The following is a 72,089-nucleotide window of genomic DNA, read 5'->3' as shown; positions in this document are numbered from 1 at the left end:
GTACTGCAAATTCTGGTAGCGGCGAACCACTCAATGACAGTATATCACACAGAAAAGAAAACTTGTAAGAAGAGTAGAAGAATAGAGGATTTCAGAAAAATTCGTAAGTAATAATCTGAATATTAACTGGAATTTATAGCCATTAACGCACTGGTTGGGAAAAGGTTTGCACCTTTTCAGAAAGGTTTGCAACCTTTCAGAAAATGTACGTTTTAAAAAAAAACGGAGGGAAATTTAAATTAATCCGGGGAGAAACGGGTCGCGGGTCAGACACGCGGATCCGGGTCACTAACGGGTCAGAATCTGGAATAATTAAATTAAAATTTAAAAGAATTTTGGTCCAAAAAGATTATCAATCAATCAGATCATTTGACCAAATCCAAATCCAAATCCAAATCCAAATCCAAAGCCAAAGCCAAAGCCAAAGCCGAGCCGAGCGAGCGACGACGACGCTCGCGTGGGGTCCTTTCTCCCTCAACCCTTTTAGCAACTAGAGAAGGTGTAATGTAATATGTACACCTCTCTTTTTCTCTCTTTTTCCTATGTGGGACAGATGCTTTAACCAAAGCACAAGGAACTTTTTACATTTCCCAAAGCAAAAAAGGGACCTTTTATATTCCCTTCACTTTTCATCCCATCATTTCCCATTCACCAATATCAAAAAACCCAACAACTCCTTCGAAGATACATGGTACTATGATAAAGTTGAAACTAGGTTCGAACATGTGTTTGAAAATTTGAACAAGAGAATGACAAATCTTGATATCATTATATATTGCTTTGATATGGTATATATTTTCTTTTAATTCAAACATTTTTATAAAAGTTTGATAAGTATAATTTCGGGCAGTTATTGTTAATGCTACTTTTCGGATATGCTTTAAACTATATATATGACATGAAGAAGTTTATAAATGAGATTTTAGTTATTATAAAAATAGAAAGTATTCTCTCATAAGAAAAAATTATCTTTTCCCCGTTTTGAAAATTAATAGTACAAAATTTTGTACACTTGAGATTAGATAGGAAAATTAAAATTTGATAAAATATATATTTTAAATGTTTTACTCTTTATGAAATACTCAGGTACGTCTTAATTTTATAAGATATTTAATATTATACCTTGACGTCTAGCTATTTATAGAAGGGATTAAAATATTTACATATACAAATTCCTATGTTACTCAATTTCTTTGTTTTATCATGTTATGAAGGAATATTTTAATGTATTTGTATAATTAAAGATAATTACTCCCCTACCGTGGTGTTGGATATATATGTATCTTTATCTTCTAAAAGAAGTGAATTTAGAACGTTAAAAATCCCAGCATTTTTATTTTTCGTAAAGGGGGCTGCCGACCTTTGTTTTCCAGCAACTTTAAGAGATAAAGAGAGGGATCTAAGAGCTTGATTCATGCAATACTCTTATAGGGAAAAATGGGAAATAACGCAGAGTTGCAAACCTTCCTTTGCTTCTCGTCAAGCTTTCAAGGGATTACACCAAAGTGATTCAAGAAGGATTTTCGAGTATTCTTCTCTGAGATTACCATTCCTTGTTCGCTATTAACCAGCGGGGTTCTGTGCAATTAAGAAGTAACTGAGGTATGTAAGGCTTCTCTTCTATTATTATTATTATTATTATCTACGAGCTCATGTGAGTGTTTTATTATGTTTAAGTAAGAACTCACGACGGTGATCAGAAGCTGTGGGTTTAAGTTGTAATATTGTATAAAATGATTAAGGGTGGTTTTCATGTGGTAAGGAGATGGGGAAGGGTTTGGTAGGTGGTGTTGAGCTTATATGCTGTTAAAAAGTGGTCGGGTGTGAAATAAACCATCGTACTAGCCTTGGGAGCTTGTCGCTCTTTGACTGCTTGACGATATTATTGGTATAGTTGTAGTATTCGATTGGGCTATAGTTATGTTGATATTAATCCTGTATAGAACAGGATAGGCATCTATCGGAAGGATTGACTCGCTGTTGTCATTTAAAGATGAATTCGAGGTATGTAAGGCCATTCTTTCTTTCTTCGTTACGGCACGACTTCTGTTTATTGTTTCTCCATATGAGTTGTGAAGTCTAAAGTTCATGAAAACATATCAATTCCGCGTCATAGGTTCCACAAGCTGATAAAGAGATACCTCATAAGTGTATGAATCGATACTTCATTCAACTATCCCACTTTTAGGGTCGAGTTTCCAAAGTATGGTTAATGGGTTATATATTGTACTTAAGGTGAATCATGACAATAGTTTCTGAATTACCGTTATAGGGTTAAGACTGTTACTCAAGTTGAATCATATGGCTAGCTTTCAGGGAATTGTTGATGGGTTATAGATCGTAAAGTAAGGTGAATCATTTCGGTAGTATCCAGGTCCTTTAAGATGGGTCATGTTGTTATAGCCATTCTGAAACTTTCACCAGAGTAAGATCATTCAGAGGACTAGAGTATAGGCTAAGATTATTCAGAGGACTAGAGTATAGGTTGTGAAAGTATCAAGTATGTATCATAGAAGTGTAAGTGCAGATGTTGATATCGTATTCGTCTCCTTTGACAGGACATTCTATCGTGTGTTTCCCTTCTTATATAAGGTTCTACAGAACGAGATGTTATGGGTCTTCTATTCGTATATCGGATGTACACCTGTCCCTCTCACATGTTGTTGTTCTTTTCAGATGATCTTATAGCACTCCTGTTCTAGCAAGAATGTCAAGTTCTGTCACATGAGTAATCCATATGTTATATATGTGTTGAATGAACCAGTTCCACACATGAACGACTTTATAAGAATAATATATAATGTTTCGCATAAGTTAATGAAGAGTTATCCCAAATTGTTAATCATTTCTGTCCAAGTAATGTATTACCTTTGATTAATTGCTAATAACCCTTGAAGCATCAGTCTGGCAGTTATGATTATTAGTTACAGGCTTAATAGTCTGGCAGTTACGGGCTCACTAGTCTGGCAGTTACAGGCTTATTAGTCTGACAGTTATTGCATGTATATGAGACCCCTTTGTGGCTCGGCAGTTATAATATGTATACGAGACCACGGTGGCTCGGCAGATTATCTACTACGTGCCCTATATGGATTATTTCTTCCAGAAAGAAGTAAAGATTGATCTAGTGTAGAGTGCCCCAAGTGAAATAAAGTATACGATTCCAAGTGATACAGTGAACGATCCCAGAACATTGCGACATACAACAACCCAAAGTTATCATCAGAAAGACTTAGAGTAACCTATGTACAATAAGAATTGACATGTGACTACATAGGTTGTTCCTTAGCTTCCTAATGTGCTTATTTGATTATGTTTCAGTTGTTTCTTATACGAGTTTCAATATGTGCACATACTATCATGCCTGCCTTATATACGAGTACAATTCTTTCTGTACTCATGTCCCCTTTTTTCGGGTGACGGTATGTTTATATGGCAGGTTCTGATGTACAAGATGACAGATTTACTCGCTAGATAATTGCAGACATTCAATGGAGGTGTTGCAAGCTCCATTTCTATCTGAAGCTAAATCTGGTATAGTGTTCCCATTAATGTATCGAGATTACTGATAGGTCGGAGTCCTTTTATCTAAGTTATTCAGTTTCAGTTATCTTATAGTCTTCATAGACGTCTGTGGTCACTTTGAGTTATGAGATGTTATGTCTTAATTATACAGATAGTGGTTTATCAGATTATCTTGTTATCTCATTTTCTCAGATATCTCGGAATTATGTGATAGTCATATGAGATGTACAGGCTGGTTCGCTTTGTCAAGTTAAGGCACCGTGCACCGGTCCGTCTCACCCAAATTTGAGGTGCGCCAGAAAGAGGCACAGAAAGAAATGGCGACAAAGATAGAGAGAGAGAGAGAGAGGATACTCAGATGTGAAGGAAGAAATTAAGGGAACTGTTGATTCCTTGCACTATCCACTCCCTAGTGGCAGCTAAAAGGCCTTTTGTAGCAATCAATTTAAGACCACTAACTCCAATACTTTGTTATTCTTTCGACAAGTTGAAATCTAATTGCATGAACAACCATTCAACATTCTAGGAACTGCGTTAGGATCAAGCTGAAAAATCCGATCAACAAGCAATGCTTAATTCATACCACCAGAAAATTCATTAACTTGATCATAGAGGAAAACAACAATAGTTTAAGGCAGTTTTTTTAACAGACAAAAGAAACACCAATTGCATTGATTTTCAGTTTCGAAGTCATGCATCTCTAAAACAACAAACATTCACCACCTTCCAAATGTCAAAATGTTTGCCAATAATGGCAGTAAAAAGTGGCTCTTTCTGTCTTTATACACTACACTAGTTGCCTGAGCAATCAGCAACCAGTTTTAATTCCTCCGTAATTCCATAATCACCAACACAACATAAGCTGTACAAAAACTCACCATCTAGTAATAGTTCCTTCAAAAGTAATTCATCCCTGATCAACGTTTTTAAACAAGCAATGGAGGTAATTCTTGAAAGAGAACTTGCCACACCTTTAATGGTGTACATAGCTTTATATGTTGAGGTAGTTTTGGAAAGACAACTCCTAAAATAATTTTACTGTTTATGACTCTTCGTGTTCCTCCATTTTAATCTTTAGTCAATGTCAAATTAATGTGCCTCTTGTCACAGGCTGACACTACTAAAAAACTGTCAAAAATCGACGAAAAAAACGGTCACACCTCGTACTTTTAACGTAAGCTTTAACCATGATCCTCAACTTAGAAAATCAGATAAAGAATGTGCGAATTGAAATTTTCCTGTTCAGTTGTGAGATAGTGATTTACGCCCATGAACAGTGGACGTATTTCAATTTACGGGCCGTAAACCAAGTCGTAAACTGGTACCAAGGATTTCTGAGCATTCTGGAATTTGACAGTTAATTGTCACATGGTTAAATACGGACCGTATTTCACTATACGGCCCGTATTTCAAATCGTAAACTAAAACCAAGAATTTCTGAACATTCTGGAATTTGACATTTTGATGTCACATGGTTAAATACGGACCGTATTTCGGTTTACGGCCCGTATTTCAAAACGTATTTGGAATTTGGGAAAACTTCCTTAATGAAAGTTGTAGATCTTTGAAATACCTTTCCAACGGTATATTATGGGCGTCAAACGGACATCTGTGCAAAGAGTTATGACCATTTTACTGAAGAGACGCAGTGCAGTCCGTATTGCAAAATACGGCCCGTAAACTGAACATACGGCCAGCACTGTGCTGGACGTAAACTACACTTTCCCAGGACAATATATATTCATCCATACCAGTTCAAATCATTATTTTTCATTCCTTCCTACCCTCTCCCATCATCAAGAACACCAAGGTAAGCCTACTCTAATTATTCCAACTCAATTCTAACACCTATCCTTGTAATCTAAACAAGAAATTATCATTCTAAAACTAGGGTTTCCAAGAAAACCCATCTCAAGGTTCAAGAATTCAAGATTTTGGAAATCTTTTTCAAAGCTCAAGTCTTTAATTCAAGTTTTGGAGCAATTAAGGTATGTAGAACTTCCATCCACATGTAGGAATCTCTACGTTCTTCCCCATGCTCCGTTTCTTGATATCCATGAAGTTCAAACCCTAAGGCATTAAACCCAACATATTGGTAGCCCGTATTTATGTATTTATGTACATGAATTTTGTATCTATATTCGTTATTGTATTCCTAATTTTCCATTACGGTTATTAGGAACCCTAGCTTAATCCATGAATCATGAATTCTTCATCATGTGTTCTCATTATGTTTATATGAAACTTTATGATTTTATGTAGCAAGTTACAAGCATGTTTTCAAGTCAATTATATATATATATATATATAATTATGAACTATTGTTATTACTCATGAATCAAGAACATGTTTGCAAGACTATGACAAGTTATCTCATGAAACCATATTACAAGATATTTCATGAAACCATGTTTACAAGTTATTTCGTGAAATCATGATTACAAGTTATTTCACGAAAATCATGGGCTTCTTAGCCAACTATATTATGTTCATGTTTTTGGGAATTGCTTAGTTAACCGAGAAGGCTCAGATAGCCTGAAACTACGTAGCCACCGTAGGATAAAGGTTGTCAGCAAGGAGGCAACACCTTCATTATGCAGTTTGGATCCTTACATGCTTATTATTACTTAAATCTCATATCCCTGGCAAGGTTGTGAGTGTTCTGCTGGTAGGACGCAAGTACCGGACCATGTTGTCGGTTATACTATAGCATTCCCCACGTTACAAGTAGTTTTACATACAAGTATTTCTATTGATTATTGTTTTAAGACTTCACCCACGTTTCATGTTCATGTTCAAGTTACATTCAGTTTCAGTTCGTATCCTATATCTATGTTGTGCCATGTCCTTCATTTCAGCAGGTTTTACATACTAGTACTATTCACCATGTACTAACGTCCCTTTTGCCCGGGGCCTGCACTTCACGGTGCAGATACCAGTTTTCAGGAGCATACATCTGCGCAGTAGGATCACTTCAGATATCAGCTTATTGGTGAGCCCCACTTCTCTCGGGGTTCAACATGGAGTCTGCATTAGTATTCAGTTTATGGTAGTTCAGGGCCATGTCCTGGTAGTTAGTATTCAGACATGTTTTAGAGGTTTCATAGACATATGTTAGTTCACAGAGTCAGTTATGCTTTTATGTTTGCAAACTATCGTGTTTCCATGATATTTCATGCTATGAGATAAATTTCAAGACTTTATTCCGCAAATTACATTTTCAAGATTTATTTAAATTGCATCATATAGATTATATTGTTTTGATGCCCATGTTGACAAGCAAGCGATGAGGTTCGCTCGGACACATGCAAGCAAGGCCCGAGTGCCGTGTTATGCCCAGGCCATGGTTCGGGGCGTGACAAAGCTTGGTATCAGAGCCTAGGTTCAAGTGTCTTTAGGGAGTATGAAACCGTGTCCAGTGGGGTCACTTTTATATGTGTGAGGGCCCCACACATATAAACAGTTGACCACCAAGACATTCAGGATTGTCTCAGTTCTTTCATATTCTAGATCGTGCAGTTAGAGCAGTACTTTTAGGATATCTTTCTAATTTTTGCGTGTACGTATTTTCAGAAAATGCCTGCGAAAAGGAAGTACACCAAAAAGGCTACAGCCACCAGCCAAGGGGCTACTGCGGAAGCAACTCGGGAAGAGACTGTTCCGACTCAGACAGCAGCCCCAACCGCTCCTACAGTAACACCTCTTATTGATTCGGATGGGGATGTTAGGAATGCTATTAATATGCTCACACAACTGGTAGCAGCCCAGGCCCAACGTCAGGAATCTGGGTCAAGCTCCAGAGGTAATGGAGAGTCTTCTAAGACTAAGGACTTTCTCAGGATGAATCCCCCAGTCTTTACGGGGACAAAGAAAGATGAAGACCCTCAGGACTACATCGATGCTCTTCAGAAAATCTTCAGGATTATGATAGTTACGGAGACCGAAGCAACTACTTTTGGAGCTCATCAGCTGCAGAGCATTGCTAACACCTGGTATGAATCTTGGGAATTATCCCGAGGTGGGGATGCACCTGATGCTACATGGGATGAATTCACAAGTGCCTTCCTGGACCACTTCATGCCAATAAAAGTCAAAGAAGCTAAGGCTGAACAATTCCTGAAGCTTAAACAGATGGGTAGGTCAGTTCAGGACTACTACTTAGAATTTATCAGTCTGGCTAAGCATGTTTCATATATGGTACCAGATATGAGAGCAAGAGTGAGGAGGTTTTTTGGAGGTCTTGATCCCTATTTGTACGATGGGGCCAATATTGCCGCACAGAATGGGGGAATGACTATCTCCAAGATGGTTGCTTTCGTACAGGGAAATGAGACAAGGCTGAAGGAGGAGGAAGCCTTGCAGAAAGAGAAAGACAAGGAGTTCAACAAGAGGGCCAAGTCTACCGGACAGTTCAGCGGTAATGAAAACAGGAAGTTCTTTAAGAACAGGTCAGCCGGACCTACTCCGTCCACGGCAAGTGCTCCAGTTTCCAAGTTCAGGAAAGATAACCGTCAACAGAATTTCAGGTGGTCAGGCTCCCAGTCTCAGGCCAGTGTGACTCAGAGTAACTTCACCAATCCGATTTGTGCTAAGTGTGGGAAGAGGCATCCTGGGGAGTGCCACTCTAGATCAAATATTTGCTATGGGTGTGGCCAGCCGGGCCATGTTCAGCGAAATTGCCTTTCAGTCAGACAGGGCACAGGAGGTAATCAGACTCAGTCAGTAAATTCATCAGTTCCTCATAATAACCAGACTTAGGTAGGAGGTGTACCAGCTAGATCTGGCAACACAAGCGGTGGCCCAAACCGTTTGTATGCTTTGACCGGGCGCCAGGATATTGATAACCGTACTGATGTTGTCACAGGTATACTCACAGTTTTCAGTTTCGATGTTTATGCTCTCATGGACCCTGGATCCACCCTATCCTATTTCACCCCTTATGTTTCTAGGAAATTTGGTATTGAACCTGAAAAGCTAAAAGAACCTTTTGAAGTGTCAACTCCAGTTGGTGAGTCAGTCATAGCCCGACGTGTCTATAAGGGCTGTCCAATCAGAGTCTATCACCATGTTGTTCCAGCTGACCTATGTGAGTTAGAAATGGTAGATTTTGATGTAATCATGGGCATGGACTGGTTATATTCATGTTATGCGTCAGTTGATTGTAGAACCAAAACTGTGAATTTCAAGTTTCCTAATGAGCCAGTCTTAGAGTGGAAGGGTGATTCTGTGAGTCCTAAGGGTAGGTTTATTTCTTACCTGAAGGCAAGAAAGATGGTGTCTAAGGGTTATATCTATCATCTCGTTCGGGTTAGGGATTTATCTTCCCAGACCCCAACTCTTCTTTCAGTCTCTGTTGTTAATGAGTTCCCAGAAGTCTTTCCCGAGGATCTTCCCGGAATCCCTCCTGATAGGGAAATTGATTTCGCAATTAACCTACTCCCAGGTACGAAACCTATATCTATTCCACCTTATAGGATGGCTCCAGCTGAATTACGCGAGCTTAAGGCTCAACTCAAAGATCTTTTAGACAAGGGTTTTATCCGACCCAGTGTCTCTCCATGGGGTGCCCCAGTCCTTTTCGTTCGCAAGAAGGATGGTTCTTTGTGCATGGGCATTGACTATCGATAGCTCAATAAAGTCACGGTCAAGAATAAATACCCTCTTCCACGAATAGACGACTTATTTGATCAGTTTCAGGGTGCCCAATGTTACTCCAAAAAAGATCTCCGATCAGGTTACCATCAGCTTAAGGTTAGGGGACAAGATACTCCTAAAACATCCTTTAGAACCAGATATGGTCATTTCGAATTCTGTGTCATGTCCTTCGGTTTGACCAATGCCCCAGCAACATTTATGGACCTCATGAACAGAGTCTTCAAGCCATACCAAGACCTCTTTGTCATTGTCTTCATAGATGATATCCTCATTTACTCCCGTAGTGAGGCCGAGCACGCAGAACACCTTCGTATAGTTCTTCAGATTCTTAAGGACCGCAAGTTGTATGCAAAAGTCTCTAAGTGTGAATTTTGGCTCAAATCAGTAGCCTTCTTAGGTCATGTGATTTCTGGTGAGGGTGTTCAGGTTGACTCTCAGAAGATTGAGGCCGTTAAGAATTGGCCCAGACCCACATCAGTTTTAGATATCCACAGTTTCTTGGGTCTAGCAGGCTATTACCGACGTTTCGTAGAGGGGTTTTCATCTATTTCAGCACCGTTGACCAAGCTGATGAAGAAGAAAGTTAAGTTCCAATGGTCAAATGCTTGTGAGCGAAGCTTTGAAGAGCTGAAGAAGAGATTGACTTCTGCTCCAGTTTTGACTTTATCAGAGGGAACTGAAGGGTTCGTGGTTTATTGTGATGCTTCGGGAGTTGGTCTCGGATGTGTCTTAATGCAGCATGGTAAGTTTGTAGCCTATGCATCTCGTCAGCTCAAGGTTCACGAAAAGAATTATCCGACTCATGACCTAGAGTTGGCAGCTTTAGTTTTTGCCCTTAAGATATTACGTCATTATTTGTATGGAGTGCATTTTGATATTTTCACAGATCATAAAATCCTGCAGTATATCTTCAAGCAAAGGGAGCTGAATCTTAGGCAGAGGAGATGGCTCGAATTGCTTAAGGATTATGATGTGGATATTCTCTATCATCCGGGGAAAGCGAATGTTGTAGCCGATGCTATTAGTCGGTTCTCCATGGGGAGTTTAGCCCACGTTGATGCAGATAAGAGAATTATGACCAAGGAAGTTCACCGTTTGGCTAGTCTTGGAGTTCGACTTTTAGACTCCGAGGATGGCGGCGTAGTTGTTCAGAATAGAGCCCTTTCCTCCTTAGTGGTTGAAGCCAAAGAGAAACAGTTTAGCGATCCCTACTTGTTGCAGCTGAGAGAGGGGATTCACAAGCATAAGACGATGACTTTTGAACAAGGGTGAGATGACGGTACCTTGAGGTACCGAGGCAGATTATGTGTTCCAGATGTAGATGGGCTCAGAGAGCGAATCATGTCAGAAGCTCACAACTCCAGGTATTCCATTCACCCAGGTTCCACTAAGATGTACCATGATATTAAGGAGATTTACTGGTGGAACGATATGAAGAAGAATGTGGCGGATTTTGTAGCTAAGTGTCCGAATTGTCAGCAAGTGAAGGCCGAACACCAGAGACCTGGTGGCTTGGCTCAGAATATTGATATTCCTGTCTGGAAATGGGAAATTATCAATATGGACTTTGTATCAAGTCTACCTCATTCATATAGGAGACATGACTCTATTTGGGTGATCGTTGACAGGCTTACTAAGTCGGCGCACTTTTTGCCAGTCAAGACCACAGATTCAACAGAAGATTATGCTAAGTTGTATGTTAATGAGATTGTCAGATTGCATGGGACACCAGTGTCCATTATTTCAGATCGTGGTGCTCAATTTACAGCGAACTTCTGGAAATCTTTTCAGAAAGGATTGGGTACCAAGGTGAACCTTAGCACAGCTTTTCATCCGCAGACCGATAGCCAGGCAGAGCGTACTATTCAAACTCTGGAGGACATGTTGAGAGCATGCGTCTTGGATTTCAAAGGTAATTGGGGTGATCACTTGCCTCTTATCGAGTTTTCCTATAATAACAATTATCATGCTAGCATTGGGATGACACCGTTTGAAGCTCTGTATGGGCGAAGGTGTAGATCACCAATTGGTTGGTTCGAAGTTGGTGAAGCAGAGTTATTAGGACCAGATTTGGTTTATCAGGCTATGGAGAAAGTCAAGTTAATACAGGAGCGTTTGAAAATGGCTCAGAGTCGCCAGAAGTCTTATACAGATGTGAGGCGAAGGGACTTAGAATTTTCAGTTGATGATTGGGTGTTCCTTAAAGTCTCACCCATGAAGGGTGTTATGAGATTTGGCAAGAAAGGGAAGCTCAGTCCCAGATATATTAGACCTTACAGAATTCTACGAAAGGTCGGTCTAGTAGCTTATGAAGTTGAGTTGCCACAAGATTTGGCTGCCGTACATCCCGTGTTTCATGTGTCCATGCTGAGGAAGTGTGTAAGAGACACGTCGTTGGTTGTTCCTGCTGATACTATAACAGTTAAGGATGGGTTGACTTATGAGGAGATCCCCGTAGCCATTCTTGACCGTCAGGTTCGCAAGTTGAGAACTAAGGAAGTAGCCTCAGTGAAAGTCTTGTGGAGGAGCCAGAAGGTTGAGGAAGCTACATGGGAAGCCGAGGAGGATATGAAATCCAAGTACCCATTTTTGTTTGAACAACAAGCAGAGAACCTTCAAGGTAACTTTCCGTAGCCCATGTCATGTTATGTCTCATGTTTCACGCTCATGTCATATATCCAGCACTCATGTTTCTTGTCTCATGCCAGAAGTATCTATGTTTTCAAGTAATCACATCATTTCATGTCTCATGTTTCATGTCATGTTTTCTTTACGTTTATGTATTCAAGCCATGCTCAGTCATATTCTTAACCATGACCCATCATTCAAGGACGAATGATCCTAAGGGGGGGGGGGGGGGGGGGGATATTGTAACACCTCGTACTTTTAACGTAAGCTTTAACCATGATCCTAGACTTGGAAAATCAGATAAAGAATGTGGGAATTGAAATTTTCCTGTTCAGTTGTGAGATAGTGGTTTACACCCATGAACAGTGGACGTATTTCAATTTACGGGTCGTAAACCAAGTCGTAAACTGGTACCAAGGATTTCTGAGCATTCTGGAATTTGGCAGTTGAATGTCATATGGTTAAATACGGACCGTATTTCACTATACGGCCCGTATTTCAAATCGTAAACTGAAACCAAGAATTTCTGAACATTCTGGAATTTGACATTTTGATGTCACATGGTTAAATACGGACCGTATTTCAGTTTACGGCCTGTATTTCAAAACGTATTTGGAATTTGGGAAACCTTCCTTGATGAAAGCTGTAGAGCTTTGAAATACCTTTCCAACGGTATATTATGGGCGTCAAACGGATATCTGTGCAAAGAGTTATGGCCATTTTACTAAAGAGACGCAGTGCAGTCCGTATTGCAAAATACGGGCCCGTAAACTGAAAATACGGCCAGCACTGTGCTGGACGTAAACTACACTTTCCCAGGACAGTATATATTCATCCATACCAGTTCAAATCATTATTTTTCATTCCTTCAAGCCCTAGAACGACTTCCTACCCTCTCCCATCATCAAGAACACCAAGGTAAGCCTACTATAATTATTCCAACTCAATTCTAACACCTATCCTTGTAATCTAAACAAGAAATTATCATTCTAAAACTAGGGTTTTCAAGAAAACCCATCTCAAGGTTCAAGAATTCAAGATTTTAGAAATCTTTTTCAAAGCTCAAGTCTTTAATTCAAGTTTTGGAGCAATTAAGGTATGTAGAACTTCCATCCACATGTGCGAATCTCTACGTTCTTCCCCATGCTCCGTTTCTTGATATCCATGAAGTTCAAACCCTAAGGCATTAAACCAACATATTGGTAGCCCGTATTTATGTACATGAATTTTGTATCTATATTCGTTATTGTATTCCTAATTTTCCATTATGGTTATTAGGAACCCTAGCTTAATCCATGAATCATGAATTCTTCCTCATGTGTTCTCATTATGTTTATATGAAACTTTATGATTTTATGTAGCAAGTTACAAGCATGTTTTCAAGTCAATTATATATATATATATATATATATATATATATATATATATATATATATAATTATGAACTATTGTTATTACTCATGAATCAAGAACATGTTTGCAAGACTATGACAAGTTATCTCATGAAACCATATTACAAGATATTTCATGAAACCATGTTTACAAGTTATTTCGTGAAATCATGATTACAAGTTATTTCACGAAAATCATGGGCTTCTTAGCCAACTATATTATGTTCATGTTTTTGGGAATTGCTTAGTTAACCGAGAAGGCTCAGATAGCCTGAAACTACGTAGCCACCGTAGGATAAGGGTTGTCAGCAAGGAGGCAACACCTTCATTATGCAGTTTGGATCCTTACATGCTTATTATTACTTAAATCTCATATCCCTGGCAAGGTTGTGAGTGTTCTGCTGGTAGGACGCAAGTACCGGACCATGTTGTCGGTTATACTATAGCATTCCCCACGTTACAAGTAGTTTTACATACAAGTATTTCTATTGATTATTGTTTTAAGACTTCACCCACGTTTCATGTTCATGTTCAAGTTACATTCAGTTTCAGTTCGTATCCTATATCTATGTTGTGCCATGTCCTTCATTTCAGCAGGTTTTACATACTAGTACTATTCACCATGTACTAACGTCCCTTTTGCCCGGGGCCTGCACTTCACGGTGCAGATACCAGTTTTCAGGAGCATACATCTGCGCAGTAGGATCACTTCAGATATCAGCTTATTGGTGAGCCCCACTTCTCTCGGGGTTCAACATGGAGTCTGCATTAGTATTCAGTTTATGGTAGTCCAGGGCCATGTCCTGGTAGTTAGTATTCAGACATGTTTTAGAGGTTTCATAGACATATGTTAGTTCACAGAGTCAGTTATGCTTTTATGTTTGCAAACTATCGTGTTTCCATGATATTTCATGCTATGAGACAAATTTCAAGACTTTATTCCGCAAATTACATTTTCATGATTTATTTAAATTGCATCATATAGATTATATTGTTTTGATTACCATGTTGACAAGCAAGCCATGAGGTTCGCTCGGACACATGCAAGCAAGGCCCGAGTGCCGTGTTACGCCCAGGCCATGGTTCGGGGCGTGACAAAAACCAACGGCCTGCGTTGATTTTTTCAATGAAACCGACGAGTAACCAACCCATTACGGTCCGTCGGTTTTCATAATGTCGCTTGCTGAAAACTGACGGACTGCGTCGGTTTTTTATCCAATATTAAAAAAATTAAAAAATCGACGGACTGCATCGGTTTTTTAAATTTCTAATTTTTTTAAATTTAAATAGAAACAATATAAATTTTATAAAAAACCGACGCATTTTTTTTTTTTAAAATAAAAATTGCGTCAGTTTCTGGAAATATTACAGAATGAATTTCCAGAAAACGGACGGACTGCGTTTGTTTTCCGTCTGTTTTCTGGAAAATTTACAGAATTAATTTCCAGAAAACCGATGAAGTGCGTCGATTTTCCGGAAATTTTTCTGCATGCTATTGTTGTATTTTCTGCAGCCACACCTGCACAAAAACTGGTACCAAAAGCTGCTCAAAACCAGCATTAAAATGCTCCAAATCAATTCTAAAAGAGCTATAACACATAAAACCATCCTAAGTAACAATAAAATACATCAAACACTATCTAAACATATCAAATACGATCTAAATAGCCTTCAAAGTTCAAAAATATTTAAATGTCCAATCAAAAGTACCATTAACTAGTTCTACATAGTTTTAACATAAGTCCATTATGAAATCCAAATTACTACAACTGATCATCCGCTGTCCGGGATACGTAATCACCGTCATCATCATCATTCTTCTAGGTTGGGAGGGGGGGGGAGGGGAAGAAGAAGGGGGCACACCAAATGGTCCACATGCAATGTGGCTTTTAACTTGTGCCTTAAGCGATTCAAGGTTCGCTTTCATAAAGCTACTTTCCCCAATTCTTTTTGCCTCAGTCTCAGCTAATTTCCGATTAAGTTCAGCGATTTGCTGCGCCATTGCTGTGACCTGAACACCATCAACTCCCTCGGCTTGTCGAGAAGACCCTTCACGTCGCAATCCTGACCAAAGGCGACTTAAGTTGTTCATTGGGCCTAGACCATACATTCTACCTTTTTTTATTCCCCCAACTGCTCTACACCAAAAATCTACCTCTAATTCCGGTGGAGGACGGCTCGAGTGGTCAGGCTGAGTTTGGCTGTACTGGTCCACATCTTGCATAAATTGCGTCTGTATATTAAAAAATGAAACTTAGTATATAACGAATATATCATAATTAGACTTATATATAATTTCCTTAAATAATAAAATTATCACTTACATAGGAATCACGAGCCCTGTCCTCAACCCAAATGATCAGATCCGACTCCTGCTTCTTCTTTTTTGTGTGGGTCTTTAGGAATAGCTGATCCTGAGTCGGCATCTGTCCCGTAACCTTTTTCTGCAAAAAAAAAAAAAAAAGTTAAAGATAGAATTAATAACTCAATAATGAAATATTGATCGTATGTAACTTTAAAAGTATAAAACTACTTACCATTGTCCTAGCCACGTGCCCCTGACTTCTTGCACCCGCAGTGTGCAAAGAGCCACCTTTCTGGGATGCACAGGCAGCCTTTGCTTGCTCAGACTTGGCGATAAAGTCAGGAGTTCGCCAATATTCCTTAAGTTTTTCCCATTGTTCGTTGGTTAGCCATTGGGGCTTCCTCATATACCTTCTAGCCCTCAAAAACCAATCAGACAACCTTTCACTCCCCTTCCTCTCAAAATTCGCAGCAACCCTATCATTGTCCATTGGATCCCATGTACACATCTGCAAATCAAATGTCTAATGTTAGATAATTTATATAAAAGTAATTTCAAGTTATGAAATGTATAGTAAGATGCATACGTTAAACTCTCTAAACATTATCATATGAGATTTCACCCCATGAAGTATAAAATTGATCGCCATAAAGCCTCCGAACAATATCCAGTGTGACTTTTGTAGTTTCGTGATCTGGATAGTACCTGCAGTTAAAAAATTTAACGCATATAAGATTAAGATGAAAAAAACTTTAGGAAAACTTAATAAAAGACAATCTTACCCAGCTCCTTGATAACGTCCAAATCCACCCTATTAATTAGAATGGGCACGGTCGTATGCAAATATATTTTACCCAACTATGAGTCGGGGTCGAATCCCACAGAGAACAATATGTAGGCGATTAGGAAAAGTAGGAATTTTCACCAATGATAGCTAAAGCCAAACGATGGATAATATTTTGGTTTTGTTTGAGAGAAAATTATAACTAATGCAAAAATGTAAACTAACCTAGAAAGCAAGTAAAATGATCAATGGCCACAAGCATGGATACAAGGAAAACTACGCTCAAGTAACGATCCAATGTATTTCATGATTTACAAATAATGGTGAGTTTATATTACTTAGCCTCGGATAATGACTCTAAATTAGCTTCTTCCGAAGACTAACTAGACTACCTAATTGAATATCCCTAAAGCAATTAGGAGCATTAAGAACACCCGAATATGGCTACAAGTGGTGTCGCCTATTCCTAGGTCGATTTCCATTAGATGAGGGTTAACGCCCCAAATTCTTGTTAATTAATCTTTCCCAATCCCGAGTTTGCCTCTTCCAAGTTTAAACCGAAATAAATGGGCAAGTCTTAGGGTTAGCTACTCCCTTAAGAATCATTCAACATGAGATTAATTAAAGAAACAATAACTCACTTCATTAGGAATAAAATCATTCAACACATAAGCAAAACAAGAGATTCAATCCAAACTTTAATCAAGAATACTTCCATAAACGAGATTCAAGTATTGAAATAAATACTACACACATAAATATTCAATACAAAATAAGAGTAGAAGAAAGGATTAAGAATATCTCATTAAAGTGCTTCCAATCTTCTCCTCCAATGTGTTGGTGTGAAACCCTAGCCTCCAAGGACTTGTGTTGAGCCAAAGATGATATGGTTTTGCCCCCTAGTCTTCCTTTTATGTTTCCCAATTTTTCCAAGTCCAAAAAATGACAAAATATGCCCCAGATTTTCGTTTTTGCAGTTCTGCCCGTTTTTTGCGAATCTGTCCCATTTTTGCAAAACTGTCCAGTTTTGACAGTTTTGCAAATCTGTCCAATTTGACCTCTTTTTGACTTTATTTTCACTTGGTTTCTTCCGATCACTTATAAATCATATAAAACCTGTAAAATAGATGTAAATGATATTAAATGCACTATTTTCTCAAGCAAACATAGCAAAAATATAAGATTAAAGAAGAGATAAGTTGGTAAAATACCAACTTATCACTCCTTCAGACACGATGAAAACCCGACCAATCGAATCTGTATCTCTCGGCTATAGACCATGATATCTCGGTGCCTGTGCAGGTACCGGTGCATGTGCAGGTGCAAGTACAGGAGGACGAGGATGGGTCTGAGACTAGCTAAGAGTTGGTGCAGGTGCAAGTGCAAGTGCAGGAGGACGAGGATGGGTCTGAGACTAGCTAAGAGTTGGTGTAGAACTGGATGGCAGTGACTCAGACTCAGAGCTGCTATCTCTAAGGCGCAAATTAGATACACTGGGAGGTGTATCACCTGGAGAAGGAGAAGGACACAAAGTGGCCGATGTGCTAGGATATTTGTCCCGTGGTGGGCAATACAAAGGTGTAGGTATAAAAGTAGGATGGGTAAATGAGGCCGGCTGAGGTGGTGCCGGTTGGAAGACCCACTGACCAGACTGGGGCTGCATAGAAGAACTAGGCATAAAAAAAGAAGGCGGAGTAGAGTGCATATGTGGAGTGGAGGGAATGGACTGGCTACTAGTAGTTGTAGGATCTATAGGTCTCTCATCTATTTTCTTGGAAAAGCACAATCCCAACCAATTCTAACTAAGCTAACACAAATTCATTGACAATGAACATAAAAAATAGCATAATCGCAAGCGCGCGCGCACACACACACACACACACACACACACACACACACACACACATATATATATATATATATATATATATATATATATATATATATATGTATATGAAAAGAAAACTAGTCAAATAAAGTTAACATTTTTTCACAAATCGAACATCAATAATTTAAGAAAGCACAATACCTACCAATTCTAACTTTGAATTCTCAATAACAATTCTAACTTTAATAACTTATGGATTCTAACTTTAATTCTAAAAATTGAAAAGTAAATCTACTCAAATAAAGTCTACATTTTAGTTTTGAGCTTATAGAAATGTTATAACTTAACAATTCTGACCTATATATATATATATATATATGAAAAGTAAACTAATCAAATAAAGTTTACATTTTTCACAAATCGAACATCAATAATTTAAGAAAGCACAATACCTACCAATTCTAACTTTGAATTCTCAATAACAATTCTAACTTTAATAACTTATGGATTCTAACTTTAATTCTAAAAATTAAAAAGTAAATCTACTCAAATAAAGTCTACATTTTAGTTTTGAGCTTATAGAAATGTTATAACTTAACAATTCTGACCTTGAAAAGCACAATCTCAACCAATTCTAACTTTGAATTCTCAATAACAATTCTAACTTTAATAACTTATGGATTCTAACTTTAATATAACTTTGAAAGCACAATCCCAACCAATTCTAAAAATTGAAAAGTAAATCTAGTGAAATAAAGTCTACATTTTAATTTTGAGGTTATAGAAATACAATAACTTAACAATTCTGACTTTGAAAAGCACAATCTCAACCAATTCTAATTTTGAATGCTCAATAACAATTCTAATAACTTATGGATTCTAACAAAAAGCACAATCCAACAAAAAAAAAAAAAAACTAGTCAAATAAAGTATACATTTTTGCACATATTCAACATCAATAATATTACAAACAATGATAATTAAGCTAACACAAATACATTGACAATGAACATAAAATATAGCACAATCTCAAGCAACAACAAAAAAAAAAAAAAAAAAAAAAAAAGGTAAACTAGTCAAATAAAGTTTAAATTTTTTCACAAATTCAACATTAATAACATTACAAATGATGTTTAACAAAGCTAAATAGACTAACAACATTAGGCCTAAAATTAAACTAAAGTTGAAAGAACTTTTAAAAGCCCTAATTTTAAGAGAGAATGGGTGTTTTTTTTGGGGGGAAGAATGGGAAATGAATGTCAAACCCATGTGGCCTTTTTATTTAAAAAAAAAATCGGCGGACAAAACCGAACCGGTTTGTCGATTTTTTAAATTGTTGACCAGTTTTTGACCAAAAAAAAAAAAAAAAACCAACCCGGTCCGTCGGTTTCCTAAAAAAATTCGTTTATTAATATTTTAAAAAATAAAATGAATTGTAAATTGTTTAATATATTTTTAAAACTAAAACAGACGTTGTCCGTCGGTTTTTTATTAATTTTTTTTTTAATGAAACCGACGTGGGACGTTGGTTTTTGTACAAAAAAAATTGGCGGAAAAATAATTTCAAAATTCTGCCAAAAAATCAACGTCGTCCGTCGGTTTCTTGATTAAAAAAATAAAAAAAATTAGAAATGCACAAAACCGACGCAGTGCGTCGGTTTTTTGTCCATCGATTTTTGGCAGTTTTTTAGTAGTGTGATGATAACTCCCTCATTAAATGGACATAATCTTTATTTTGTTTTGCATAAAAACATTAATCTTATTTTGGTTTGCTAAAGAACGTATCTTTTTTTTTTTTAATTCAAGTTAATGGTTAATATCTTTTTTGGTATCTTTATAAGTGTTTTAGGTGTTACTTTTGACATAGATTGTTCAACTGCCTTAAATTATTAGCTTTTCAAAAATAGCATTTGGTACATGAACTTCGCGGGTCCCCATGGGTTATGACTTTGAGACATAGCCCTTAGCATGAGTGTATGAGAGAGTTGGCCTATGGCACTGCATTGCATATCATTCATACATATTGATGTGATTCATGTTACATGTGCTTTGGGTGATACAAAGATTGGATCTTCATGTGTTTTCTTAACTTAAAGGATGGAAGAATTGAACCTTTATGATGATGCTTGTTCTACATGACAAAAAGATTGTGAATCTTTACTTGAAGTATGATTCATGACTATACTTGATTGCCTTATCTGCTTTCTTGTTGATTTCTATATCTTATATGCGTTATCTAATCGTTGTCGGTTTATGATGCCTATGAGTACTAGTGTTGTACTCATACTACTCTAGTAGCACTTTCTGTGGAGTGCAGAGTTGATCCAGTTTCCTGTTCGAGACCTTGTGACTGATCCCGAGGCTATCCATCATAGACTTTAGGGTGAGCTACTAGCCGGACCTGCAGCCCTGGATCTCTTCTATGTATTCTGTCTATTTCCTATCCTACAGACAGTATTTTGTTTAAGTATTTTGAGTTGTATATCATTATTTCAGACCATTTATTTTCATTTTAGCGACTATTGTACAATTCAAGACCAGATTTTGGGGTTAAAACGGTTTAAGTACTTCTGCGCTTATTACTTATATATATTTGTCAAGGCTATATATTATAATTTGGTATTAACTTCTGTATGCCTCCTGATAAATGAATGTGTTTAAGGGTATAGTTCGCTCACCAGGGGAATAGTGTGGGTACCATCATGACTCGCGAAATGGGTCTTAACATACAAATAGCATGAGTTTTCTAATAAAACAAATATATAATGTGTAATGACTCGTCTGGTCTTTATTAGACTTTCCGCAGCACATGTCTAAAGACCAAGTTAATTAGTTGTACGATTAGTCCACGGGAAAGTGTACGCTTAATTTTTAACTATAGCCAAGTTGGTAAGAACGAAAATGTGTGGGGCCTCGGGTAGAGCGGCTTCGCCACAGCGGATAGTCCTGTCACCGCAGCGATACCAGTACAGCGGACCTATAGACCGCTGTAGTGGTCAAAGCGAACCAGGCCTAGTATTAAAAACCTTATTTCGGGATTTGACCTCTCTTTTCCACAAAACCATCTTCTAGGCCGTCAATTGGGATATTTTTAGAGGAAAACACTTTAAGACTTGGGAAAGGTAACCCTTCAAACCTACTGCATGCCTTCTTCCTTAAAGATAATTCTTTCTTACTAGACCTTGTCATATAGAGTTAATAAAAATGGAGTCTTTATCATTGCTTCCACCCTCAGAAGGGGGTTGTCATGAACAGAAATCTTGTATTTTTGAAAACTTCTTATAGATTCTTGTTCTAAGATGATAACTAAACCCCGAATAATGATTCTTTCGATATTTAGAGAATGGTTTAAGACTTGACTTTTGAATTGGGAACCCAATGGGAAGGGTATATTATATGACTTGTAAGGATTAGATAATTATGTAGCTTAGACTACCGCTTATGCATTAATTTGACTCTTGTTCTTGGATTCGTGGTATCCCTAGACTTTTTTGTCATGGCATCAGGTTCGAAAACGGAAGGGTGAAGATTTCATGGACGTTCGTGACAGCTACTCGATATCGAGGTAGGTTACGGTTTACTTAAGTTAGACTTTGATTAGTGAGTCGTATATATATTATAGAGTTGATAGGAGAAAGCATGATTAGGTCTTCGGACACGGAGATCGGTTGGATATTATCTAGGTTAGTATGAATGCTGCTTTTGTGGGCTAGTCGCCAATAAATGAGAAGTTGAACCAAGATGTGTATTCGCATGTTTGAGGGAAAGGAAGTGGTATGTATATATTCTTGGTACCAATTTAGTTAATGTGTAGAAGTCATTCTATTACTGAGCTGGCCAAAATAGGGTCTTGTTATACCGTATGCCGGGGTGACTCATACTTGAATATATTTGACTTGTGTATTCATGTTGTAGTTGAGTTGATTTCTTTGAGTCTATCATGAACTGTGGGATGGGTCCTGTATTCATTGACATTGGTACTAGTGATTGAAATTGGGGTCTTGCATTTATTGACTGATCATATTCTATATTAACTATTGGACTGGAAATACGTTGAGGTGCATATTGTGATCAGATATGTATGTGTGTCTATATATATATATATATATATATATATATATATATATATATATATATATATATATAATGCACATTTGACGAGGGTGAGGATGTGGCTTAATTATGGGCTCTTGATCTGAGGTCAGTTCCGGAGCGAGTGGTACACGGACACCATGGGTCCCGACAGGTCATGACTATTAGGTGAACAATACCATTAGCATGTGTGTACAATTGTAATATTATCATTGGTCGCATTGCATTTTACCTATTCCTACACTTGTGACTGGTGGATGATTTATTGTTGATGTTCATTTTTGGGTCATTGACTGTTATGTCTATTTGCCAAATTGCGAGTCCGTCTAATTGTTGAAAGGAAGATAAGGTGTTGTGGTTCCACCTCGGATGGGTTGACATGAAGGTCTGTTTTTTCTTATTTCATTAATCATTGAGAGTCAGGTGGTCTAAGAGTCTTTCTTGAGTTGAGACTGATTGTTGTCCGATAGTCTTTATTTTCCGTTATTACCTTGTTGTGATAGAGGTAGAGGGATCTGGGTAGGCTTATGTCGGGATTGTTATCTACAACAACAACAACAACATACCCAGTGGGGATTATTATTTATGGATAGGATTTATAAAGGGATGTACAATTGTACTTATCTGTTTATCTTGATTGATTATGTATTGTATTGCGTGAACTAATCTTAGTCAGTTTATGATGCTTACCAGTACGTGTGGTGTACTGATGCTACTCTTGCTACATTTCTTTTGGGGTGTAGATGTGTTTCAGGTTGTTGCTCAGAGGTTGCGTCAGCTGAAGTGGCGGATATCTTCCTACAGCTTCTGTATATCTCATTCCAAAGTCAGAAGTTGGGTCATTTTTGTTTTGGTTGTTTCCTCTGAATTGTAGAAGCTCTTGTACAGGTCTAGACTAGGTCTTGGGAAAGTGTGATTTTTCTAAATTAATAAAGAGTGTCATGATGTATCCTACTTATTATTTATTATCCTCTATTGTATTTACTTTACAAATGATTTTATTAATGAGGTGGTTGGTAAGGATTGGCCTACCAGGTGAGATAAGGTGGGTACCCGCACGAATAGTAAATTGGGTCGTGACATAATGACTTACAATGTTTGAGTTTGAGTATGGCGGTTCACTGGAATTTGTGGACAAATTTTAATAAAAGACCTTGAATCATTAATTTTATTTAATAAAATGCATTTTACATTTTTATTTGATGTATTCTGCTTTATTTTCGATATTCAGAATTATTTAATAGTTTTTAACCAATTTCTACTAACATATCTTTTCAATCTACATATTCAATCCACTAGTATATCTTTACGGAGACATTAATGGTACAGGGTAAAACTTTATCAATTTAATTTTTTAATTATTTTTATTAAGTCAACAACAGAGAAATTGTCATACTCCCTCCGTTCACTTTTACTTGTCCAGTTTTGACTTTTTACACTGTTTAAGAAACAATAAATAAAGTGTGTATTTTATCATAATGCCCATATTAATTGGTATATAATGGTATTGGTTTTGGAAAATGATTTGGAATGGGTATTAATGTTAAGGGTAAAATAGGAAAAACGAATTGGTCTTATCTCGATATGTGAAAAATGACAAGTAAAAATGAAAATGAATTTTATGAATAGTGGACAAGTAAAAGTGAACGGAGGGAGTACATTTTATCTGGTTCTAAAATTATATTGATCAACAGATGACCGGAAAGCAAAGAATAATTTGAAATTGAAAAAGAAAATCTATATGGAATTTCACTACTATATTTCAACTCTTTCAATAATTTAATCCATTGAGATAAACAAATATCTTGATTATATAATGAAGGACATTTAGAGCATTTTAATATTATTAAAGTGTGTCATTTGCTTCCTTGTCCACTATGCTGACCATCCTATGAAGAACTTTTAGAGTACTTTTATATTAAAATATATTGAATGAAAGTTCATTGGTCAAATGTAACATTCTATTGCTGCATTCATTTTCAGTTGTGGCCAGTGGCTTTCTCTCACATTTTTGGAGCCTTAATTGGCCTTTACTTTTTATTCTTACACTATCTCTTTACTCACCCATATTCATCCTCTTTAGTGTTGTAACTCATGTAACCTCCAACTAATAATTCTTCCATTATCTACCTACTTTACTACCCCATTCATTTCATATTCAATTCAAGGATGATTTTTCTACCTATAAATAGTTATCCATCCCTAACTTGTGGGATATTGAAAAATATTTAGTTTGGAGAGTTCTTGAAAAGTGAGGAAAATAAAGAGAGTTTATTAGTTGAAGGAAGGTGTTCTTCTTTTTGGTGGAGCTTTGGACTCAACGTCTTGTCCAGAGTTTGTTGAGTTATACGACGTGATCGAGCTGTTGTATCCTGGAGGGGACAAGTCATAAAGATTACTGCTGGACCGGTAGATTTGCTGCAGTGAGCTTGAATCTCCTTAAAGAGAGCGAGATATCCGCGCCTCAGCCGAATATATTTTTATTGCTTCGTTTTTATTTTTCAATTGTAATTGTAATTTCATTGTAATATCACCAACAATTTTAAGGAGATTCAAATGGCTACAATTGAAAAATCGGCAGATGTCAAAATAGGAGATCTTAACAAGCCATTTCGGTTCAATGGTACTCATTTTAAGAGATGGAAGGGTAAAGTACTTTTCTACTTAAGTCTTCTCAATGTTTCGTATGTGTTAACTGAGACGAATCCAAACAAAGTAGACAACTCTTCCATGAATGATGAAGAACTTATTTCTCTTCAAGAAAAAACTGAAAAGTACGATGAAGATTCATACAAGTGTCGGTATTATTTACTTAATTGTCTATCAGATAATTTTTATGATTATTATGATAGAATTTACTCTACCGCAAAGAAAATTTGGAAAGCGTTGCAGAGTAAATATGATTCCAAGGAGGCTGGCACGAAAAAATATGCTGCTAGTAGATTTTTTCGTTTTCAAATGGTGGACAATAAATCAGTGGTAGATCAAGCTCAAGACTTTATAATGATTGTTGGAGAGCTTAGATCCGAGGAGATCAAAATTGGAGATAACCTTGTTGTTTGTGGCATAATATATAAACTTCCACCTTCATGGAAGGAATTTAAAAAAACTATGCGCCACAAACAAAAGGAAACCTCTCTTGAGACATTGATTATGCGAATCCGCATGGAGGAAGAGGCAAGGGGCCAAGATGCACTTTTGCAAACGGAAGAGAGCAATTTACAACCCGTCACAAATAAGGTAAATTTAATTACTTCAAATAATGCTGCTCCTAATACTAACAAAAATACCTCTATGAAGCCTAAGAAGAAAATATTCAAGAAAAATAATGGTAGACCTCCCAAGAAAAATAATGGCGGTAACAACCAAGCACAAAATCAACAAGCACAAAATGGAGGACCATGCTTTGTCTGTGGCAAGAGTGAGCATATTGCTCGATTTTGCATGTTTCGGAAACGTGGTCCTACACCTCAGGCGAACGTTATCGAAGAGCCACTTGTGGCGGTGATAACAGACATAAATATGGTTGAAAATGTTGATGGATGGTGGGCTGATTCTGGTGCAAACCGTCATGTCTGCTATGACAAAGATTGGTTCAAAGTGTATACTCCATTTGAGGAGCCCAAAACCATCATGCTTGGTGATTCTCACACTACTCAAGTGCTTGGAAAGGGAGATGTCGAGTTGAGCTTTACCTCAGGAAGAGTGTTAACTTTAAAAGATGTACTTTTTACTCCTTCCATGAGAAAAAATTTGATGTCTTGTTTTCTTCTTAATAAAGCAGGCTTCAAACAAATTATTGAGTCTGATCAATATGTAATAGTGAAAAAAGGTATTTTTGTGGGAAAGGGGTATGCTTGTGATGGGATGTTTAAGTTGAATGTTGAGATGAATAAAGTTACTAATTCTGTTTACATGCTTTCTTCCACTAATTTTTGGCATGCTCGTTTGTGTCATATTAATAATTGTTATGTGGGAATCATGAGTAGTTTAGGATTAATCCCAATGATTAAAAAGGATTTTGAAAAATGTGAGGCTTGTAGTAAAGCCAAAATCACAAAAAGGCCTCATTTTCAAGTTGAAAGAAAAACTGAATTATTAGAGTTAATTCATACTGATATTTGTGAACTTGGACGAATTTTAACTCGTGGAGGAAATAGATATTTTATTACTTTTATTGATGATTTTTCTAAGTATACATATGTTTTCTTGATGAAAAATAAAAGTGATGCTTTTGAAAATTTTAAAATTTATCTCCATGAAGTTGAAAATCAGTTTGGTAGAAAAATAAAAAGAATTAGAAGTGATAGAGGTCGTGAATATGAGTCTAATGAGTTTAATTCTTTTGTTAGATCATTGAGAATAATTCATGAAACTACTCCACCTTATTCTCCTGCGTCTAATGGTGTAGCGGAGAGAAAAAATAGAACTTTAGTTGAGTTAACAAATGTCATGCTTATTGAGTCTAGTGCACCTCTAAATTTTTGGGGTAAAGCTATTTTAACAGCTTGTTATGTGTTGAATCGTGTGCCTCATAAAAAGACTAAATTAACACCATTTGAGTTGTGGAAAGGTCACAAGCCAAATTTGGGATATCTAAGAGTTTGAGGTTGTCTAGTTTATGTAAGGCTAATGGATCCCAAAATAAGTAAATTGGGTAAAAAAGTTACTACTTGTGTTTTTCTTGGTTATGCTTCAAATAGTACAGCCTATAGATTTTTTAGTCTTGAAGATAATATAATAATAGAATCAGGAGATGCTATTTTTCATGAAAATAAATTTCCATTTGATTCTAAAAATAGTGGGGGTCATAGGACTAACGAAAATATTTTATCACTACCTAGTTCTTCTACTTCTGTTTTGAAAAGTAAAGAAAGTGATGATTTTGAGTTAAGAAGAAGTAAAAGAGCTAGAGTAAAAAAAGATTTTGGTCTTGATTTTTATGTTTTTAATATTGGAGATGACCCTCTCAATTTACAAGAAGTTTTATCTTCACATGATGCTATTTTTTGGAAAGAGGCTGTAAATGATGAAATGGAATCACTTATTTCCAATAAAACTTGTAAGTTTGTTGATTTACCACCGGGTTGTAAAACAATTGGGTATAAATGGGTCCTTAGAAAAAAGTTAAAACCGGATGGCTCTGTTGATAAATATAAGGCTAGACTAGTTGCTAAAGGTTTTAAACAACTAGAAGGCCTAGAATTTTTTGATACTTTTTCTCCGGTAACTAGAATTACATCCATAAGGCTTTTAATTTCTCTTGCTGCAATTTTTGATTTGCATATTCACCAAATGGATGTAAAAACTGCTTTTTTGAATGGGGACCTAAATGAGGAAATTTATATGGAACAACCCGAAGGTTTTATTGAAGCAGGCCAAGAAAGCAAAGTGTGTAAACTTACTAAATCCCTATATGGCTTGAAACAGGCACCAAAGCAATGGCATGAGAAATTTGATTCCTGCATGATTGAAAATGATTTTAAAACAAACGAGTGTGATAAGTGCATCTATCATAAGTCTTGGAATAATTCACATGTTATTGTTTGCCTCTATGTTGATGATTTATTGATCTTTGGCTCAAATATGAATGTTATTGGTGAAACTAAAAATATTCTTAGAAGCCATTTTGACATGAAAGATCTTGGTGAGGCAAATTTAATTCTTGGAATAAAAATTACTAAAACATGTGATGGAATATTCCTTGACCAGTCACATTATGTTGAGAAAATTTTGAAAAAATATAACTTTCTTGATTGCAAGCATGTTGTAACTCCTTTTGATTCAAGTGTTCACTTGTTTCCTGTTCAAAGTGAAAATGATGTGATAAATCAAAAGGAATATGCTAGCTTAATTGGAAGTTTGAGATATGTGACTGATTGCACTAAGCCTGATATTGCGTACGCAGTTGGAGTACTTAGCAGGTTTACAAGCAAGCCAAGTAGTGAACATTGGCATGCCATAACGAGAGTTATGAAATATTTAGTTGGTACAAAAACCTATGGCTTGTTTTATAAAAAATATCCTGCTGTACTTGAAGGCTTTTCTGATGCAGATTGGAACACTTTATCGGGTGATTCCTGTTCTACCACTGGTTATATTTTTACGTTGGCAGGTGGTGCTATTTGTTGGAAATCAAAAAAGCAAACAATTATTGCTAACTCTACCATGGAGGCTGAACTAATTGTTTTAGCTTCAGCTAGTGAAGAAGCGAATTGGTTAAGAGATTTATTATTTCAAATTCCTTATTTTGAAAAACCAATTCCTCCTATTTTAATTCATTGTGATAGCACTGCTACAATTGGTAGAGTTCAAAACCGTTATTATAACGGTAAATGCAGACCTATAAAGAGAAAACACAGTACTGTGAGATCATATTTGACAAGTGGTACCATCAATGTTGATTATGTCAAATCTTGTGATAATCTTGCAGATCCACTAACCAAGGCCTTGGCAAGAGAAAAGGTCTGGAGCACATCGAAGGGGATGGGATTGAAGCCCATAAATTCATGAGTCGTATATAAGGAAACCCAACCTGGGGACTAGAGATCCTATAACCAGGTTCAATGGGAAAAACGAATCATATGATGACTTATTGAGAAAATGCACTATTTTATTTATTCCCTCCCTATGGTGTGAGTGTATTATTCTGTAAAGTTTGTGGAGGTTGAGTTTATAAACTCTTAATGAAATTTTGTAGCTCGTATGAATGAGATGTTAAGTTACAGAAGCATCCTTGACATATTTCACCTATGTGAGTGTGGAAGTAGGCCGCTTCCTATGAGAATTGGGCTCGTTCTCAAAAGCACTCATGAAACCGGGATAGCACAAGGCCGTAATGTGCTGGCTGTTAAAGCTCATGTAAACACCTTGATTATTATGTGTGAGCAATAATTCTTTATTTCCCTTAAGCAGTCATAGTTCAAGTCTGAGACCACTACGGCTCTGGAGTAAAGATTATTGTTTTACTAAGTGAAGGTTTAATGCAGAGCACACCTTCTTTACGCATAATAATCTACCTTCAGCTGGTAAACTCTCTTATATTAATATTAAAATGAGTGAAGAATTGAAGGACATTTAGAGCATTTTAATATTATTAAAGTGTGTCATTTGCTTCCTTATCCACTAATGCTGCGTTGACCATCCTATGAAGAACTTTTAGAGTATTTTTATATTAAAATATATTGAATGAAAGTTCATTGGTCAAATGCAACATTCTATTGCTGCATTCATTTTCAGTTGTGGCCAGTGGCTTTCTCTCACGTTTTTGGAGCCTTAATTGGCCTTTACTTTTTATTCTTCCACTATCTCTTTACTCACCCGTATTCATCCTCTTTAGTGTTGTAACTCATGTAACCTCCAACTAATAATTCTTCCATTATCTACCTACTTTACTACCCCATTCATTTCATATTCAATTCAAGGATGATTTTTCTACCTATAAATAGTTATCCATCCTTAACTTGTGGGATATTGAAAATTATTTAGTTTGGAGAGTTCTTGAAAAGTGAGGAAAATAAAGAGAGTTTATTAGTTGAAGGAAGGTGTTCTTCTTTTTGGTGGAGCTTTGGACTCAACATCTTGTCCAGAGTTTGTTGGGTTATACGACGTGATCGGGCTGTTATATCCTGGAGGGGACAAGTCAGAAAGATTACTGCTGGACCGGTAGATTTGCTGCAGTGGGCTTGAATCTCCTTAAAGAGAGCGAGATATCCGCGCCTCAGCCGAATATATTTTTATTTCTTCGTTTTTATTTTTCAATTGTAATTGTAATTTCATTGTAATATCACCAACATATAATCCTAAAGGACATAGCTCTCCTATTTATGAATAAATAAAACGAGATAAAGAAAAAAAATTGATTCAGAAAAATTTAATTCAAATTAAAAAGTGACCACGTTATGAAAAATGAATAGATGTATATGGAGAAAGAAAGTAAAAATTCAAAGGATAAGTAAATGTACTTATAAATAGAATAAAGATTAATTATAATCTGTTCAATCATTTGAATAACTTTAACCAAATTTAAAATCATAAATTTTAAAAACTTTTATTGATTATAATTATACAAATATATATATATATATATATATATATATATATATATATATATATATATATATATATATATATATTATTACATATTCTAAGAGTAATATACTTGGTAAATTTTGAGGGCTTCAATAATTTGGGGCCTAAGGCCAACAGTTAAGTCGCCTTGTCATATAGTCGGCTCCGAGTTCGAGTAAGTTTATGAAAAAGGAATAAAAAGCAATCTTATCACAATTACCGTCTACCGTTATTAAAAAGTGTTGTATTGGGATGGTAAGTGTCCCTTCATTCTTAATTAGAGTCTTAGGTTTGAGCTTTGTAATCTTAATTGTTTTCGATAGTAAGCGCTTTATTCTCAAAGATGGACTTCCTAGCGCAAATTTGAATAAGCCGGACTCCAAAGTAGGTATCCAGTACCGAGTAAGAAACAACATTAGAAGGAAATGAAACATAATTATTTCTAATAAACAAAAAGAAATAAACAAATTCTTAGCAATTTTATTTATCTTCTATTAGATTTGGAAAAAATAATTAGTTCCACTATGGTTGTTAACATTGTTTGTAAAGTCTTTAAAAGAATTCCTTAAAGAGTAAATATACCAACTTTGGTCGAATTACATACATAGTATATATGCATCCTGTATGGTTTATTTTTGTCAAAAACTATGCTCTTAAGTGAACTGGGGTGGAGCTACATGTAATGAAGGGGCCGATTGAATTTCTTTATCAAAAACTTATACCGTACAAATATAACAATTTTTTTTAATTTTTTTTTTTGTAAAATTTAATCCTTTGATATAAGGAAAGTTTTCAGTGTAGTGCAAAGGTAGTTCCAAATATTGTTTTGAATAGCAAGCCAGTCTAAGTCCATATAGAATTGTATTTTTCAAATGGCGTCACTAGTAGAATTATTGACTCGTTTCTAGTATTCTCATGTTTATCAGTTTATATATATTTCATTTAACTCAGTCCCAAATTGACAGCAACATAATGTCTATGAAATCAGCTTCGCATGATTGGATATGGAGCTTTCAACTTCCAAGCTTGATTATCAAATTTATAATTTTATGAATAGAGAATCAAGTACACTAAAAAAAAAAAAAAAAAAAAAATCTTACTTCCACATAGTTCCACTCAATATAATACTTAAATTTTCAAGTCTCAAGTCAAATTTTTAGGGCCAAAGCATAAATAAAGAGTTTTGAGTATAGTTCCGGCCCATAAAGCTTTTTCAGTTTATGGGCTGCGACTGCTGGACAATCTTTTTCAGTTTACTGATACTTATAATTAAGAAGAGATAATTGTAACGACTCAGTCCGCTAGTGATATTGTCCGCTTTGGTTCTAGGCCCACACGACTTTAAAACGCGCCATTAGGGTGTAAGACCTGCTTACTTATATACCCAGCATCTCTCTTGTGTTCTGCCGATATGGGACTTTCCTCCTAAGCTGGGGCGCCACATACACCCCCTCTTATGGAGTCAGCGTCCTCGTTGAGGTTTGCCCCACCTTATGTGATTTGCCTAGACTCAGCACTGAGGTTTTCCCTACTTACTTGGGATTTGCCTAAACTCAGTTGAGCTTTGACCCACGATCGACAAGACTGACACAAGAGTGGCTCTAATACCATCTGTAACGACCCAACCCACTAGAGATATTGTCCTCTTTGGCCCTAGGCCCGCACGGCTTTAAAATGCATCACCAGGGTGTAAGGCGTGCTTACTTATATACCCAGCATCTCTCTTGTGTTTTGCCGATGTGGGACTTTCCTCCTAAGCTGGGGCGCACAATAATGTTCAAAAACACACCTGAATTATCACTTTTTTGCAAGTTTCATACCTCAACTATCAGTTGTTTCTTTTTCCTACCTGAATTATCACTTTTTCGCAATATTTTCAAGCAGACATTACGTAAATAAGTTAACCACTTAAAATATGCCGCATCTCTTAACTAAACGCATTAGCCTCAATAAGCAATAAAACCTCACGTCTGTTCCAATTTAGGATGATGTGTGTAAATTGTAATTAAAGGAGGTACATATTTAAGTGGTATCTTATTTACGTAATAGGCGTTGCGAATACTCACAAAAAATTTCAAATTTGAGCCTGAAATGTCTAATAAAATACATGTTATCATGTTCTTAGGTGCCCATTAAAATAAAGCGTCGAATATCTAAATGAATTTTAGTGATAAATTTAAGAATATCCTGTATATGTATTCTGCCCAAAAACTTACTTCATATGGGGTCCGCCACCGTGGAGAAAATAGTGATGACATAGAAAAGGAAAGAAGAACGTCTAGACGTTTAGTTTCATCCAAATGTACTATATCGTGTTTGACGGGGTTGGAATCATCTTTAATTTAATGTGTTTTTATTTATTCCAAAATAAATACCATACTAGACTTTGACTGTTTCCAAGTCGTGCTTTCGATTTTGGGGTTTAAAAAAAAAAAGAAATGGTGCTTTGGAGGGTTCTTCTTTAGGCCATAGAAAGGGAAACATATAAAGTGAGGACAGGAATACACCACAACATGGTAAAACATATGTTAACAAATGCTATAAGAGCAAAAAGATTTGTCTTTACAAGAATAATCAAATTGAAATTTGGAAATCTTCATTAGATCTTTTTCAAAATAGCGTGGCATTTTTTTGTTGAATCTTCTAAAGGATGAAATTTTTGCGTCAATTATATTTCTCTGCTACCTAATCTATGGAAGGATACCTATTTGTATTTTTGAATTGTTCTGGTGTGATAATATATAATTTCACATAAATTAGCTATGCAAAGGTGAAAATCTTTCCAAAGTCGTCATCTTCTTCTATTTTTTTTTTAATTATAATGTGTTTGTGCAAGATACATGACCTATTTTAAACATTTCTCGAAGAATTTAATGTTTGTTTCTCCCAATTTAGCACGTTTTCAATTAAACTATATATTACCTTTTAGATTATATTTAACGTAATGCTATCAAATCAAAACGACACAAATGTTCAAAAACAAAAAGTAGCACTTCCTCTATGACATAAAAGTAATTCATGGAATTGTAGAAAATTTTCAGCATAAGTCAAGCCTTCTTTTTGTGCATACATGAGAATAATGGTCAGAACAATACTAAATCCTATTTTTAGCTGTAATCTAAAATAGGATGGATTAACAATGCTAAAAGCAACAAGAGTCATATATATGTATATATATATATTTCATTCTAGAGTTCTTACATATTTTTTGTGCCCCTTAATGGCCACAAAAAAGGACAAGCAATTGCATTTCTAAGTCATAGATACAAATTCCTCTCTTCGATTTGAGCATTTTACTAAATTATCAAAGGTTAATGGTGATAAATGTCGATTTAACGATTCAGAACAAAGTTATTTTTTCCCACAACGAAGATATATATGAGATAAATGCTTTGGTCCATAAAAAAAAAAGTTGTGTTATAAACAGCTTGTAGATATTGTCCGCTTTGGCGCACCTCACGGCTTTAAAACGCGTCTACAAGTAAAGGCTTCAGGACCTGCTTATAAGCACGCACACAATCCCGTGTGCGAGCGATGTGGGAACTTCAAGTTCACAACATGTTATAAAATGAAGCTAAAAGAGTCACTGTATTAAAGAATGAAAACCATAGAAATAGAATGACAAAAGAGGAGAGATTTTTACTATTCTTCCAAAATGTGTTACAAGTGTATTTCATATGAAAACTTATGCCTCTATTTATAGTGAGTGCTACATATGCATTCAATATATGAGAAAATGGAGGAACCATTAAGATGGTGGAGGAAAATGGAGGAACCATTAAGATGGCGGATGAGAAGCATTATATTTGTGTATTGGACATTCATAATATATTTCATAACACTCCCCCTTGGATGTCCATAGATGATGTGCATCGTTAAAAACCTTATTGGGAAAAACCCTGTGGGAAAAAGCCTCAATGAAGGAAAAAGAGTACACATATCTAGTAATACGCTTTGAGAGTTGCCTCATTAAAAACCTTACCAAGAAAACCCAATGGGACAAAACTTGGTTAAGGAAAAAAGAGTACAACACGTATTTCACTCCCCCTGACGAAGACCAATATTCAGATGTCGAAGTCTTCGCATTCCAATCTTGATTATCATTTTCTCAAGAGTTGAAGTTGGCAAAGATTTGGTGAACAAATCTGCAGGATTGTCACTTGAACAAATTTGTTGCACATCAAGATCACCATTCTTCTGGAGATCATGTGTGAAAAATAACTTTGGTGAAATGTGCTTCGTTCTATCTCCTTTTATAAATCCTCCTTTTAATTGAGCTATGAATGCAGCATTATCTTCATATAATACTGTGGGTATTTTTGTATCACACTTTAAGCCACATCTTTCTCTGATGAATGTATCACTGATCTCAACCACACACATTCTCTACTTGCTTCATGAATAGCTATTATCTCAGCATGATTCGAAGAAGTAGCAACAATGGATTACTTTGTGGATCGCCATGATATAGCAGTACCTCCGCATGTAAATAGATAGCCTGTTTGAGATCGAGCTTTATGTGGATCAGATAAATAACCTGCATCTGCATAACCAACAAGATCTGTACTACCTTTGTTAATATAAAACAGACCCATATCGCTAGTTCCCTTCAGATATCGCAATATATGCTTAACTCTGTTCCAATGTCTTCGTGTAGGAGAAGAGCTATATCTTGCTAGCAAATTAACAGAGAACGCTATGTCAGGTTTTGTAGCGTTAGCAAGATACATAAGTGCACCAATTGCACTAAGATATGGTACTTCAGGACCAAGAAGCTCTTCATTTTCTTCTTGAGGTCGGAACGGATCTTTACTCACTTCAAATGAGCGAACAACCATTGGAGTACTTAAAGGATGCGCATTGTCCATGTAAAATCGTTTTAAAACCTTTTCGGTATAAGCAGATTGATGGATAAAGATCCCATCTGTTAAATGTTCATCGGCAAACCAAGACAGTTTTGTTTTTCCTAGATCTTTCATCTCAAATTCTTTCTTTAAATATTCAATTGCCTTTTAGAGCTCTTCTGGAGTTCCAATTAGGTTTATGTCATCAACATAAACAACAATTATAACAAACTCTGATTTTGTTTTCTTAATAAAAACACATGGACAAATGGCATCATTTATATAACTTTCATTTACCAAGTACTCACCGAGGCGATTGTACCACATGCGCCCTGATTGTTTTAGACCATACAATGATCTTTTTAATCTGATTGAATACATCTCTCGAGACTTTGAGCTAATTGCTTCAGGTATTTTAAATCCTTCAGGATTTTCATATAAATTTTGTCAAGTAAGCCATATAGGCTGTGACAACTTCCATCATTATAAATAATGTGACATTTTCTGATGTTTGGACTGCTGGCCCAATAAACATTACGTTTACCAAGATGCATCATTTTACTTGGTAATTATCTCCACATCAACATGCTTTAAGAGATGTAGAAATCAAATCCTCACAATCTTATACAATATTGCGCGATTGTATCAACATATTGTCGACAAGATATCTTGTATCGGTTCGCAATTCGACATAACTTACTGAGATCTCATCATTTCATTATTTTCAGGTACCTGAACCTCGCATAAGGTTTCATGAAGTGTTATGTCGTCGGCTCTTCAAGAGCATTTTGCCTCCTTATTATGATCATTTGCTCCTCCCTTTTTCAAGGATTATTATATTTAGAACCGATTGGTCTACCATGCTCCATGCATGTTGTAGACTCTGTCCTTCAGGGACATTAGGAGCATTTTGCAGATGAAATATGAAATAGTTGGGTCAGCAAATGCTTCCAGCATTTGACTTGAATTATCTGAGGATCATACTGATGATAATTCACAACATATTTCTTAGCTGCTTATTCTCTCCCCCTTATTTTAGTGACATATGTCCCCATTTTCTTTGGGAAAATCCATCTGTGTGCATCATGGTATATCCATTAATCATGTACCGCACATCAAATGCTAAAAGATGGAATATCTAGTTCCTGACCCTGAATCAAATATGAGGGGAGAATTTATCAAAATTTATTGATTTGAAGCATACAAATGCTGTTGTATGCAATATATCATATCTCAGACCAACATCTGAAACTCTATTCTCATAAGCAATGGTTTAGCTGTATTATGGAAGCATCTAATGCCAAACCAACTTAGATATAAACCAGCATTATCAAGATGATTGTCTTGATTACATATTCTGAAAATTGTGCTTCCAACTCAATCATTTTGAGCAAGCAACTTCGTAAATGTCAAACTGCCAGTTGACAATAAACATACATGTGACCGTCTCATAGATGCATCTATTTAAGACATCACATTGCAGGTGAAGGGGCCTACATTCACCTTTTATATTTTTTAGAATTTTGGGGATTCAGTCCCAGCATTAGCTGGTGTAATCAATTTATCATGAGAACAAGCAACACAAACAAATTTTTTAAGAATCTTCTAGTTCTTCAATATGTTTTTAATACTCAATTAGCACATCAGATTTAAATCAGGACAACCAAAATGGTATTTCCAACTAATAAAATTATCTATATCCGTAAAACTTAAGTTTACCATGACGAGTGCTATTTATTTTAGTAAACTTCTGGTTTAATATTGCATGAGATTTTATGTCATAAACTTCTGGTTTATTGTGACATGTGATCCATCATACTCGGGTAACGTTTCATATACATATTTCTTACCCGTAGTAACTTAAAAATATTCAATTTTCCAATCATTTGTAGTCCCAATGTGATAACCAATTTTATTGCTAGTAAACATCAGGTTTACTACGATTTATAACAATTACGATCTGGGATAAATGGTGCAATCATGTATAACCTCTTCAAGAGACTTTAATTTATTTTTCATAATCAGATATTATTTGAACACTGTTGGTGTCATGATACTCGTAAACAAACAATTATCTCTTCTGGAGTCCTTGATTTTTGTATCACCAAATATTGCGTAGATACTGCTAGTATCATGGGAAAAAATTTGGTTAGACACTACTGGTGTCATGAAAGAAACAGTAATTAAATGGACATTATAAATTGTAAATTACGAAAAGTAAACATTAAGTTCTAACTTCAGTATTTCAAATATCTCCTTCAAGGAGACTAGCCATTAACATCTGAATATTTTGTATCAAAGCAGCAACCACATAGTAATCACACCCTTCAGGAAAGGGATACACCAATGTTTATTTCCTTCAAGGAAATCAATAACAACTAACCATAATTTATCAATGTGGTTATAGTAGAAAGCACTTTACTCTGCTTCCTTTTTCTTTAAAGTGATACTTTAATAAAATTATTCAAGATATTTCTATATACGACAGGTACGTGTTGCAATGCCTTAATTTCATACCACACAAATAAAATGTATATTCCTTGTATTTTATCTCTCTAAGAGATATGTTGTGGTATTTCTTCATTCACTTCGGGAAATGAATCCTGATTATTCAAATGTGCTTGTTATACGACATTTATCAATAACTCGTTATTTTCCTCAAGCACAAGAAGATATTGCTTCAGAATATTTCTCAAATATTTTACCGATTCTTTCTGCTTCATGAGTAAAGTTTAAATTTTTACCACTTCGGGAGTAAAGTTTAAATGTTTACTACTTCGAGAGTAAATTTTAAGGTCTTACTACTTCAGGAGTAGATCTCGAAGTTATTTACTACTTCAAGAGTAAATTTCAGAATTCTACTACTTGGGGAGTAGAGCTCAGAGGTTACAACATTCGGAGTAGAGTTCAAAGTTTTACTACTTCGGGAGCAGATTTATGAGTTTACTACTTCGGGGGTAAAGCATAGAATATTTGAAATATTTCTTCTCAATTATTGTACCTCTTCTAGAGTTGAGTTGTGATTTCTTCACAACCAAGAGCACGTCTGTATTGATAAGCTTTACTAAATATTATCACATTCACTTCAGGGAATGAATCTATATTTTAGCTTTTATCAAAAGTTCTCATTCTTCAGGAATAGAACACAATCATTTGAACGTGCCTTAAGTATACCAAACCGTAATAGGTTAGAGCTTCTTTCAAAATATTGCTACTTCAGGAGTAAATCGAGGCATATATATGATGTAGAAACTTTTCTCTAACACATCTTCAACTGTAGCCATAGTAATGCATAGAAAATATTGTCCCTTCTGGTGATCATAAACTTAACAAGGTAATACTAAATGGATAACAAAAACTACCTTTGAAAGTGACGAATTCTGCTGATACTTGAAGGCAACCAAAGAACCATAAAATTAATGTCCAACAACTATGGAGATTATGGCAACAAAATTTTCAATGAACATCAAACGAGGAGTAATATCCAAGAATTCTATGTGTGTAGCTTATTAATATTTCCAAGGTATCAATACCTTTTCTTTCAATACCACTGAGATCTACTTATTGTTAACACCACTAGAATCAACAAAATAAGTAACATAGAGATTATCACCATCAACTAATGGGTGATGATATATATCCCACCTGTTTTGATATATCATTCATCATTCAGCTTAAAGACACGGATTCAAATTCGACCATAATTACTTACCTGGAAATTGGTTTGAGAATGGTACTCTCACCGCTCTACGAATCTTTAAACCAATGCGCTTTGATCGTTTCAAAATATTTGCTCAAGGTAGAGCATAGTGCTGATAACGTGTTATAAACAGCTTGTAGATATTGTCCGCTTTGGCGCACCTCACGGCTTTAAAACGCGTCTACAAGTAAAGACTTCAGGCCCTGCTTATAAGCACGCACACAATCCCGTGTGCGAGCGATGTGGGAACTTCAAGTTCACAACATGTTATAAAATGAAGCTAAAAGAGTCACTGTATTAAAGAATGAAAACCATAGAAATAGAATGACAAAAGAGGAGAGATTTTTACTATTCTTCCAAAATGTGTTACAAGTGTATTTCATACGAAAACTTATGTCTCTATTTATAGTGCTACATATGCATTCAATATATGAGAAAATGGAGGAACCATTAAGATGATGGAGGAAAATGGAGGAACCATTAAGATGGTGGAGGAAAATGGAGGAACCATTAAGATGGCGGAGGAGAAGCATTATATTTGTGTATTGGACATTCATAATATATTTCATAACAGTTACATATTTATCAAGTGTGTTTTCCATCTTTTTCTTTGTCATTTTGAAAAAGAAAAAAGAGTCCATGCAAAACGCGTGATCCACTGACTCTTCTCAAAATAGTGGCTATGCTTACTTTTCGAGAGTTAATTTGATTAATCTTTAAAGTTAAATTTGGTTAGACTAATTTAATATTTCAAAATTAAAATTTAAATAATTAAGTTGTAATTATTTTCATATTAATATGGTAAAAAGTACATCTTAAAATATTGAACGAAGTTTATATAGTTTGACTCTCGAAAAGCAAAATGTGACAAATATTTAGGGATGGGAGGAGTTTATGCATCCTGTTAGGGGCGGAGCTAGAAGGTGCAAGAGGATGCATCTGACCCCTTTCCAAAAAATTATACTATATATATAAGGTCATAATTATTTTTGATGTAAAATAGTATATATTGAATCCTTTTAGCTTTTTATATTACAACAACAACAACAATGATATAATTAGTGTGATCCCACAAGCAGTTTCCTTGGTGAAAAATTTAATTCCGCCCCTACTTAATACTCCTTCCGTTGCATAATAAGTGTCACCTTAGCCAAAAACACGCATATTAAGAAACTAATAATGCAATAAAGTTTATCAAATTACCCCTATATAATAAAAAGAAATTACCTTTACCTTTTGATTAGAGCATGCACAAGAAGTAAACCTTTTAATATTAGAAATTCAATAACACCAAGTTACTATGTGACTTTTTCAATCATCATTTAGATGTTACTTTATTATTTAAGAGTAAATTGAAAAAGCTAATCAATTTATGTCTTGATTTTCTAAAGTAATATTTATTATCAGATAAAAAACATACTAAAATGACACTTATGAGACGAAGGGAGTACTATTCTTCTTGCGAGTTTTAACTGTATGTGTATCTGTATGACAAAAGCTGACCAGTTAAATGTTTAGCACACAGATTGCAATAATGCAAACGCGTTTTCCAAACTTTCTATTTTTATACTACTATGGATTTTCATTAGTCAAAAGTGGGGTCTACGCCTTGTGGAAAATGCATAAGCATTTTGACAGTTGAAAATACATTCATCAACTAAGGCAGTGTTTGTGTCTCAAGTCTCTGTCAGTCAAACAAAGAATTTGGAAAAAAATATAGAAATGCAAAATTTCCACAACGTGTTCCTCACGGCTGGCGCCCCCCACTTAACTTTCCTTTTCTAAAGAGAAAATCTATTTGCATAAGAGGAACCAAAGTTTTCCAAAATCACAATAAGATATCTTAGAACTTGCAACTTGCAGGGATATAATTTTTCCTTTATTGCGCCAACTAAATGAAACTAATATTAAAAACACATATTCTTTCTTTAATTTTTGTTTCTTACTAAAATATACTCCTTCCGTTTCAATTTATGTGAATTTATTTCTTTATTAGCTTATGCCAAAAAGAATGACCTCTTTCTATATATGAAAACAATTTACATTTATATGATGATTTATAGCTGCACAAAATATATGTGACTCGTTTAACACACAAATTTAAAAGTGTTCTCTTCATTCTTAAATTCCCTGTTCGGTCAAATAGGTTCACATTAACTGAAACAGAAGGAGTAGTATTTAATAAATATGTATTTAATTGTACAAAAATTGAACACTGATTAATATTGGGTACATGCACAACCCAAAACTAAATGATATAAAGAGAACAAAGAAGCAAAAAGGGAGTTAAATGCTTGATTTTCTATTTTCATTTAATTTTTTAAATATTTTAAAATTATGATTTGCAATTATAAAACAATTAAAACATACTATAAGTAAAGTCTTTATTATAAATGAAAATAGTTTGATAAATGTGTATATATATATATATATATATAGTTGATGGTACACTCTTCAAATAGTAATTCTAGTGGAATGTGAACACGAGTACTTGTGACTATAATTTCTCGTAAAGTAAACAAGTCATTGCTATTTACAGGTGCTGAGTGAGTCGATAAAACTACACTATCCTAATTCCTGTTTATAAATAATATTTCTATTTATTTCAGTCCATATTTTTAGGAAATCTTTTCATAAAGTAAAAATAAAATAAAATTAAGAATTGTTACCATTAAATTACCCCCCAACTCACCCCTACTGTATGCCAGACAATCAAACTTCACAAGTCTATAGCTAGTTTGGTCAAGCTTTTGGTACAACAACAACATACTCAGTAAAATCCCACAATATAGGGTCTGCGGAGGATAAAGTGTACGCAGATTTTACTTCCATCTTGAAAGGTAGGGAGGCTGTTTCCGAAATATCCTCGGCTCAAGAGAAAACAAGATAAAAGAGTCAGATAAAGACAAGCATATCAAAGCAATGCGAAAATGAGAAATAAAAAGAGCGAGAAAGTCATGATAAAACAGTCTGGAAAGACAAGACCCAACAAATATAAGCAGTTGGTCAAGCTTTTGGGAGGCCAAAATATTTATTTTAAGAAAGTGAGGCGTTTGATCAAGTTTTTAGGAGAAAATAATTTTTTTTTGGGAGTAACAGAAACTGCTTTTCAGAAGCTAAAAAAGTAATTTTTCCCCAAAAATACTTTTTGAAAAAACACTGTGAGAAAATACATTTAGAAACACTTTTTAAAAGCTTACCCGAATAAAAATTGCTGCTCGAAAATGCTTTTAAAATTGATTAGTCATGTTAAAAAAATACTATTTAAAATAAACTGATTTTAGAAACTTATCAAATAGGCTAAAAACAAAAAACGAAAACGAAAATTAAGAATTGTTACCATTAAATAACCCCCCCCCCCCCACCCCTGGGTAGTCCCCCGTCCCCTCCTGTACGCTTAACAAACATGCAACTTCACTAGTCTAGTCTACTTTTTTTTTTCTTTTCCATAAATAAACAGTAAAGTCCAGTCAACGACCCCCTACCCCACATAACAAAATTTTCCTTTTCCCCATTCTCTCTTTCCATATGAAACACAACACTTCTTCCTGTTTTTTCCCAACCTTTATTTCCACTGAACTCAAAAGAGTATGCAATCTTGTACGTAAATTCATTTTCTTGATACCCTTTTCTCATTTTCTTCAAGTTTTCATGTTTCTCTAATTATCAAGCCAAAATGAACTTAAGGTATGCTCCCCATATAGTTATATTCTTGTTTTTTTCTTTTCAACTGGTCTTTTCCCGATTGCCCACAAATCAAATTAATACCATGAGAAGTGTCTACGATATGCTTCAAAATAATACTGGTACTTCTTTTGTATGGAATGGTAATGATAAAACTTCAACCCCATGTTCTTGGAGAGGTATTTCTTGCAATTCTGATAATTCTTCTATAACCAAAGTGTCCTTTCCATTGTTTTCTATTTCTAGTTCTGACTTCTTGCCTTTGATTTGTCAAATTAGTACTTTGGAGTCTCTTGATGTTTCCCAAAACCATTTAAGTTCTATCCCAAATGAGTTCATTACTAGTTGTGGGGGGATTAGTGGGTTGAAATTGTTGAACTTAAGTAGGAATAAATTGGTGGGTATTTTGCCTAGTTTTACTGGTTTTGGAAAGTTGGAATCTTTGGACTTTTCTCATAATAACTTGAATGGGAAAGTTGAGTTGCAGTTGAGTGGATTGAATTCACTTAAGAGTTTGAACCTCAGTTATAACCAATTTATTGGTTCAGTTCCTACTAGTCTTGGAAAGTTTAATCTTTTGGAGGAACTTCAACTTTCTGCAAATTCTTTTCAAGGTGAATTTCCAACTCAAATTGTGAAGTTTGGCAACTTAACTTTGATTGACCTTTCTCTAAACAACCTGTCTGGTGTAATTCCTGATAGATTAGGAGAACTTTCCAAATTGCAAGTCTTGATCTTGTCATCCAATATATTGAATGGCACAATCCCACAATCCCTTATGAATATCAAAACACTGACGCGTTTTGCTGCGAATCTGAATGGTTTTGTTGGAAGTATACCGATTGGTTTAACCAAGAACCTGAGGAATTTGGACCTAAGTTTTAACGATTTAAATGGTACAATTCCTCAGGACCTGTTATCCCCACTGAACTTGCAGTTTGTTGATCTTACTTCCAATAAGTTAAGGGGACCTGTTCCTGCGAGCATGTCGGTAAATTTGATCAGGTTGAGATTGGGGCAAAATTCTTTGAGTGGATCATTTCCATCTGTTTCCTTTGGAAGTCTTCAAAGTTTGACCTACTTGGAGCTGGATAACAACCACCTAAGTGGACCAATTCCTTCTAAATTGGGAAAGTGCCAAAAATTGGCCCTTTTGAACTTAGCTCAAAATAATCTGAGTGGTCCTATTCCTGTAGAGTTGGGTGATATTTCTAATCTTCAGGTACTGAGTCTTCAGTTCAATAGCCTCGTTGGTGAAATTCCAAGCAACATTTCACAGTTGAACAGATTGCAGAGGCTCAATATCAGCGGGAATTCATTGACTGGTTCCATACCGAGTTCGTTATCAAGTTTGATAAATCTTACAAACTTGAACTTGCAGGGGAATAAACTAAGTGGTGGAATTCCGATAGACATTAAAAATTTATATCAGCTGTTAGAACTCCAACTTGGAGGGAACCAACTTGGTGGGCGTATTCCCGAGATGCCGTTGAGTTTACAGATAGCTTTGAATCTGAGTCACAATTATTTTCAAGGGCCTATACCAGTTAGTCTTTCTGGATTAACTTCATTGGAAGTTTTGGATCTCTCTTACAACAGGTTCTCGGGTCAGATTCCCGATTTCCTGACTAGAATGGGAGGCTTGACTATTTTGGTGCTTTCGAACAACCAACTCTCTGGAGTTGTTCCATCGTTTGGAAAATTTGTCAGTGTTGATACAAGTGGAAATAGGGAGCTGATCCATTCTTCCCCGGTTGCTCCACCACAAGCTGCAAAAAAGGGAAGAAAATCTGTAGTTGTTGCTGTTGTTGTCCCAATCGCATGTGTAGCGGCAATTTCCCTTTTTGTGGCAATTGCTATTTCAATCTCTAGAAGATATTACAGGATCAATGATGAACATTTTCACTCAGGAGAAGAAATTTCTCAATCCCCTGTCATCCAGGGAAAGGTTTTGACTGCCAACAGCATTCACAAGTCAAATATAGACTTTGCCAGGGCCATGGTAGCAGTGTCTAATCCCTCCAACGTTGTGTTCAAGACTAGATTCTCAACCTACTATAAAGCTCTTATGCCATCCGGTACGACCTATTTTGTCAAGAAGCTTAATTGGAGCGACAAAATATTTCAGTTGGGAAGTCATGAACTATTTGGGGAAGAGCTAAAGAATATTGGAAAGCTGAATAATTCAAATGTCATGATTCCACTAGGCTATCTTTTGGCTGCTGATAGCGCTTATCTCTTGTATGAATTTGCTCCCATTGGCACCTTATATGATGTTCTTCGTGGTAGCTTGGGCTACTCGTTAGATTGGGCAAGTCGTTACAGCATAGCTATTGGAGTAGCTCAGGGTTTAGCCTTTCTTCATGGATGTGACACGAGTCCCATCCTCCTCCTTGACCTTTCCAGCAAGAGCATTCTCTTGAAGTCCCAAAATGAGGCTCAGATAGGAGACATTGAACTCTACAAGGTCATCGATCCTTCCAAAAGCACAGGCAGCTTTTCTGCTGTTGCTGGTTCTGTCGGTTATATTCCTCCAGGTATCAACTATTACTTGGTTTAAGTTTAACATCCTTCAACATTGATTTATACTCCTTATGGAAAATGTGACGTGTTTCAAAAGAAAATATGATACATTTTTTGTTCTAACCCCCGTACCATGCTTTTAACTCATTTTTTGTCTATAATCTTCATATGGTTATTGTTGTTTTCAAACCCAAGATTTCATTATATCCTACCACCACGAAACAGTGTTGAACTGTCTTTTGATTTTTGATGTATTTTCCCCAGCTTTACAGCTATAACATGAGAAGCCTCAAAGTTAAAACATTGATTTAGTGATGCATTTCCTTTTGTTGTTACAGAATATGCATACACCATGAGAGTCACAATGGCTGGAAATGTGTATAGCTTTGGGGTGGTCCTGCTGGAATTGTTGACAGGAAAGCCTGCAGTTAGTCAGGGAACCGAGTTAGCCAAGTCGGTGTTGAGCAGCTCTGAGCAGCACAGCAAGTGGGATCACATTCTTGATTCTAGTGTTAGTAAAACATCACTCAGTGTTAAGAGCCAGATGTTAGCAGTCCTCAAAATTGCTCTAGTTTGTGTTAGTGTCTCACCAGAAGGCCGGCCAAAAATGAAGAGCGTGCTTCGGATGCTTCTCAATGCAAGGTAATCGGATGTCAAAGGAAAGTTGAAGAGAAAATTGCGAAGATGGTTTTCTTATTTGCTTGTTTTTTTTCTTTTCTTATGGGGAGGAGCCTCAAGTGGTGAAGGTGTTTGTGAACTATGCAGAATATGCCAATTTTGCCAGTTTATACATATTAGTATACATATAGGTATATGATGATAATAGCTACATAACTTTGAATATGATATCAGTTCGCATTGTAATATAGTCCATTTTTCTTATTCATGTGTCATATGTACAAAAGGTCTTTGGGAATGAATCCAATTTGTATTACAAAACTTCTTTCATGTAAAAGATGCCCTTAGTATAGCAATCTTTCTAGTTGTTTTCCTTGTGGATGGAAATGTGAGTAATCCTTTTTCTAGATGTTTTCCTTGTGGGATCTCATATTTGGATGACATATTGCAGCATTAAACTGGAAATAAGCTTAAAGCAATTTTATAATGGCAGTAGTGAACTGCAGATAGAACTGAAATTGCCAAACACTCTTTAATTTAGAATCAATTGAAAGTTTTGCAACAATATTTGATTGATGAAACAAAGAGCTCATCATCAGGCCATAATTTATGGCACCCGTGAATAATGTCCTTATGAGTTTACACTTCAACAAAAAGAAAAAGATTAACCAAGCAAATAAATGACCTAATCATCCATTCCCATTGATCTTCTGAATTATGACTAAGATGATGCTCTGGTTTCTGTTCACTCCATGAAGCTTCTGGCTGAAACTAAAGCAAATTACACTGCAAAACCTCTAATCTCCCACAATGAAGACGAGCCTAAAGGGTAAGGTCTTTAGGGTCCTCAATTATCTGTGCTAAGGTTTGCAGGAATGAAGCCAAATCAGCACCATATATTACCCGATGATCAGCAGTGACATTGACCTGGAATTTTTAGCATTTTATAGCTTAAGCATCAACAGATTGATAATACCAAAATCCTAAGTGTTTATTTGAGATAAAGAACAAGATCAATAGCAAACATAAATCATCACTCTACCTGCATTTGGTTTTTCATGCCAATTCGACCATCCTTGGTGCCAACAAGTGCGGGTTGAGATGCTCCTACAGCCATAATTGCACCCTAGAAAAAAGTTGAGCCCACATCAGAAACATTACCAGAAGTATTCACATATCAGGCAGGAGGCAGAACAGCGAACAGATGAGTATCTACGACTGGGACTTACAGTTCCTGGCGGTAAGATGGCATCAAAGCGGTCAACGCCAAACATCCCAAGGTTGGATAGAGTAAAAGTGCCTGCAGAACAAATCCCAACAGCCAAAATAATCAAAGGCCTAAGCAACAGATGAGCAACAAGAATCTTGGACATGCAAAAGCAGAGAAATCAGCTGAATACAAAGAAAAGAGCTTATATGAAGAAGTGGGGATTTCATATAGCCGACCCAACTTGTAAGTCAGCTGAATACAAAGAAAAGAGCTTAAATGAAGAAGTGGGGTTTCATATAGCCGACCCCAACTTGTTTAGGACTGAGGTGTAGTTGTTGTACTGCAAAAAAAGAAACTTACTAGACACAGCTAGCTTAACTGATCTCCCGGGATGGAGACGAGAAATAGACATTCCCTTACTCATATGTTGATATTTGGTCTATAGTCTAGGTAGTTAATTTTCATTTTACCCTATGTTGCTCGGACTCGGGTGCGGGTATCCTATAGGGGTGCAGATCTAGAGGTCGGATTCTTCATCACATAAAATTTCGGATTCGGGGGTATGGATTTGAGAGAGGATATGGGTGCTGGGATATGGCCAATAAATGTATATTACGACAAATAAACTACACATTTTGATTGGTTAAAATTATTGAACTAAAACTAATACTCCCTCCGTTTCAATTTATGTGAACCCATTTGACTGGGCACGACATTTAAGAAAGAGTGAAGACTTTTGAAACTTGTGGTTCAAAATAAGTCTTGAATATTTGTGTGGCTGTAAATCATTTCATAAAGTGAATTTGTTTTCAAATTAGGAAAGATGTCATTCATTTTGGCACGGACTAAAAAGGAAATAGGTTCACATAAATTGAAACAGAGGGAGTATAACTTTATTCTTTATAAACACCAATATTTTATTCATAAGATATCTTGCGTAATTGAAAAGCATTTTCATATATATGTATATATATATATATATATATATATATATATAAACCAAACACCCAATCAATCTATACTTCTCGGTCATAGAATGTAGTCAAAGCACCCAAGGTAAGTTGACCAAATCATGTATCTATCCCAAACCCACACCTATGTATGTTGACACGGGTGCGACATGAATTTTGAAGAGTACTCCACGCAACATAGATTTTACTTTCTTTCTCTGTAAGGAGTCATGCAACAAAATAATACTCTTTGATTGAGTACATCCAAAGTCCAAACCAATTATCATTTCAGTGCAGAAAAATCATGCCAAATTACAACGAAATGGCCTAGTCTCTACTTGCAAGAGGGGCTAATGTTCATGCTTCCATCATAAATGCATGAACAGCTAAGTAATCATTTTTGGGCTACAACATCACATAGCTCTAAATAGTTATGCGGTTTTGTAGTCTACCAAGATTATTTTTAGTACACAGTTATTAGGAGACCATCAAAAATGTGCAAAGGCATAAGCGTATAAGATTTACTTCACCAACAACAGAAAATGGACATCAAAAATAAATTTAAGGAAAAGAAGAAACATAAAAAAAATGGAAATTCGGCACTGAAGATGAGAGCATGCCCTAGAAGGGATATCAATAGTGTTACAGGGGCCAGGAGACATATAACCCCCTGTTCTGCAGATCCCCACCTCCCTTGGCAGTTCAAGTGGCCCACAAGGTTGAACATAGGGCCGGGAATCGTAGAATGATAAAAATTATAGTAGAGATTTTAATAAGGCAGCAAAAGTCCTCCTACAGGGGTTTGCTAGCCTAGCTCACAAAGGCACTCTTGACAATAAAATGGCTAGAAAGTTTAATGACTTGTGAAATGTTCCTTAGTCTACCCCTCTTCATCATGCTTGTCTTTGAACCTTGTTTTATTCGCCAATCTTTTGTTTTCTGCTCAAGTGAAATATCTTTTGCCATGGTGATTCTTCTTCCATATGACTTGCTCTTTCCCCTTTCGTTCCTTTTGGAGAAGCAATGATTGGGCCATCTAAATTAATTACCTAGCAAATTCTGTCTTATTTGACGTAAAAATAACTCTATCCTATGACTTGTTCTCTAGTTCATGAAGAGATCTACACCATTTCATATGTCTTGCCATTGCCTAATAAGTCTCTACAATGTAAAAGATTCCCCGCTACTACTGTCTAGCATTAAGTTTTATGTCCTTTATGTGTGTAAGACTACTTATCGTGTTATTTGAATTCCACCTGTACTATGTAAATTCAATAAATGTAAGTGGTAGTAGTGGTAGTAGTTTTCCATCTCCTATATAAGAGAGCCTTTAGTTGGAAGACATATTGTACCCTTCGTAAAAACTGTGTAATTAAATGTCTTCTTCTAGGTAAATTCTCCCTTGTTTCTCTCTTAGGTATAGAGTGTTTAATATTTATAGTAGTTGTTTTTATTATAGTGCACAAGCTATTGCGAGTTAAAGCTAAGCCCGGCAATTAGTTGGCAAGAGTGCCTTTGTGAGGTAGGCTAGCAACCCCCTTTAGGAGGACTTTTGCTGCCATAATAAAATCTCTACTATACGATTCCCCGTACTACAAGACCTTGTGGAAAGACTGGATTAAACATTTTAACTTAGAAGGCAATGGTGTATGGTGGTTCAAAGATCCATTCACAGGTCACACTGCCCATGGGACATTGAAGATCCAATTGTAGATTAGGATGAGCATTGAGAAAGGAGAAAAAAGAAAATAAAATCAGCAAGGCCGTGTAGTATGCTACATCATCCTACCATACTCATTTCTAAGTTCAAACTTGAAACGTTTAAGTTAGACTCCCTTGGTGAAATTTGAAAGGTTTAATCTCATTCAATCATTTCACCTCCTTTCCTTTTCGATTGCCTGCAACCTTCTCAACCTCAGCAAAGGTCCAAAGAGTTGGCTGAGTGAAGACATTATTTGAGATTGCTATGCTATTATCTCACTAATACAGACATGGTCCTAACTAGACGTGTCTTTCTTAACCTAAGCATTAAAAAAAAAAAAAAAAAAAAAACAAGAACACAAGAATCCAACCATATCAAATTGCATGTTTAGTAATATCTTGACAAATAGAACGCTCACATTTCTGCCCAACCCCAACTAAAACCCAGGGAAAAAAACCAGAAAGCACTGATTTTCACTTTAAGTAGGGGTTGATACCTTATAAAAGAAGCAGACCAACTATCCCAATGAATAAAGTACTCCTCCATCCCGAATTTATGACACTTGAGGCAACACAAACTACTAATAAAAAATAAAAAAAAGTAACCAACTATTGGTTTTATATTGTAGCCTCAACTCATAAAATGGTTAACCATCCATAGTGCATGAAATTGGCAGTGTTGTCAAAGGCGCGCTTTACTTAAACCCCAAAGCGAGGCTCAAAACATGTTGAGCGCTTCGCCTCGCTTTATGTGCGCTTCAGTGTCATCATCAAGGCTCTAAGACATACTTTTCCTAGCCAATGAGCCTCTCTTGAAGGGGTGACACTAGAGAATCCATATTTCATTTTATCGTAATGTTTTTACAATTCATTTGTCCATATATTTGTTATTAATCTTGGATTAAACATATATAGATTTGTATTTTTGCACCATTGCGCCTTTTTTCATTAAAGCCCACGCTTTATTTGCGCTTAAAGCCCCAGCTGACCTTAGAGCTTTTTTGCGTTTTTCGCTTTTGATACCACTGAAATTGGGTAAGCATGAGTACTTCAATTTCTCATTTGGAGTTTTAAAGGCAACTTAGCTCAAACAACAAACTATAATACCAGGATTTTGATGATCAGTTACAAGTTCTCAAATTCAAGGCGAGGACGTGCACATATGGAAAAGAAGCTTTGAAGAAACATTAATGCTATCTCCAAATATATAGGTCTCTTAGTAGCAGACTAACTCCTATCTCTTAATCAGTTCCAGACATATATCAGTCTACTGAGTGAGTGTGAGCCTTGGTCATATGGACTTCAGAAATAATTATGGTAGACTAATCCAAATAAATACTTTATCCAATGTGATCAGTTGGTGATAGGTATATATAAATAGAAACCTCTATCAAATTAAATCCTGATCACTCATCAAATGTAATAGCAATACCTGTTGTGTATTCATGGGGTTGGAGTTGCTTAGCCCGGGCCTTATCAACCAACTCTTTCCATTTCCTTGACAATGAGTATAAATCAACCTGGAAGGATTACAGAATCAAATAAATCACCTCACGATAACCTAAGGAAGGGAGGCCATGTGAAATTTAGATTACTGAAATTTGATTTCAAACTAACCTTATCAGCATCCTGAAGTACAGGAGTAATCAAACCACCATCGATGGCCACTGCAACAGCAATGTTAATACTGCTGTTATATGTGAAACTCTTCCCATCTCTGCAACTAGAGTTCACAACTGGATGTTTCACCAATGCGAGTGCTGTGGCTTTTGCCAACAATGCTGTCATCGTCACTCCTTTCGACTTGACCTATAAATTCACTAATACGTTTAGGAACTGAAATGATGAAAAGTTGAAAACTAAAAGAAACGGAACTGCTTATCTTAAAGTTTACTAAAACATTATCAAGGTTGGGCATGTAGGAATCTAGGAATTAGCATAGAAGTCCACTCCAATTTGCCTATTCTCAGATACAATTATCCAAAAGAAAAAAGTCAAGATATTGCAGTAACGGGTCGTTTGGTTGTTGGTTATAGTTATGTAGGGATTAGTTATGTAGGGTTTAGTTATTCATGTATAGTTATTACATCTTCTACCCTACATAAATAATACATAAATTCCCTCATAACATATACATGTATTAGTTATGCGGATTGTAAACTGGTAACCAAACACCGCACTTAGTGTGCTGAATTTTATACATAGCAACTAAGATGCTATCAAACAGGTACCAGTTATGCTGGTCTCAATACATGAATAATTCACTTCCTAACCAGCAACCAAATGACCCCTAAATATATTTCTCTACTGAAATTCAAGTTATAACACTTCAGCTAGCATTTTCAGCTTATCCAAACTATGACATAGCATAAACTTCCTCAGTTTATTCCAAAGCCCAAACCTTTACAACTACTCAACTAAATAAGACAAAGCAAACAATCATATACCTTCTTGTAGAGAGCATCAAGGGCATTAGTAGTAATAGTATACCCCACTCTAAAAGTTGGAACTGCCAAACTCTCCACCATATTTCTACTCACTGCATTCTGCATTGTCGTAAATGGCACAGTCGTCCCCAATTCTACTCCTGGAGCTGCTGGTGGTGGCTTCGCAGCAGTGGCCCCCACTGCGGCCACTGGAGCAGAACTAGCTGCTGCTTCAACATCCTTTGCTACAATCCTCCCATTAGGCCCACTCCCAACCAATCCCCTCAAATCCAATCCAAATTCTTTAGCAAGTTTCTTAGCATATGGCGACGCCACCACCCTCTTTCCCCCTTCTGAAGCCGGGTGAATGGACGACCCCATTTTCACCGGCCCCCCAGAAGAGGACAAAACTGCCGCTGCTGCTGCTACTGGAGTAACCGAAGCAGCCTCTTCGGTTACATTAGCAGCAGCAGCCTGAGTTCCAGTCATTTCTTGACTGGAACTGGAAGTAGTGGCTGTTGTTGGGGTTGATTTGGCAAGTGAAATTTCATCTTCAGATTCAGCTAAAAGTGCAATTGGTGAACCAACAGGTGCAGAATTGCCTTCAGGGACAATAAAAATGTGACATTGGATTAAAAAAAGGTATTTAAGCTTGGAAAAAAGTTAGAATTTTGTGAAAGATTCAACAAAGATTAAAAATTAAAGCTAATCTTTAAAGATTCAACAAAGAACTACCTTCAGGGACAATACAATGTGATATTGGATTAAAAAAAGGGATATTTTTAACTTGAAACAAAAAATTAGAATTTTGTGAATGACAAAGATTAAAAATTAAAGATTCAAGAAAGAAGTACTACTACCTTCAGGAACAATAAAATGTGATATTATATTTTAAAAAAAGGGTATTTATACTTGAAAAAAAGTTACAATTTTGTGAATGATTCAACAAAGATTCAAGAAAGAAGTAGTTTTACCTTCAGGTACAATAATAGTAGCAAGATAACCATCATAAAAAGATTCAACATCCATATCAGCTTTATCTGATTCAACAACAACAACTGATTCACCTTTAGCTAATTTATCACCTTCAGTTTTAACCCAACTTATAATCTTGCCTTCAGTCATAGTAGAACTAAGTGCTGGCATGAAAATCTCACGGATCTTGGATTCAACAACATGTGTTTTACGTAAATGAGTTCTTGGAAAGATTAAAGAACGATCAAGTGTTGTAGGTGTTGTGGGAATGAATGTGGATTGAAGGAGATGAGACATTTTTTTGGGGGGAACAATTTGGAGAAAACAATGTGGTTTGTAAGGGAAAAGAAAGGTTAAGGTTGGTTTGTTGTGTTTTATGGGAATGGGTTTGTTTCTTGAATGTATCGAAAGAGAGGGGACGGAGGATTCAACTACATTACCGGTGGATTTTGGTGATCAATTTGTATTTTTTTTTTCTTTGCAAGTTTTGGTTGTTTTGACACTATGGAAGTGGGAACTATAAATTTGGTACCCAAACTAGTTTTTTTTGTCATAGCAAAAACTTTTGTTGATCAAATTGCTAAAATGGTTCACTTGGGTAATTACTAAGGTGTATGAGGACACCCTAAAGCGATTATGGTATCATTATGAATATACAAATCAAAATTGAGAAGGGCAATTTGCACAATTGTCCTTATTCCGGCAGAACTTTTGCCTTGCAAAGTAATAAAAAAAATTCTGCCCGAAGGCAAATTCTGCATTAAGGCAAATCTCTGTCTTAAGGGAGACTTTTGCTCGAATAGGCCTACTTTGCTACGAAATTCTATTTTGCGAAATTGTTTTTCTTTTTTACTGAGCGGGGGTTCGAATCCAGAATCTCGGGGTATTTTCGGTCACTTTTTTAAGCGAAGGGCAAAAATTTAAGACCAGCAATTTTGAGGGGAAAAAATTAAAGACCAGCACCTTTGAAGGGCAATCCGTGCAAAAAGGTTGTGAAATTAGAAATATACATGCCCAATTGAGATGGATATGATCAGTTGGACCTTTGATTAATTAACATCTCTTTTCTTTTCTTTTCTTTTTATTGACCCCTCTCCTTACAGTCAATTAGCTTTCAGCTCCTTCTTTCTTCACAGGCACAGGAGGTCAAATTCCGATTTTTTGTGAAAGTTACTGAATGAATAGCGTCGTTTGATACGCGGGATAAGGTGGGATATTTCAGGATTAAGATTGGGGTTAATTTTATAATTTCATTGTCAAAGCAAAAAGGAATCCTTATTTCTTTTTTCTTTCCGTTTGGTAGGAGAAAGACATATGCGGTTGGATTAGTACAACTATTGGTAGCATTATAGTCAGTATTCCGTCCTTAGGATGTCATTGAATGAATCTGGTAACTAATGCCGCCAGAGACATTGAGGTGAGTATTATCGCATCGCCTCCTACAACTGTTTTTTCTTTGTAGCAACGACTATTATCCTTCCTACGTGGTTCGTAAGTATTTTGTTTGGTAGAAGATATAAATTTATCCTGTGATACCTTCTACCACACAGAGTATAAAATTAATCTCGAATGAATCTGGTAACTAATGCCACCAGAGAGGCTGAGGTGAGTATCATCGCATCGCATCCTACAACTTCTTTTGCTTTGTAGCTACGACTATTATCCTTCCTACGTGGCTCGTAAGTATTTTATTTGGTAGAAGATATAAATTTATCCTGTGATACCTTCTATCAAACATAGTATAAAATTAATCTCAAACTTAATCCTGAATATCCCACCTTATTGTTACACCTCGTAAATTTCCCCGCGAATGTACAACGAATAGACTAGCGAGGATACGGGTATATGATGTTTTAATGAGAAGGGAATGACGTTTGACGACCCTAAGTAATATTTCAAAGGCAATGGGAACAAGAGATAGGTTATGCTCCACAATGATTAATTATAGGTTTCGAAGACTCGAAAGTTACATATTTGCACTTTGGCCCAGTTGGTCGTAAAGTGAAATACGGACCGTAAAGTAGTATACGGCGGCCCGTAAACTACCAGGTCGTATTCCAACTCACAAAATTTCAACTTTCTACCAAATGTCTAAATGGTTAAATACGACTCAGAATACGGACCGTAAATTGAAATACGGCCCGTAAACTGCAACCGTAAACCACTATAACTCCAATATACCTTTCTGTTTCTGATATGCTTAAATACGGTCGTGAAGGACGGACCGTAAATCAGAATACGGCCCGTAAACTGGGTTTACGGCCACTGTGCACCCGACTACTGTTCATTAAAAATCAGGTTTTGAGTTATTAAAAAGGACCCTAAGCTCATTTATTCACTTCTCATCTACACGACTCAAGAAGTCTCTAGAACACTCTAAACACTTCATTCACAAGAATTCAAGAGGACCAAAGGAAAATCAAGGTCAATAACATCAAATCCATGAAATCAAGTGTAAGAATCACATCAAAGTTCATCTACACCAAGAAGTTGCAAAGGAAGTGAAATAGGGTTTTGGTATAGAAGCGTATTGCTACTCAAGGCTCGTTCCTACAACATCTAAGGTAAGTTTGATGACCTTCTCATGATGATTGAAGCATTAAAACGTTGAAACACTTGGATTATGGAGGAGTGTAGTAAATGGGTCATAAAAAGGTGAATAGTGCCATAATTGAATGATAGTTGGATTGAATTATGAATGTTGATGTGTTGTGAGTATAAAGATGTTATAAATAACGTGTAGACCATGAAATGGGCGTGATATATAAGAAAATGCGATGATGAGCTAAAACCCATAAATGTGGAGAAATTGGAGAAAAATGGTGGGATGTGGTAGATGTAGATAAGTGACGATTGTTGATGCGATATTGCGAGTGTTGTTATGAATGTTTGGTAGTTGATATAGAATATGGGAAAAGTAGTATAACCAAAGGAAGTTCCGCCCAATTTTCCCAAGAAATAGTAGCGCGTTCTTATAGTCGATTAACTAACGTAAATGTGAACTCTCTTTTGAAGGTAGAAACGCGATATTGAAGGAGAACAAGTGAACGATAGCTTAGCTAAACGTCAAAGGTACGTGAGGCTAGTCCCTTCTTTCTAATGGCATGAATCTTCTAACATGAATTTCCTTCCTCTTCATGAGTTCCTATATTCCGGAAAGCTAAAAGCTTATATCTATGAATGGTAACATAAGATAAGGAATAAGATATGATGATCCTAAAAAAAAAAAGCATGATGATATTTATTGCTTACACTCACCTTATGTGTTAGTTCCCTCAAGGTAAGGCAAAATGTCAATAATTGCTCCATAATGAAATCGGGGGATCACGACCTTACGTCACCCCGATAAAATAAAGTTGTTCATAAGCCTTTTGCATGTATTATGATAAGTATATTATGATGAGCATGCATGATGACGATATAACACCGCGCCTAGTTGGCCGGGCAGTCACCGCTAAGGCGGGCAGCTATACGATACACCATGGCCAAATGGCATGGGCAGACACCACTAGTGGGCGGCATGAGATGATACCCCGGACACGGGAGGCCTGGACACAGGCTAATGTTATGATTATCACACCGATCCGATATGGACGGGCAGCTTATACATTATGCATACATGATATGATTACGAGTATGAGTAAGACAGCTTGGCTTAACTCTTTTATACATGACAGTTAGATATAGATGTTCCATATTGATATTTCCTTTATGTCATTGTTCTACTTCATTGTTTATGCCTCTTATACTCAGTAGAATATTCGTACTAACGTCCGTTTTCTTTGGACGCTTGATCATGCCCACAGGTAGACAGGGAGGAGAACCCGATCCAGACCAGCAGTAGCTGTCAACTGATTGAAAGCACTCCTTTGTTCGGATGTGCTTATGATGATCCTTTTGTGTATATTCGTGTATATGTATTTTTGGGCATGACGGGGTCTTGTCCCGTCTTTATGTTTAGCACTCCAATAGAGGCTCGTAGATGCGCAGTGTGGGTTAGATGGTCTCACGAGATGCTATTATATGTATATATTATTTTGATGGCCGAGAGGCAAATGTATATAAGAGTATTTATGTTTCCATATAAAATATGATTTTCCTATAATTTGAGTATAAAGCTGATAAAAGACCATTAAATGAGCAAGATGAGTAGTAGCACAAGTGGTGCTCGGTGGCTAGCCCCGGGTACCCGTCACAACCCTTAGCTGGGTCGTGACAAAAGTGGTATCAGAGTGGTTCAGTCCTAGGAAGTGTCTACGAACTGTGTCTAGTAGAGTCTTGTTTATGATGTGTTGCGCGCCACATCAATAAACAGGAGGTTACAGGGCATTTAGGAAAAATGACCATCTTTCTTCTCATGAGATCGTGCGATAGAGCCGTGTATAAGATTTAATCCTCCCTAATAGTGCGTTATGATTTCAGAATGCCGCCAAAGAGAAAGACTACAGTCGTCCAGAAGGGCAAGACTACGACAAATAAGCGGGTGGAAAGAGAGCCTCCGATGAATATAGAAGAAGGCGAATCACATAATGAGGCCTTGTCAAACACTTCTTCTACCCCGCCTAATGTGGAAGAGCAAGGAAGAGCTCCAACTCCAATTCCTCCACCGGTTGCTCCGGGTCAACAAATGACCGAGGCCATACATCTATTGACGCAATTGGTTGCCGCTCAGGCACAACGACAAAATGCGAGTTCAAGTGATCGCCCGCAAGTACCAAAGCCCGTGATTTTATGAGCTTAAATCCTCCGGAGTTTTTCGGGTCAAAGCCGGATGAAGACCCGCAAGGTTTCATAGATGACGTGTTGAGGACATTGAAGATTGTCCATGCCTCCGAAACTGAATCCGTGGAGTTGGCATTTTATAGACTCCGAGATGTGGCTGTTTTGTGGTACAACAACTGGATATTATCAAGAGGAGAGAATGCGCCTCCTCCGGTTTGGCAAGAATTCGTGGATGCATTTATTCGTCACTATTTGCTACCCGAGGTCTGCCGGGCTAGATCGGATAGGTTTCTAAATCTGAGGCAAGAAAATATGAGTGCCCGGGAGTATAGCATACAATTTAATTCTTTGGCTAGATATGCCCCGGCTATTGTGGCCGTCATGGGAGATCGGGTACATAGATTTGTAAGTGGCCTAGGGCCACATTTATTCAGAGAGTGTTTGACGGCTTCCTTGCAAGACGGGATGGATATTTCCCGGATACAGGCCCATGCTCAGAATTTAGAGGGGCGCCAACAACCGCCAAGAAGTGACCGCGATAACGAAAGAAGGCAAGGCAAGAGGGCTAGATCTATGGGAGCAGGCAGTGGTTATAGAGGGGGATCAAGGCAGACATATTCTGGTTACTCAGGCCAGTCGGTGACCAGTGCACCTCTCCGATTTGCAGGTAGGAGATTTGATCGTTCCTTCCGCTCAGGACAGAGTTAGAGTTCGAGGACTCCAGATTCCCAGTTCAGGGAACATTATAGTCAGAGGAGACCCCCAGTACCGCGATGCAGCCAGTGCGGTAGATTGCATTCCGGACAATGTCGCCAGGGTTCGGACGCTTGCTATACTTGCGGCCAAGTTGGGCACATGATGAGAGATTGCCCGTCGATGAGTGGTAGAGTTGGAGTTCAGCCCACAGGTTCAGCAGCCGGTTCTTCCTCAGCACGCCCGACAGGACAGATTCCCCAGATGTCAGCAGGCCGAGGCAGAGGTAAAGGGGCAGCATCTACTTCAGGTGCCACTCAGCCCCGTGTGTATGCTTTAGCCGGACGGCAGGATCTTGAGTCCTCCCCGGATGTGGTTACAGGTACATTGTCTATATTCTCTCGTGATGTATATGCGCTGATAGATCCGGGTTCTACTCTTTCTTATATTACTCCATATGTTGCTAGTTGTATTGGGGTAAAACCTGAGCCAATCAAACCCTTTGAGGTGTCTACTCCGGTTGGTGATCCTGTGATAGCAAGACAAGTGTATAAAAATTGTGTAGTTGTGATATGTGATCGCCAGACCACAGCTGATTTGATTGAGTTGTAGATTTTAGATTGCAATGTAATTATGGTTATGGATTGGTTGGCCTCGTGCTACGCTAATGTTGATTGCCGAACGAAAGTGGTTCGATTTCAATTTCCGGGAGAGCCCGTGCTTGAATGGAAGGGTAATGCAGCATCTCCAAAGGGTAGGTTTATTTCCTACCTTAAGGCAAGGAAGATGATAGCCAAGGGTTATATTTATCATTTAGTTCGGGTTCATGACACCGAGTCAAAGCCACCAACTTTCCAATCAGTTCCGGTAGTGAATGAATTTCCGGATGTATTCCAGACGAACTTCCAGGTCTTCCTCCGGAAAGAGAGATTGACTTCGCCATTGATGTGTTGCCGGACACCAAGCCTATTTCTATTCCTCCGTATCGAATGGCTCCGGCAGAATTAAAAGAGCTAAAAGCGCAGTTGAAAGACTTGCTTGAAAAGGGGTTTATTAGACCCAGTTCATCACCGTGGGGAGCACCAGTCTTGTTTGTAAGGAAGAAAGACGGATCTATATGAATGTGTATCGATTATAGGCAGTTGAACAAGGTGACGATAAAGAACAGATATCCTCTTCCGAGTATTGATGATTTGTTTGATCGGCTGCAGGGTGCCAAGTGGTTTTCTAAAATCGACTTGAGGTCGGGTTATCATCAAGTGAGAGTTAGAGAAGCGGATATTCCCAAGACGGCTTTCAGGACAAGATATGGCCATTATGAGTTTCGAGTAATGTCATTTGGGTTGACTAATGCTCCGGCCGTGTTTATGAACTTGATGAACAATGTATTCAGGCCTCTCTTGGACTTATTCGTGATAGTATTTATTGATAATATTCTGGTGTATTCTCGCACGGAATCAGAACATGCAGATCATTTGCGAATTGTTCTTGGCATTCTTCGAGTCCGGGAATTATATGCGAAATTTTCAAAGTGCGAGTTTTGGCTAAATTCTGTGACATTTCTGGGCCATGTTATTTCAAATGATGGCGTTCGAGTCGACACTCAGAAAATTGAAGCTGTGAAGACTTGGCCAAGGCCTACGACGCCTACAGAAGTTCGTAGTTTTCTGGGTTTGGCAGGATCCTATAGAAGATTCGTAGAGGGCTTTTCATCTATTTCAGCCCCATTGACGAAGCTAACCCAGAAGTCAGCCAAATTTCAGTGGAATGATGCTTGTGAACGCAGCTTCCAAGAGTTGAAAGGCAGATTGACCTCAGCTCCGATCTTAACGCTTCCAGAAGGGTCAAATGGCTACGTGGTATATTGTGATGCTTCCGGTGTCGGATTAGGAGGCGTATTGATGCAGCATGGAAAGGTTATTGCATATGCTTCGAGACAATTACGGAAACATGAAAAGAATTATCCGACTCATGATCTCGAATTGGATGCGGTTATTCATGCCTTAAAAATATGGAGGCATTATTTGTACGGGGTGCATGTTAATATCTATACAGATCATAAAAGTCTTCAGTACATTTTCAAGCAAAAGGAGTTGAACCTGCACCAGAGGCGGTGGTTAGAATTATTGAAGGATTATGATGTGAACATATTATACCACCCCGGAAAAGCGAATGTAGTAGCCGATACGCTTAGCCACTGATCAATGGGCAGTTTATGTGAAGTCGATCCGGAAAAGAAAGAGATGGTTCATGAGCTCCACCAATTAGCTAATCTGGGAGTACGTGTGATTGATTCAGGTAATGTGGGGATTAGTATCAATGATCCCACAATTTCATCCTTGGATATGGAGGTGAAAGAACGGCAATATGAAGATCCTAAATTGTGTTGTTACAAAGACACATCTCATGGAAAAGAAAAGTCTTCATTCGAAGTTTCTATGGACGAAGTTCTTAGATACCGAGGCAGGCTATGTGTGCCGAATGTAGCAGAATTGCGCCGACGAATTCTAGAAGAAGCACATTGTTCCCGGTATTCCATTCACCCGGGTGTGACTAAAATGTATCGTGATCTCAGGATGATGTATTAGTGGGATGGCATGAAAAGAAACATAGCCGAATTTGTAGCACAGTGCCCAAATTGCCAGCAAGTAAAAGTTGAACATCAGAAGTCAGGAAGCTTATTGCAAGCAATAGAAATCCCTACTTGGAAATGGGAAGTGATCAACATGGATTTCATCAAGGGATTGCCTCGTTCTCGAGGCAAGTATGATTCGATATGGGTGATTGTGGACAGGCTCACAAAAGCGGCCCATTTTCTTCCAGTTAGAACCACGTACTCAGCAGAAGACTATGCGAGGTTGTATCTCAAGGAAATTGTGCGACTCCATGGTATACCATTATCTATTATAACAGATAGAGGAGCACAGTTTATAGCCAAGTTTTGGAAGTCCTTTCAAGAAGGTCTAGGCACCCAAGTGAAGCTTAGCACGACCTTTCATCCGCAGACTGATGGACAAGCCGAGCGCACTATTCAGACCTTGGAAGATATGCTACGAGCGTGTGTGCTGGATTTCGGTGGAAGTTGGGACGATCATTTACCGCTAATCGAATTTGCATACAATAATAGTTATCATTCCAGCATTCAAATGGCTCCATATGAAGCTTTATATGGAAGGAAATGTAGATCCTCAATCGGATGGTTTGAAACAGGAGAAGCACAATTAATAGGCCCCGAATTGATTCAACAAGCAGTTGAAAAAGTCAAGGTCATCCGAGACCGATTGTTAACAGCCCAAAGTCGCCAAAAGTCTTATGCGGACAATCGCCGCCGAGACTTGGAATTTCAGGTTGATGATTGGGTATTTTTGAAAGTGTCGCCAATGAAAGGAGTGATGAGATTTGGTAAAAGAGGGAAGCTAAGTCCTAGATACATTGGACCCTATAGAATTATCCGCAAGGTGGGTCATGTAGCCTATGAATTGGACTTACCCTCGGAGCTTGAATCAGTCTATCCAGTCTTTCACGTTTCGATGCTCCGAAAGTGTATTGGAGATCCCACAAAGATTGTCCCGATAGATGATGTGCAAGTGACAGAAAGGCTAACCTATGAAGAGGTGCCTATTACTATTTTAGACAGGCAAGTGCGAAGACTCCGAAATAAATAGGTAGCTTCAGTTAAAGTCTTATGGCGAAACAACAATCGGGAAGAAATGACTTGGGAGGCAGAAGAGAAGATGAAGTTCAAGTACCCGTATTTATTCCAACCCCCAGAGGAGATTAAAGATGAAACGCCAACGATATGAGGTATGTATGCTTATTTTTCATGCTTTTGGTCGTGTGTGGCCATAGATATGTCGATGTTGTGATGTAGCCCTGTGAGGCGATGATATTATGGGTTGTTGTGGCAGGTTGGTAGTGCCAAGTTACAGGCGAAAATCTGGCAAAATTTTCATAGAATCCCGAGTGTTTAACATTCGAGGACGAATGTTCCAAAAGGGGGGAAGAATGTTACACCTCATAAATTTCCCCGCGAATGTACAACGAATAGACTAGCGAAGGATACGGGTATATGATGCTTTAATGAGAAGGGAATGACGTTTGACGACCCTAAGTAAGATTTCAAAGGCCATGGGAACAAGAGATAGGTTATGCTCCACAATGATTAATTATAGGTTTCGAAGACTCGAAAGTTACAGATTTGTATTTTGGCCCAGTTGGTCGTAAAGTGAAATACGGACCGTAAAGTAGTATACGGCCCGTAAACCACCAGGTCGTATTCCAACTCACAAAATTTCAATTTTCTGCCAAATGTCTAAATGGTTAAATACGACTCAGAATACGGACCGTAAATTGAAATACGGCCCGTAAACTGCAATCGTAAACCACCATAACTCCAATATACCTTTCTGTTTCTGATATGCTTAAATACGGTCGTGAAGGACGGACCGTAAATCAGAATACGGCCCGTAAACTGGGTTTAAGGCCACTGTGCACCCGACTACTGTTTATTAAAAAATAGGTTTTGAGTTATTAAAAGGGACCCTAAGCTCATTTATTCACTTCTCATCTACACGACTCAAGAAGTCTCTAGAACACTCTAAACACTTCATTCACAAGAATTCAAGAGGACCAAAGGAAAATCAAGGTCAATAACATCAAATCCATGAAATCAAGTGTAAGAATCACATCAAAGTTCATCTACACCAAGAAGTTGCAAAGGAAGTGAAATAAGGTTTTGATATAGAAGAGTATTGCTACTCAAGGCTCGTTCCTACAACATCTAAGGTAAGTTTGATGACCTTCTCATGATGATTGAAGCATTAAAACGTTGAAACACTTGGATTATGGAGGAGTGTAGTAAATGGGTCATAAAAATGTGAATAGTGCCATAATTGAATGATGGTTGGATTGAATTATGAATGTTGATGTGTTGTGAGTATAAAGATGTTATAAATAACGTGTAGACCATGAAATGGAAGTGATATATAAGAAAATGCGATGATGAGATAAAACCCATAAATGTGGAGAAATTGGAGAAAAATGGTGGGATGTGGTAGATGTAGATAAGTGACGATTGTTGATGCGATATTGCGAGTGTTGTTATGAATGTTTGGTAGTTGATATAGAATTTGGGAAAAGTAGTATAACCAAAGGAAGTGCCGCCCAATTTTCCCTAGAAATAGTAGCGCGTTCTTATAGTCGATTAACTAACGTAAATGCGAACTCTCTTTTGAAGGTAGAAACGCGATATTGAAGAAGAACAAGCGAACGATAGCTTAGCTAAACGTCAAAGGTACGTTAGGCTAGTCCCTTCTTTCTAATGGCATGAATCTTCTAGCATGAATTTCTTTCCTCTTCATGAGTTCCTATATTCCGGAAAGCTAAAAGCTTATATCTATGAATGGTAACATAAGATAAGGAATAGGATATGATGTGTCACGACCCAGCCCCGTGGGCCGCGACTGGTGCCCTACTTGGACACCCAGACAGACATACAAGCCAAATCGTCAGATTAAGGCTTAACTCAAATTTCTTATTCATCATCTTAAACAAAAGTGAAAATAAATAATATCTTAAGCGGTCGCGTATACAGAATATCATATCAAATCAAAAGGGTCGGCGGAATACACATCGCCGTACATATACACATATACAAATACACAGGCCATTTTGGTCGTATCCAAATCTGATAGGTTGGCAGAATGTACATCGCCAGATACATATACGTGTGCAGACAAATGGGCCGTTTTGGCCATACTAGCAAACGGGACTGCACTAAAACGCAGATCATGCACAAACAAACACACACGTGACCCATGACCCACATATATGACTACAGGCCTCTACAAACCATATCGGAATCATATGACGGGACAGGGCCCCGCCGTACCCCTGAATATACACATACATATACATGGCAGAAAAGTATGTACCAAAAGATGGGCTCCGGGACAAGGGAGCACTCCAGAGTAGCAGAACAAGTAACCTAGACCGCCAGATCTCTTACACGAGCGTCTGTACCTGCGGGCATGAAACGCAGCCCCCCCGAAGAAAGGGGGTCAGTACGGAATATGTACTGAGTATGTAAGGCATAAAGTACAACGGAAAAATCATAACCGGAACAAGGATTCCAGAAGTCAAGTATCAAAATCAAGAACTACTGTACCTGTGTCTCACGGAGCAGAATTAAACATTTTTATATCATATACCGTACCCGGCCCACCCTAGGACTCGGTGAGTGAAAATCATGTCATCGTACTTTCATATCATCATGCATGCATATACATATACATATGCATATACCTATACATATGCATACCGTACCCGGCCCTCTAGTGGGGGACTTGGTGAATGTAGTCATGTCGTACCCGGCCCGTTAAGGGACTCGGTAAATGTAATCATGTCGTACCCGGCCCGTTAAGGGACTCGGTAAATGTAATCATATCGTACCCGGCCCGTAAGGGACTCAGTAAATGTAAGCATATCGTACCCGGCCTGTTAGGGACTCGGTAAATATAGCCATATCGTACCCGGCCCATTAAGGGACTCGGTAATCAAATCGTGTGCACATATATCGTACCCGGCCCATTAGGGGGGACTCGGTAATCAAAATCATATCATATCATCATGTCGTATCATTTCATCAAACGTGCTATCATACTTACAGAATCCTTTTAGAACATTTTCCATGAAGGTTAGAGACATTAAGTCTTACCGAATTCTTTTAGAAACACAATTCTCTTACTCATCTCATTACTTAATCATATCATAGGCTCGACCATGTCAGGCATACTTATATCAGAGTTGGAACACTCCTATCGAATCACTTATAACGGACTATCTGTATCAGGATGGTCAAATCAGAATATTCGTATCGGAGTTTCTAGATGCTTATTTCGGAGGATGCATACGAATCACAGCAACTTGAAACAGTAGCCAACGTTTTCCTTAGTTATTGTACGGAAATGAGTCAACTAGGACAACATAATTAAGTTTCGAGGATTGTGGGCCCACCTCGGGTCAAGTCGAGGTGGCGTACACAAATTGCATACATTAGGCTTTATAAAATCACTTACGAAGATCTTAGCGTCATTCGGTTCCATTTGGGCGAATTATAGATGTTTGCACAATTGATTCATCAATATATGCCAAACTTAGTTCAATTCTATTGATTGAAAAAGGGGCAAGTTCAAACTCGGATTTCTAAGAATAGGGTCGCCCCCGAGGCTCGTATCCAAGCCTAATAGGTCTAAGACATGCCAAAAGAAGGAAAAGTGAAGCCTTACATACCTTTCGCGCTTCTTACGCTTGCCCAAACTCAAATCCCGTTTCCTTCAAAATCTACAATTGGTCACAATTACCAAATATTAATTATAAGCCCTTAGGAATTAAATCTTAAGTTAACACCTTTCTACAGAAATTTGGGCAGCATCTCCCCTGTTTATATGCCTAGCCCGAATTTTTAATTCAACAGCCAACAACACAACAACAATACCAACATCAATAATATCCTTTTCCATATCAACATATTCCATAAAACAGCCCACACGATGTTTTCCAACTTTCCACAACTAATTAACTCAGTATACATTTATTTAATCGCGTCTTCTTCGTAAATAAACTAGTATTAGCACAAATAGGAAGAGATTCATACCTTTATCCTTTTAATATTGCTGTATCTTCACCTTTTCGCTAATTTTTTTTGGCCACCACACGCCTGCCATTAGGGTTGTTCACAGTTTTGGTTAAAACCAAAACCAAACCGAAAATTTAACCAAACCGAATAAAATAACCGACATTTGGTTTAGTTTGGTTTGGTTTGGTTTTAAATTTGAAAAACCGATAATATTTGGTTTGGTTATGGTTATAGTAAAAAATAACCGAACCAAACCGATAATTATATACATAAAATTTATAATTATTTATATGTATAATATTAGCTTTTCATAAATAATTAAAGATATTTTATACCTTTTAATTATTAATTTAATTTTGATCTACTTATTTTTAAGGCCCATGTCTTAAAAGAATATGTCCAACAATCCAAGCCCAACTCTAATAAGTCGTAAGCATAAGGGTTGTTTGTATTTTGAAACCTCTGTTTGACTTGTTCTTTTGAATCTAAACTGCGTTGCAAGTTTGGTCCATCTGATTTGCCAACAGCGTGTCTTTCCCTCAATATGCAGCAAAGTTCACCCTTGTGGGCTATGAGGAAAAAAGAGTTTCATAAGAAATTTGAAGAATGTAGAGAGAGAATATTTGAATTGTCACGGCTAGTCATAAACCGAAAAACCGAACCAAACCGAACCAAACCGACAATAACCAAACCGGTGGTTATTATTTTACTTGGTTTGGTTATGGTTTTAGACATTTAAAAACCGACTAAATTGGTTTGGTTATGGTTTTAACCAATAACCGACCCAAACCGAACCATAAACACCCTTACCTGTCATATGATTCTGCAGTGAAAACTATACGCTATCCGGACTGGAATTGGGAAATTATACCTGGTTTGGGCTAAAATTTGGTGGTAGAAAGTTGAGGAATTTTCTGGGATTTTTGGGGGGTTTTTCGTGGGTTTCCAACTGAAAATGAGGGGGTTTCCCCCTTTTTATTACGTTTTGGAAGCAGACAGAAGCAGCTGGAAAATTGTTCAAAAATACGGGATATAACATGATGATCCTAAAAAAAAAAAGCATGATGATATTTATTGCTTACACTCACCTTATGTGTTAGTTCCCTCAAGGTGAGGCAGAAAGTCAATAATTGCTCCATAATGAAATCAAGGGATCACGATCTTACGTCACCCCGATAAAATAAAGTTGTTCATAAGCCTTTTGCATGTATTATGATAAGTATATTATGATGAGCATGCATGATGACGATATAACACCGCGCCTAGTTGGCCGGGCAGTCACCGCTAAGGCGGGCAGCTATACGATACACCATGGCCAAATGGCATGGGCAGACACCACTAGTGGGCGGCATGAGATGATACCCTGGACACGGGAGGCCTAGACACAGGCTAATGTTATGATTATTATACCGATCCGATATGGGCGGGCAGCTTATACATTATGCATACATGATATGATGACGAGTATGAGTAAGACAGCATGGCTTAACTCTTTTATACATGACAGTTAGATATAGATGTTCCATATTGATATTTCCTTTATGTCATTGTTCTACTTCATTGTCTATGCCTCTTATACTCAGTATAATATTCGTACTGACGTCCGTTTTCTTTGGACGCTTGATCATGCCCACAGGTAGATAGAGAGGAGAACCCGATCCAGACCAGCAGTAGCTGTCAGCTGATTGAAAGCACTCCTTTGTTCGGAGGTGCTTATGATGATCCTTTTGTGTATATTCATGTATATGTAATTTTGGGCATGATGGGGTTTTGTCCCGTCCTTATGTTTAGCACTCCAGTAGAGGCTCGTAGATGCGCAGTGTGGGTTAGATGGTCTCACGAGATGCTATTATATGTATATATATTATTTTGATGGCCGAGAGGCAAATGTATATAAGAGTATTTATGTTTCCATATAAAATATGATTTTCCTATAATTTGAGTATAAAGCTGATAAAAGATCATTAAATGAGCAAGATGAGTAGTAGCATGAGTGGTGCTCGGTGGCTAGCCCCGGGTACCCGTCACGGCCCTTAGCTGGGTCGTGACACTTATCCCAACAACCTTGGTATTATATTATTTATCCTAACACCTAGGTGGGATAAATTAGTCTAAGGATAATTATTCTAGAACTATCATCTGGAGATAACTTAATCTGCGTACCAAACGACCCAAACACTTGAGGCATCGTATAAGTAGGGATTATTAATGTAAGAATCAGCGATGTAAAAATAATTTATTATTGATTGTTTGGTTTATTGTATAGAATTATTATACGCTGTATATTTCAATTTTTTTATTTTTAATAAAATAAAATATGGGTTACTACTTGGAGGGTTATTTTTGTAATTTAGTTATTTTAATTCATGTGTTATTAATTTCCGCATTCATATTGAACATTTTATCACACATAAGAAAATCAATAAAATGTGACATGACATGCCAACTAGGAGAGAGAAGGTTTTGCAGTGTTTAGTATTTTTTAGGAAAATAGTGATAGTTGAGTGATATTATTTTTCTAAAAGAAACAAAAATGATATTAATAGGCAATAGTCAAAACATGGGTAAACTTTCAAGGAATTAATTCTAATTTGAACTTATAAAGATTTAAACTCCGTGGAGTTTAAACTCAAGGACTCATTCCCTAAGTTTGTGATTCTATAATTAGAAACTCAAGAATTTTGTCTTTGAGTTCGAATCCTTGAATTCGTGGTTTTACAACTGAGAACTAAGGATTCTATTTATGAGTTGGAACTCTAGCATAATACTTGTCAAAGTGAAAACTCAAAGAAAGAGTCATGGTTCATGGTTCTACATCTAAGAACATAAGGATTCTCTCCTTGAGTTCGAACTCAAGGAAATATACCTAGAGTTCATAGTTTTACAATTGAGAACTCAAGGATTCGGTCTCTATCATATTGTGTTGAAATTTCACTAGTCAAAATTTTAAATTCTAGCACCGTATGTTGGACTTTTTTCATGTTTCAGCCAGAGATATTTTTATTTAGATTTGATCTCCGACTTAAAAAGTGGATATTTCTCAATTATATTTTATATAACCGTTAAATTTTATAGGCATCCCCAATACTGATTATTCCACCAATTTTTTTTTTATTTCTAGAAGAATCACAAATTTACTTCTATGTTTAACTTGGACTAATCCCTTAAAAAACCCTAAGCTCTCTCATCTTGCCTCTTTCTTTTGAGACCATCAAGATTTAGGGCAGCCATGGCTGCCAACATCTCTCCCCAGCCTTTGGCTGTGTGAGAGCCTCCCCAAAACACTACAAACAACACTACAAACACCAACACTAACCCTATTCATGCCGATAGATTGAATCAAACAAAATCAACTGTTAACCTTTCTCAAAGTAGTTTGATACCTATTGAAGTTGTTCATGGAATTCCTACTTTAATTTACGTTGGATGAACGACAAGCTTTCACTAGGGAGGAGGGAATTCATCAAGCCATCGTGGTTAAACTATCCATGGGATCACCAGATTTTCCAACTTTAAGATTGATTTTGCCTAAGTTCCTCTACATTAAGGGACATTGTCTAGTCAGGTTTCTTTCTCAAAGACAACTTCTTATTCGTATGGATCAATATGATGATTTTGTGGCTTCATTATTAAGAGGCGTGAATTATGTCATGCACTACGGCAAAGAGCATCAAATTAGGATTTTCCCATGGACTATTGGATTCAACCCTAAGGAGGAGACTTCACGTGCGGCAGTATGGATTTCGTTTCCAAACCTATCGACTGATTTGTTTGCTAAGAAATCTTTGCTTTCCATTGCTTCAGTAGTCGGGAAACCTATTACTGTGGATAAGGTCATGCAAGTGAGATCAATACCTAGCACGGCTAGGGTTAGGGTGATCCTTGACTTATTGGACAAACATTCAGATCGTATTCAACTTCAAAGTGTGGACAAAGTTTCGAGCAGAATTATTGATGAGTTTCAAGAGGTCGTGTATGATAATTTGCCTCAATATTGCACCCATTGTAAGCACCAAGGTCATGATGAAAAAAAGTGTCGATTGTTAATTGGAAAAAACATAGTGGTTCAAAAAGAAGATGTTGCGGCAATGGAGATTGAGGGAGCTTTGGTTGAGAAATTGCAAGGAGATGCACGTGATTATCTAAACGCTTAAAAGCAACAACAAAAGATAGCTAACATAGGAGATATTCCAGTAGGTCGAGCATTGGCTAGGGTGTTCGAAAACATAGCTGAAAGCTCAAGGGTTAGAAAGGAAGATGCTCTAGATTTGCGTCCTAATCCGAAAAGGAATGAGGGTATTCCGTCGAGTAATAGTAAAACAGAGGTAGTCGATTCTCTTAGTGGCAATGAAAATCAGGAGGTTTTGGTTGGAAAGGTGCAAGAGGTGGTGCAACCGGCCAAAATCAGCAAGTTGCCTAGTTTTGGTGATATGGGTGTTGCAGTTTGGAGTTCGACGGTTTCCAAGAAAGCTATGGATTTGAACAATGCTAGAGATGATGCTGAAAGTGAAGGATGGATAGTGGTCTCACGCAAACAATCTATTAGTCCTCAAATTGTCAAAGAACTTAATGTGACAAAGGAACAAGGCATTGCAACAAAGCACATTGTGTGTCCTAACACTTTTGAGGCTCTTTCAGGTAGAGATGAGCACCAATCTGGTTCGGGATGTTCTAACCATTAGATTGCGCATTCGGAATTGGAAAACATGCTAATGCAACAACAAGTTACAAGTTTGGTTTGTCCCGTCCCCGTCTTGAAGCCGTTGATAGTCACATTGAACACTTCGGTGTTTGAGATCCCTACTCAGTATATGGAGTTATTTTGTGAGCAACATGATGACTCTGGGCAGCAAGTAATGCCCATAGGGAATGACCAAGATGTGGATAAGATTGTGAAGAGTTGGGCGGACATAATGTAGGAGGAAGGGCAGGTTTCATCCCCTTCAATGCGTAGCAAGTAGAGTCCAGTAGCCTTGGCATTTGTACCAAGCCATGCAATGGTTCTTCCATCTTTAGCCGCAGGTCAGCTTGTGGCTCAAATGAGTGCACCTTTGAATGTAAGTGTTCCAAATATCCAATTGACCCCTACAAATGTTCTTCATGCTTTAGTATCACACGATATAGAAAATTTGAATGCTATGGGTAATCCTATTATAAGGAAGCCTATTGGAATTATGGCCAAGAGGTATGCGCCAAGAGCTTTAGTGGAAGATCCATTGGAAGCTTTTGATTGTGATTTGGGCTTTGACATATTTGATAAAGAAGATGAGAATGAAATATTTGATTAATCCTTGGCTAAGGTGGCTAGTGATAGAGATATTTCACCTAGGCAGCAAAGGAGAGGATTCAAGACAAAGAAGACTCATGGAAGAAAACATAGTTGGGATGGTAAAGTGTCTGAGGAGGTTGTTCTAAGGCAATTGCCAATGAGAGTGGCAAAACAGAAGGAGACAAGGCTAAACTACATCAACAAGGTCCAATAGATCCAAGAAGATTTGAAGAAGTATCAACAGATTTTGAAGTTGTTGGAGGAAGAAGACAATGTGAAGAATCAGATTTTTATCCTGGCTACTGCTCCTTGAAGAATTCACAATTCTGAAAAAACAAGGGTCTGGCTCTACATTCTTGCTTATTTTAATATTTCACTATTTAAGTATTATCATTTATAATATCGTCATAAAGTGTGTTATAAACTCTGTTATGATCATAGAATATTTAGTGTTTTCTTCTTATTATTTTTTACACGCATGTTAGTTAGTAAAGGTTTTTTACACCTCAATAAGATTAATAAGGTAAGACCTAGCCCCCTTGCTTGTACTTTTCCTTTGAGTTTCACTTTTATTATATAAATAAAAAACTAGCCCTAGGCACCTCGCCTAGTGGATTTGCTTTAAAAAAATAAAAAATAAAAAGACTAATCCCTTGGCATTATAGGCTAAACTATTATTTTTTTGCAGACTGATTACCTTGGTCTAAATAAGAAAGTGGGCTTCTTTTGGGGTGGTCTTTAAATTTTACCCATCATAGTTGAAATCTTTAAATTTTGCCTTTCGGCTAAAACCCATGAGTTCTAGGTTCGAACCCCCACTCAGACAAAAATTTTTAAAAAAAATCGCAAGGCAGAGTTTA

At 37.0% G+C, this 72,089-nt stretch overlaps 3 protein-coding genes and 1 long non-coding RNA gene across 4 annotated transcripts; 3 read left to right on the top strand and 1 right to left on the bottom strand.

The window, feature by feature from the left end:
* The first annotated feature begins 1,211 nt into the window (after positions 1-1,211).
* Positions 1,212-4,011, top strand: LOC132622000 (uncharacterized). Its single transcript, XR_009575795.1, has 3 exons — positions 1,212-1,602; positions 3,440-3,534; positions 3,718-4,011. It is a non-coding gene; the product is annotated as an uncharacterized LOC132622000 (long non-coding RNA).
* Positions 4,012-42,309: 38,298 nt separating this feature from the next.
* LOC132627123 (leucine-rich repeat receptor-like tyrosine-protein kinase PXC3) lies at positions 42,310-45,984 on the top strand. Its single transcript, XM_060342269.1, has 2 exons — positions 42,310-45,043; positions 45,368-45,984. The coding sequence occupies exons 1-2, from the start codon at positions 42,499-42,501 to the stop codon at positions 45,673-45,675; spliced, it is 2,853 nt and encodes a 950-aa protein (XP_060198252.1). The 5' UTR covers positions 42,310-42,498; the 3' UTR covers positions 45,676-45,984.
* Positions 45,985-46,165: 181 nt separating this feature from the next.
* LOC132627124 (dihydrolipoyllysine-residue acetyltransferase component 5 of pyruvate dehydrogenase complex, chloroplastic) lies at positions 46,166-53,374 on the bottom strand. Its single transcript, XM_060342270.1, has 7 exons — positions 52,909-53,374; positions 51,956-52,536; positions 51,126-51,317; positions 50,941-51,028; positions 46,877-46,947; positions 46,690-46,773; positions 46,166-46,574 (listed from the first exon to the last, which is right to left on the bottom strand). Exons 1-7 carry the CDS (start codon positions 53,204-53,206, stop codon positions 46,470-46,472), a joined length of 1,419 nt encoding a protein of 472 aa, XP_060198253.1. The 5' UTR covers positions 53,207-53,374; the 3' UTR covers positions 46,166-46,469.
* A 16,074-nt stretch (positions 53,375-69,448) lies between these two features.
* On the top strand, positions 69,449-70,642 carry LOC132628875 (uncharacterized). The gene is made up of 2 exons (XM_060344631.1): positions 69,449-70,094; positions 70,158-70,642. Exons 1-2 carry the CDS (start codon positions 69,449-69,451, stop codon positions 70,640-70,642), a joined length of 1,131 nt encoding a protein of 376 aa, XP_060200614.1.
* The last annotated feature ends 1,447 nt before the right edge of the window (positions 70,643-72,089 follow it).

The sequence above is a fragment of the Lycium barbarum genome, chromosome 2, assembly GCF_019175385.1.
Source record: "Lycium barbarum isolate Lr01 chromosome 2, ASM1917538v2, whole genome shotgun sequence".
Classification (NCBI taxonomy): domain Eukaryota; kingdom Viridiplantae; phylum Streptophyta; class Magnoliopsida; order Solanales; family Solanaceae; genus Lycium; species Lycium barbarum.
Note: the sequence above shows the minus strand (reverse complement) of the source record. Positions and strands in the feature narration are given on the sequence as shown.

Coding starts and splice junctions, on each gene's coding strand:
- LOC132628875 (XM_060344631.1), top strand. CDS start 69,449: ATGGGATCACCAGATTTTCCAACTTTAAGATTGATTTTGCCTAAGTTC. Junction 70,095..70,157: donor GAAATTGCAAGGAGATGCAC/GTGATTATCTAA, acceptor ATATTCCAGTAG/GTCGAGCATTGGCTAGGGTG.
- LOC132627124 (XM_060342270.1), bottom strand. CDS start 53,206: ATGTCTCATCTCCTTCAATCCACATTCATTCCCACAACACCTACAACA. Junction 51,318..51,955: donor TTGATGCTCTCTACAAGAAG/GTATATGATTGT, acceptor GTGAATTTATAG/GTCAAGTCGAAAGGAGTGAC. Junction 51,029..51,125: donor TACTTCAGGATGCTGATAAG/GTTAGTTTGAAA, acceptor TAATCCTTCCAG/GTTGATTTATACTCATTGTC.
- LOC132627123 (XM_060342269.1), top strand. CDS start 42,499: ATGAACTTAAGGTATGCTCCCCATATAGTTATATTCTTGTTTTTTTCT. Junction 45,044..45,367: donor TGTCGGTTATATTCCTCCAG/GTATCAACTATT, acceptor TTGTTGTTACAG/AATATGCATACACCATGAGA.